General features: G+C 35.1%; 5 protein-coding genes across 7 annotated transcripts in view; 3 read left to right on the forward strand and 2 right to left on the reverse strand.

Moving 5' to 3' along the window:
- Nucleotides 1-5014: 5014 nt before the first annotated feature.
- On the forward strand, nt 5015-19311 carry LOC128987493 (multiple coagulation factor deficiency protein 2 homolog). The gene is made up of 5 exons (XM_054408367.1): nt 5015-5074; nt 16708-16863; nt 17400-17489; nt 17704-17879; nt 18988-19311. The coding sequence occupies exons 2-5, from the start codon at nt 16709-16711 to the stop codon at nt 19122-19124; spliced, it is 558 nt and encodes a 185-aa protein (XP_054264342.1). The 5' UTR covers nt 5015-5074; nt 16708; the 3' UTR covers nt 19125-19311.
- A 1196-nt stretch (nt 19312-20507) lies between these two features.
- Nucleotides 20508-40841, reverse strand: LOC128986018 (ribosomal oxygenase 1-like). Its single transcript, XM_054406095.1, has 9 exons — nt 40720-40841; nt 39249-40137; nt 38466-38644; nt 37955-38207; nt 35477-35693; nt 25720-25960; nt 24791-24908; nt 22954-23140; nt 20508-21105 (listed from the first exon to the last, which is right to left on the reverse strand). Exons 2-9 carry the CDS (start codon nt 40097-40099, stop codon nt 21031-21033), a joined length of 2121 nt encoding a protein of 706 aa, XP_054262070.1. The 5' UTR covers nt 40100-40137; nt 40720-40841; the 3' UTR covers nt 20508-21030.
- Nucleotides 37202-51406, forward strand: LOC128986019 (mitochondrial genome maintenance exonuclease 1-like). 3 transcript variants are annotated; one of them, XM_054406096.1, is made up of 6 exons: nt 37202-37321; nt 46954-47800; nt 48321-48531; nt 49041-49173; nt 50162-50284; nt 50726-51406. In XM_054406096.1, the coding sequence occupies exons 1-6, from the start codon at nt 37262-37264 to the stop codon at nt 51338-51340; spliced, it is 1989 nt and encodes a 662-aa protein (XP_054262071.1). In that variant the 5' UTR covers nt 37202-37261; the 3' UTR covers nt 51341-51406. The 3 variants fall into 3 exon arrangements, with proteins under 3 accessions (XP_054262071.1, XP_054262072.1, XP_054262073.1); XM_054406098.1 differs by lacking the exon at nt 37202-37321 and adding an exon at nt 40503-40522; XM_054406097.1 differs by having other exon boundaries at nt 50162-50841.
- Nucleotides 51407-53317: 1911 nt separating this feature from the next.
- Nucleotides 53318-57722, reverse strand: LOC128986403 (peptidoglycan-recognition protein SB2-like). Its single transcript, XM_054406761.1, has 4 exons — nt 57614-57722; nt 56818-57038; nt 55317-55447; nt 53318-54748 (listed from the first exon to the last, which is right to left on the reverse strand). Exons 2-4 carry the CDS (start codon nt 57018-57020, stop codon nt 54552-54554), a joined length of 531 nt encoding a protein of 176 aa, XP_054262736.1. The 5' UTR covers nt 57021-57038; nt 57614-57722; the 3' UTR covers nt 53318-54551.
- An 11118-nt stretch (nt 57723-68840) lies between these two features.
- Nucleotides 68841-70622, forward strand: part of LOC128985016 (uncharacterized) — a 1920-nt gene continuing 138 nt past the window's right edge. Inside the window, exon 1 of the mRNA XM_054404389.1 lies at nt 68841-70622. This exon is cut by the window's right edge and continues 138 nt beyond it. Within this exon, the coding sequence (XP_054260364.1) occupies nt 68841-70622 (1782 nt within the window).

Raw genomic sequence — 70622 nt, forward strand, 5'->3', positions numbered from 1 at the left:
TTTTTAAAGAGTATCACTCTTTAGACAGTTATCTTCTAATACTGGAACCCAAAATAATGTTCATTATGTATATTGCCTTCCGGATTAGTAAACACAAATTATATACTGTCAGACATACACCCTGTCCGCCACCGTGTTGTAATCATAAGTTGTATGGCCATGTATTTACCGTTTTTGTAAGACGTATTATATGACGAAATTAAATGAAATGAAAATTATTTATTTATACAGGCAAAGCTAGGGCCACATGGCCCTCTCTTACGCTTAACCTGTGGACGAACTCCTAAGATTGGTAAATTAATAAATTACTTCCAGCTTGACAATGACACCATTGACGACAAACCGGTTGACATATAGATGACTTTCGGATTACAGTAATTGGTTATAAAAAAGGTAACTTAACCTCTTGTATACAAAATAATGTTTGGAAACATAGTGTTAAAAACGAGTTATAGCGAATTTCCCATATAAAGAATAAGGGACATGGAAACGGGGGTTTATGGGGGTAAAAATGGGTAAAAATGGGGGTTTTCCAATGTTTGACCCTAAAAACAAAAAATTTGCAATTTATTTCCAAACCATTTTTTAGAGATTAAAAAAGACATACTTTTATATATTGAAGCACTATTAGTATGTCTAACACGGTCATAGAAAAATTTAAAAAAGTGTAATTTATAATTCCCATGTTATTTTTATGGATAAAATGAAAACTGATGTAGTTTACTTGTTTATTGATAAACTATCCATAATCAACATATACTTGTTTATATGTTGATAAAATCTTGCAAAATTATCTATGTCATCCTATGTATTATTGACGTATGTGCAAAAAGACGGGTTTACCTTCCCCGTAGCAGAAAACCTAGGGTTATTTAAATTGGGAATCAATATAATATGTCTTATTTATAGAAATATTTTAGTAAAAATGTAATCAGACAAGTTGAAATTCGCTTAATCTGCAGGTTTGCTGTGGCGGGGGCATTTAATTTTATTATAGCTATAAATCCATGTTCTACTTATTTTTTCGAATTCCAACTTTTTGAACCACCTATGAAGTTCCAACATAAATGTATGTAAATACAACATTTCGAGACATATTCGACGATTTTTAGAGCAATAACACACATTTTGTGAATTAATTGAAAGAAATATTGGGCGAAGAGAAATAAACAAACCTATGAATTGTATGGTAAAAAATTATGGTTTCTATGCAGAGATATTCCTTTGAAATATCTGTTACACTCCCATAAAACACCAGAAAAATAGAAACTTGATAGAATAGCGTTGTGTGCTTTAGATTATATAACACAAAGGATCCAACCGATCAAACGCTGGTTTCTGATTGGTTGCTTGTTTAATGACGTCACACAACAATGACTTTGCTGCTTCACTAATGCACTCATTATTACAACACTGGTTTGTTACATTTGTCCCTTTCATGAGTAAAACTCGATTATGTACCTGAAAGCGAGCGAGCGCGAATCAAAGAGAGTTTAGCAGTGTTTAACCGAAGAGCAATTGAAGTAATTGCCTCGATGTTAGTTATATGTATTCTGACTCGTGAGGGATGGATACATAGTAATTATTTTCGAAATCTGATTTGAATTGTACATATACAGGTTAATTATTTTTGACATAATACAGTTTTCAATTGGATTAATTAAGAACAAAACATGGGCAAGATCGATGATTAGATATAATGCATTATCGTGTTTGAACGATGTAATTTGTATACTTCTTATTTTCATGAGATGGTAAATTATAATTTGATGGAAGAAACTATATAATTAAGTATTAAAATGTAGCACACGATGAGTTACTATTTGCTAGTCCACCTAGAAATGTATAAAACGTTTTGGGAGGCCGGAGATCTAATAAGTTATCTTAGTAAATTTCATTTAGTTGAAAAACATGTTGCCAGAAAAGTATTTTACGAATGTAATGCACATCGTACAAATTATTTACACTGCATGCCTATTAAAAGAAAAATAAATTATTTCGACATCCCATGTTGTTACGCACACAGTGTAACATTTTACATAGTGTAACATAGCACATAGTGTAATATTTTATTCATACAAGTCGTAGTCGATTGTAGGATAAAATACCAACACCGCAGCAAACCTGCAGACTAAGCGAATTTCAATTTGCCTAATTGTATATTTAATTAAATGCATTTAAAAAGCATTATGTTTAAAAAAGTACCTAGGCTTGCTGCTAGAGGGAGTGTAATAAAGTGTGTGTTTGGTAAAATATTAATAGCTTAGTATAAAATTAATACGTTTTCCAAGTTTGATCAAAATATATCCATAAACAATCAAACTACAACAGTTTTCTTATTCTGCATGGCAATTTTAAATTAATTTTTTTTTCTCCGTAACCAATAACTACACGAGGACACTTCAATAGACTAAATTATTTATTTTTTTCCTTAAGCGCTTTAAAACCCTACTTCCATGATCCGATCACGCTGGTTCGCAATCTCGTTTAAATAAACGTAGGCACGATTACTATAAAAATCGTGAACGTAGGTTTGCACGTTCCAAATTTCATCAAATCGGATCATTTTTGTTCGAGTTGTCTCGGTAACGGACACATATACTGTTAATTAAAATATGCCGTTTGTTAAATCTTTTACTGGAATTGCGTAATTGTATTACATATGATATGCATTTGAACGGATGGTGTTTTTGGCCTCTGTGGGCATCAAACAAAAATAATATCTGTCCCAAGTCCAGGTCTTTTTGAGACATATGGTAATAGCTTGTTCCCGATATGGGAAACTAGCAGAGCACCCGTCCTTCGTATGGTGTTGGCATAAAAGTATATAATGCTTTTTGCAGTTATACTCAAGCCTTGCGTTTGCAATGGGGTGGACACATTTTGATAACATTTGCTTCTTTAAATTTACGGTATACTATAGTATTACACATCTACCACAGCCATAATGTTCTACCACTTCACCTAAACAACAGGGAAAATTTTATTTTTAAAATTTGCAAGATATCACCCATTATTCGTGGAATTAAAAACATAAACATAACTGTAAACAGTCCAACTTTGACAGTTCTCATTGCATATCACGGTTTTTTGTTGCTGCTTTGTTCAAATAGTCAATGGCTTAAATTAGCTGTTTTCACAAATGCAAAAAAATTTAGTACTGCACCCTGTTGGTAAATCTTATAACTTTTAATGCTTTTGCATATCATAGAACATTTTTTTAGTTGAAACAACTGACTAAATTATTTAATTCCCTTTTAATATGAATACTCCTTTGGTTAACATTGAGAACTACAGAGCCACTGGGGCGGTGCCTGAAAGGATTTTTGAGATAAGAATATGCCTAAATGTTAATCGGGAATGTGAGCTATCATCATGCCAAATTTCAGCCCAATCCGTCCAGTAGTTTATGCGTGATTGAGTAACACACACACACACAAACAAACAAACTCACAAACTTTCAGATTTATAATATTATAGTAAGATAAGATTCACTAAAATACGTTTTTAGTATACAAATATAGCAAATTTAGTTTTATCACAGAAACCAATTCTTTAAATATTTGTAGAGTTGTGAATCTTCCTACATTACAAACATTCACCATCACATTTTTACACAACACACATTTTTACACATTTTTACCTGCAATGAAATTTAAGTGATTTTCAAATTACTCTGTATGATATTTTTTGGGTCGAAGAAAGGAGCATACATAATAGACAGATTGAAGTTACAAAATACCTGGGTACCAAACATCGACAAGACAGATTTTTAAATTGTCTGGACCACATTCTCTACACGAATTTAACAAATAAGATTATACTCGATTTCTAGTGAAAAACAATTATCGAGATAGTGTCTTATAGACCGCCACTGCACCGTGTTGCGGTACCACGTTGTCATGGCAACCAAACTGTTTATTGATTCTGTCCAGTTATACTTCATCCCTTTAACCATTTTACACCAGTACAACCCCCTCCCCCTCTCCCACACTACCAACCCCTCCAGACTTATCCTTGACTTGTTTAGATCCTAACATCAACGGCGGTAAACTGGCAAATGGACAATTTGATTTTTTGTGTAATAAAGCATTGTTTTTTTTTAATATGAAATACAAACGGAGAAAACCTTTCATAGTGGATTCACACAGTTATATTTGAAGTGTTTTACTAGTATCACAACCACACTTTTTAGGTGATATGCAGTTGAACAAAATAACTCCAAGAAAGATATTGATAAAATATTATTGAAAGAACATTACATAGTCAGTGGTGTCACCAGAATAATTTGACTTACTTAATAATAAAAAATAAAACAACAACATATGTTATGTATTGTCCTTTTGGATCGTCGGTGAAAAAAGTATCATGTGTCTTATGCTGACATTATAAGTTTTTTTTCTATGCAGCTGCGAAGCTTAAAATGGTCACTTTTTTGTCCTAAAATCCTCTAGGGTGATGTTAAACCAGGAATGAGCCTAAAGTAAGCCTGGGTCTGTGGATTATCATTGCGCAAGATTTCATAAAATTTAGTCCAGTGTTTTGCTTGATCGAAAGATAGGCTGATCTCCTCTTTTATAGAAGTGTAGATTATATCGCATTTCATTCTTAGATTGAAGGTGATTAAATTTGTTACTCCATTCCGTACTCTGAAATATTCTAAGGCATTTATATTGAAAAAGTAAAAGACAAATAGAGTGTATTTAATTTATTTTCAAATTATTTGTCATAACTGACACACTATAGTAGGCTAATCGTATAGCAAATCACATATATAATCATTGAACCAATGTTAGAAAGATAGACAAATTTATGACAATGTACGAGACAAATTAATTGTCAAATTCACTATTCTCTGGAAAACACAAAATAAAAGAGACAGTCTATGGCCAGCGTTTAAACAGGTTTTACATACATTTATTATCATATAACACACGAACACAACCTAGTGGCGAATGCCACAAACATATCAAGTAGGCAGGCGCAAGTCTCGATTATTGATCAGCTGATTGTCAAGATGGAGTCTTACCACGGCCTGCACTGACAGTTCTGCTGGAATTGCGTTTATAAACAGGTAAACAACAACAAATAAATTATGTTTCTCATCATTGACAGCGTCTGTTCATACCAAGTTGTTCTTCAACCATGAACAGTATTTAACTGAAGAAAATATTTGTCTCAAGATTAATTTGAGACATAGATTTATTGTTTTTAAACATTGTTTACTCTATAGAAAGACTATTGATAATAAACGTATGCGACAAAGGGTTAACTTATACTTGGTAACTTTCGGAATAACTGTGTATAATGTAAATATTATTGACTCAAAAATGGTTCTCAGTATATTATTGAGTAAGTTAGTTGTAGTACATATTGTACACGTTATTGATTAGGCCTATCAATAATTGTAAAACAATTAATTCGTTCTTAACTGTTAAATTAAAATATGCAAAGGATATATTTTACTAATAACATTTTATTCTTAGAAAAATAATTATGTAGTTTTTTTTAAGCGGCAAATATATTATTCAAAAATTTGTTGTACTGTCAGTAATCCTAATTAGCTAAACGTAAAAAAACTAAATATTAATTCAATTACAGAATTTGTTTTAAATTAGTTAATGCATATTTTAAAATTATTTTTACTACGGGTACTATTTCCTTTTCGTATTAAATCAAATACTTGTTTTGTTCGTCGCATTGAAATTAAGGGATAATTTTTCAAACAATATAAATAATTGACTTATGGTTTTTCATTACATATTTAACTTGAACTAAGTATTTGTACGCTACTTATTATATTTTGTATCTAACAACGTCTTATTTGCATGGGATTTTTTGCAATTTGTCTCGTAAAATCTCGTCAAAGCAATACGTTCAATGGAATTGATGGAAATATCAAACAGTTTTTTTTTTTTTTTTTTTTTTTGTATCTACGCCAGTGGCATTTTTCTAATGAAGTCAAACACTTTTAAGGGAAAGCGGTCCAAACCCATCAAAGTTTAGTGGATGTGCCGGGGATTGAACCCGTCCCTCCCGCACCGAAGTCCGAGACGCTAACCACTAGGCTAGCAACACAACCAACCAAGTTTATGGCAAGTTTATGCCTACTGACAACCTTGTTGACCCTGACGACTCTGTAAATAGTTTGTACATTGCTGGGTTTGATACCTTACTCTTAAATATTGTTTAGTGACATTTCAAACTGGAATTAAATATAAAATATGAAAACCTAACGTTAAGAAACATGTTTATTCAATTCACAAAAGTACTTATGAACCCCTGCCCCTACTAATCCTGCGTAAGTCTCATTTCGGTCTCAACTTCTCTAGCAAAAAACTCGTATTTTCGCACTCGAATATCACGGGGGTAGAACATGTGTTATCTTTGTGATGTAGATGTGACATTAGGACCCAGCCCACTATGTGAGGGGTGAGGTCTACCATTATGTCACATGACGGTCTGTGGGGGGAGGTCTATCATTACGTCATATGATGGTCTCTGGAAGGGGGGGGGGGGGTAACCAAATCGTAATTACAAGCGAGGTTGTCAACAGGTGTCCGAAGGGCCATATGCCGCTACAAGCCCTACAGCTCCACTTGTGCCCCACGCCTAGCCACCCCTGGGTGCTATTGTCAAGTGGGCTTTAAATAATTGTCTTACTGAGTGGATTTGCGCTAGTGTAGTGCGATTTGGATGGAAATTTGTAGACCAGAAGGCAATCTTTCACTTTTGGTGTTATGGTATGGTATTGAGTTTATGTTTGGACATATATCTTCTATCTATATAAATAAAATTACAGTTTTGTCTGTACATTGATTAGAATCATGCAGTTTTTGGTTATTTTTACGTTTCATAGCCTAAGAAAGCCGAAACGAGTCTTATCTCAATTTCTGTCTGTCTGTCTGTTTGTCTGTTTGTCCATTCTGTGGTTCCGTCTGTAATGCCAAAATGTCATTTTACGCGGCCTACTCCTAGAAAACTAGAGTACAGATCAAGGTTCTAATCATTTTTCTGTATTTACTGGATGAATGAGAGTGTCTTTGGCTATAAAAACATGGCCTCGCTTCTTGGATAACAAAATAACGAACCATCAAAAACCCAATTTTGTTCGGTTTTTGTCAAATTTTGTCAAATTCACAAATGACAGTTTGTAAAGTACAAAGTAAAAAATCACAACTGCAGTGGGTGATCGTGGATGTTGCTGTCATCTTGGAAGATCTTTCTGATTTCGCTGTGATCGTAACAGAGGTTTAACTTACAGATGTAGCTAAACTCGCTTTTCCAATGTGTCACTTTTGGTTTCTACTTACTAAAATTTCGACAACGATATCGGTACTTTTCCTACTTAGGAAGTATAACTATTTAACTACAATCGTCAAAACCCCCAGATTTCTACGTTTTTGTCACATTTCCTCCGAATGTTTGCTATATACATTATGTACCGATTATCGTTTAGAGATTACGTAATCTTTTAAATAAGAAACCTTTGTTTGGATAAGGGTGGTTTCTTCAAACTGTTAACATTAAAAGTTGCTTACAAATAATGCTATTTATGGGAAATAACTTTAATTTTCGAAAACTTAAAACAAATTAAAACCAAGGGAGATTAATAACTTCGGTACTGCACCACATCAAGTGAAAGTTTTTTTGAGCAAACCATAGTCAGTTTTTAAAGCTTTACGTTGTTAACTTTATATGTTTCATGTTTTGTGGCCTGTGTATTTATTTATTTATATATTTGCCAACGGATTAACACTGTTATATATACTGAGGTGGTTACTTCTTGTAATCGATGGTTTAATTTATACTGGTTTCAAAGTGCCAGCTGTTAGCAAATGTTAATATTAATGTATATTAGAATGCTTGATAATAATTAAACACATGTTAATTAATTTAAATGAAAAAATTTAAACAAGAGTAGAGTGTGTGTTGCCTTATAAAGAAGACTAGAGATCGTCCAGCGGTCGAAAACTCGACCAAAAATATGTAAATGAAATTAAATGAAAAAATTAAAATTATATGAAATGAAAAATTAAATATTTATTCAGACAAAGTTAGGGCCACATGGCCGTTTCTTACACTATGTAATGTACAGTGTAAACCCCACACTGTAAATAAAACATGTGATAGGAATTTGTTTTGATTTTCTGTTTATATTTTGTTGTTATTTCGTCACCAACATGGCAACCCATAACTCCCATGTTATTTTTTTTAAGTTTTCAAATTCATTTTTTGTGCTTATTTTTGAGCCTATTTTAATTTATAAAGGGATTCTGCACATCTACAGGAAAATATCTTTCCAACAGTATGCGTAGATTTTCCCTGCGATGCACACGAGCTGAGAAAAAAGGTTTTAAAGAAACATGCTTGCCTATTAATATACAGGGTGTTCATTTGAAAACTTTCCATATCTGTTGTGTGCAAAGGTAAGGCTTTTAACACTTGTTTGTTCTAATTTTCCCCTAATTTGGACATGCCAAATCCAATAAAATTATTTTCAATTTCGAAAAATGCCCCAAAAGGGCCCAATTTGGGGGGTAGGGGTGCTTTTTGAGAAATTTTCAAATGTTAACATGGGTTGTGTGATACATCAATTTAAAGGTCTAATCACCCCGACTATTTTGGTGCAATAAAAATGTAATTATCTTTAACCGTATTTACAGGGTGGGTCAAAACGTTTTAAAAAAGGACTTTGAAGTTAAGTACCGTATTACCCGAACTACTGAACGGAACAGCGCCAAATTTCTTTCCAAGCTTATTCTTGATCTACTCTTTAAGATAACTTGTAATAAGGGCATTTTCCATGTTATTTTCTAATTTTTAAAAAATCTCAAATTTTAAGAATAAAAGAAAGCTGAAAACTCAAAATTCTTAAATAGCAAGGTATAACAAATTTCATACCACGTGAAAGGTCCTTTTTTAACAAACATTTTACGTATTTAAGTTTTCTTTCTATCTCTTACCGTTTAAAAATTGCAGTAGAAAAACTAAATTTTCTATGGTAAAATTATAACTAGTTTTCTAACAAAACACATTGCACTTTGCTCAACGATGTATTATGATTAATTACAAATTGATCAACTACTTTTACTTGTGTCAGTTCATCTTGGACCCTTCATCCTGTTCTTTTCTCATTGGTAACTGAGCCAGTTTCAGAAAGTTCTTAACTAAATCATTTACAGCTTTATGACTTAAGGTCTTACCTGGATATTTATTGTTAAACACTTTGCAGTTATCCTGAAACACTTTTGTTCTGCCCAATAAGTAAAAATAAAGTCTATTTTTTTAAGTGTACACCATATTTGATTAGATACTACAGAAAATAGTACTTTTTGAAATTAGTACTACCATTGACTAGTCAATGGTACTACAGAAAGCGGTCCACATGTAGGTTGTCCTCATCAGCTATAAGACTTGTTTTTCACAAAGTAAAACATGGTAAAACGTAATGACTTGTTTGTCAATCAGGGTATCAATAATCATGAATTGTTTCCTTCAGTTAATGCACCATTAAATGTGTCTAGAGACGAATTTTGTCTGTTTTATTAGAAAACTAGTTGCAATATTACTATGGAAAATTCAGTTTTTCTACTGCAATTTTTAAACGGTAAGAGATAGAAAGAAAACTTAAATACGTAAAATGTTTGTTAAAAAAGGACCTTTCACGTGGTATGAAATTTGTTATACCTTGCTATTTAAGAATTTTGAGTTTTCAGCTTTCTTTTATTCTTAAAATTTGAGATTTTTTAAAAATTAGAAAATAACATGGAAAATGCCCTTATTACAAGTTATCTTAAAGAGTAGATCAAGAATAAGCTTGGAAAGAAATTTGGCGCTGTTCCGTTCAGTAGTTCGGGTAATACGGTACTTAACTTCAAAGTCCTTTTTTAAAACGTTTTGACCCACCCTGTAAATACGGTTAAAGATAATTACATTTTTATTGCACCAAAATAGTCGGGGTGATTAGACCTTTAAATTGATGTATCACACAACCCATGTTAACATTTGAAAATTTCTCAAAAAGCACCCCTACCCCCCAAATTGGGCCCTTTTGGGGCATTTTTCGAAATTGAAAATAATTTTATTGGATTTGGCATGTCCAAATTAGGGGAAAATTAGAACAAACAAGTGTTAAAAGCCTTACCTTTGCACACAACAGATATGGAAAGTTTTCAAATGAACACCCTTATAGGTATTAAAAAATGGTTCAAATAAATTATTGTCTTTCACTGAGTACTCATCATTTTTGTCAGTTTTTATTCGTAACAAACACCAATAATACAGTTTGAATAGAAGGACAGTTTGAATTGGTCGTATGTACTATAGTTCTTTTCTTAAATTTAAACGTTGGTTTTTGGTACTGCTACTTTTCCTTAGAACCGGTGGTAGCAGTAAGAATCATTTTTACGTACAAACACATCACTATTTACAACTATAGTTATCGTTAGTGCTGCACCTTATTTCTTATTAAATTTAATTGATGTCTTACAGTATAATTTTAGCGTTTTCTGTCTGGACTCCAAAATGTTAGTTTATGCTATGAAATTAGTGCTATGAATTAGTGAACGATTTTGTTAGCAAACCATCATGAATTTTTAAAGCTTGGCGTTGTCAACGTATAAATGTTTTGTGGGCTATGTATTTATTGACTTATTTATATATTAGTAGTAAGGTTGAGGTGGTATTTTACTTTTAACCAGTGTGAAAAGTAACTTTCAATTACAGGCCTACCTTAGGGCTATGCCTCATAGCCCTAAAGCAATTTTAAAGCATGATAAAGCATGATAAAGCAATTTCTTTTATCATTAGATATAAAATATGGACTAACACGATCGGGTGACATTTAATTACGAAGCATTCGTTTTGGCTTTGAAACCCTCAGATATTGTATTTACGCAGGTTTATATGTATTCCTGTACAGTAATAGTTTTGCCAGCATATCTGGAAAAATGCACACTAAATATGCAAACCAACTCCTGTTCTAAATATTAGGTTTCAACTTACTACAAGATTCCCGTACGTAGAACGGGCAAACAGCTAGTTATGTTTATTTTAAGAGGTCGGTGGTATATTTTAAATTCCAGTTGGTCTTCCGCATAAGCCTCGAACCTGTGAGTTGATTGTATCCTGCAAAACAAGGGCTATCAGGTATAGGACATGAGTGAAATTTATTGATAACATGTATTATCGGACACCACGATGCAAACACAAGAAATCGTTTTGGTTGAAGACGACACAGTCCTAAAGCCTCAATCTAGTAGGAACAGAAGGGTTTCAGCTTTCTAGACTGAAATATCAAGAATAAGCAGACATCATCGTCATGTAAAGCGGTGTTTATTTATATATTTTTATTTGTAGTCTATCACACTACCGGACTGAGCCGATAACTACCCTAATTGAAAGCATTTCCATCACTGATCAGTCAGGCACAGGCTTCGCACAACGCTTCAGGATAGTAATCCAACCCGATCATCAAGTGGAAAGGTATTTAGAGCATCAAAGCTAATTTCTCTCAAATTAATTTGTATAGAATTTTAAACTGAAGGAAATCGAACCAAAAATCATTTGTATTATTGAAATAGACACAAACAACGACAGAAAACACAGTTGCTAATAAAATAACAAAACAATAAATAAAATAATAAAATAATAAAAATAACAAATGCTAATACTGTCAAAATTAACCGTATAGGAACATTTGTTCAATCATTAACGTTTTTATTCTATAGGGCCTACGTGGTTGTGGATGGTTGGAGGTGGCCATGGGTATATACTGTAATCACGGTTTTAAACTTCATTGACAATATAGGCTTTCCCAATGAATCAAGAATCAAGAATATTTATTTACCATTAAATAACAGAACGTTACAATAGGCATCGTCAGTGCAAAAATACATCACAGTCAGTCTATAATACAATCAGTCTTAGCTTCAAATCCATCTACAAAATTCTAAAAATCCAAAAAATTCAAAAAATTAAAAGTCTAAAAATTCATCTACAGTGTAGAAAGCCTTACTTTTTAACCATTTTGTAATTACAGTATTAAATTTCTTAATAGGCAACAGCCTCACAATCTCTGGCAGTTTATTGAAGAACAACAGTTGTTGGTATTTATGGCTCTTTAAGTACTTGTGCAGTCTAATATTAGGTTTAACAAGATTACCTCTATTTCTTGTGTCATGATCATGAACTGATAACTGTTGATTAAAAGTTTCTAAATTAGATTTTACAAAAATAAGATTGCTGTGGATGTAAATACAAGCAAGGGTCATAATATTAAATAGTGGAAAAATTGTTCTACAAGAGTCTGAAGAATCTAGCCCAGCCATAACTCTGAGAGCCTTTTTCTGCCATATGAAAGCATCTATGGCAGAGGGTGAGTTGCCCCAGAGCTTTATTCCATACAATAGATGCGTGTGGAATAGACCAAAGTAGGTCATAAGCAACACATCTTCACTGACACATGTTTTCAGTTTTCACAGTAGACACACTACTCTTGACAGCCTTTTACATAGACTATTTACATGTACATCCCATGAGAGTTTACTATCTAAATAGATACCTAGTAAATTAACAGGTTTAAATAAATCTTCATCACAATTAATATCTATCACATTTTTCAAAGAAAATAAAATATGTACGGTTTTGTCATTGTTTAAAACTAGGTTATTTGCTGAGAACAACTCTTGGGCCTGTGCCAAAGCTCTATTCCGTTTTGTCAAAACATTTTCCAGATTAAGATCAGAATGAACAAGGGTTGTATCATCAGCATACAATATTGACATGGCAGTGTTATTACAGCTGAAGTCATTCACAAAAACTAAAAACAAAAAAGGTCCAAGTACGGATCCTTGTGGCACTCCGGCATGTATATTTGCAAAGTTTGAAACCCTATTATCTAAACTAACAAATTGTTTTCTATTACTAAGGTAACTTTCAATAAGCTTCAACTCCATATTTCCAACCCCATAAAAGTCTAACTTCTTACAAAGAATAACATGTGATACAGTGTCGAAGGCTTTACTTAAATCTAAAAGGCTAGAACTCACAAAACACTTGCTCTCAAAACTATTCAAAATGTGATTTACGACAGATTCTACAGCATCCACTGTAGAGTGCTTAGGCCTGAAACCAAATTGGTAACTGTACAACAAATTACTATCCACAAAGTATTTATAAAGTTGAGTAACTAAACAAGATTCTACAATTTTACTTAAAATAGGAACGATGGTAATAGGTCTATAATTTTCAGGGTTTTCTTTATCACCTTTCTTATAAATAGGGGTAACTTTAGATGTCTTCAGGCAATCTGGAAACCAACCTTGGCCAAGAATTAAATTAAAGAGATAGGTCAGAGGTTCTAAAATTAAACATATTATATTTTTAATTACACAGTTTGAAATACCATACACATCTTCGCTACGGGAATTACTAATTTTACCAACAACAGCCTGCACAGTTTTTTCTTCAACAAGTTCCCATTGAAATTTATTGTTATTGTCATCTACTGTTACAAAGTTACAATTATTTAGGTATTTAGAGTAGGCTACACTATTAACATTTGGGTCTTTGCCCTTCATGACATTTGCAGAGACGTTTACAAAATAAGTATTAAGTATATCTGGACAAATAGGTATTTGAGGTTTTGTTACTACTTCTAGCTTACATTCCTTCTTAGCAACTATCCAAGCAGCTTTGCATTGATTTTTTGCATTGGCAATATACTTATCATTGGCTGATTTCTTAGCCTTACTGATGGCTAAGTTATAAACTTTTTTTAAACACTTAAAATTCTCTTTGTCTTCTAACATTTTGGTATGCTTCCATTTATCTCTTAGGGCTAACAAGTGGCTTCTCATTTTATTCAGTTCTGGTGTAAACCATTTAAGACCTACAGCTAATTTCTGTTTATTATTTACAGCTACTTTAGGACAACAAATATTATAGTACATAGTCAAACTATTTATAAAATTCATTTATAAAATTATCAGCAGCGTCATTTGCATTTATACTACCATATGGATTACTCCAGTCGTTACCTGCTAAACATTCCTTAAAATTAAGCATCCTTTCCTCTGAACACAATCGTTTCAGACGCTTAACTGAAGGTTGGCTCTCACCTTTAACTGAATGTGATTCATTCATTAGTTTCCATTTTACCCACACCCCAGCATGGTCAGAGATAATATCTGGTTCCAAGAGGGAAACATCTAAGAAATCGGCAGCCACATTTGTAACTATATTATCCAGACATGCCTTTAGCCTAGTAGGAGCATGGTATGAGCAGTATATCAAAAGATCTTAGCAAGTTTAGATATTCTTGTGTTTCGGATTCATCAGTTTTTAATATTTCAACATTATGATCTCCTGTTAGAATGAAATACTTAGTACAATATGGCTTATTGGTTAAAACATTTAAAACATTCTCTAGATATGTTAACTAGACCGCAGAAATTAGTGCTTTGTTTGATTATGCATTTGAAACACTCCCTTAAACTCACAAATTTAAAAAAAAAAACACCTATTTAAGAAATTATAAATTCTATATCATGTGATATTTCATTCAGCATATCGATTTAATCGTCCCACTGCTTATTACGATTAGATAAACAGGAAATCCCAAATCATTTTGCATTTTATTCAGTTATTGGTAATATTAATACATAAATAGTTCGCCTATTCAATTTGGTTGCAGGGAATAGTATTACGAGAATGCGATATTTTTTTAATTTTATTATTTTATAAAGTTGTTGAGAATATTCCAAATAACATTCACATTTTACAGTTTAATACTGTTATAGAGAGTATTGAATCCTTTCATATATTACTATAAGATACTCGCAAATATCAAAACCAAAAACATTTTTTCATTACTCACTGATATCAGGAATATAAAATTTCACAGCTTTCATTGGTTATTAATTGGCTATTGGGAATGACCTATTAAACATTATTACCTAAACCTCGAAGCATCTGATTCAGATCCAAACGGTTATCTGTGCTCTAAAGCTCTTGTATCCCTTTACCGTAATTATAGGCCTAGCTTGAATAAGAAAATTTGTTTAACCTCAGACTTTTTGTTTTAAAATTTTCAACTCTTGCATCGTGTAGTTTACCAAAAATATGACAGAAACGTATAAAAACAAGAAAATCTATTCTCTACATGTGCTTTAATGTAAATTTATGTTTCTAAATCAACAAACACATCTGTTATCTCAGCTAACCACATAATGGCGTCCGAGTGCCGGGGGTATTGAGCTTTGATGATCAGCTGATAATGGAGACAGGTGACAACTAATGACTAATGGTCAGCTTTGAGCACCCTCCGGGAGAGAGGGGGGGAGTTAAGCTCTTAATAAGCTAATGTCGATCAGCCCCCCTCTATAAGTACTTCGCACCTACTTAGCTTCAGTGTGTACATCGTGCTTGCCTCGACTGAGTACATGTTAAACGTTGGTGTTAACTGTAAGATCGAATGATTTTTTAGTAGAGGTTATTCTCGGATAGAAAAATTAAACTCTTTAGCAACTTTTAACAACTAACTGGAAAATTAAGGCATATTACCTAACAAATGCTCAGTTTCCTAATGTTCCTAGCGTAAGAAATGTCCAATGTCTGTTTTTAAAAGTAAAATAATTATAGTCTTTGTAGTGTAGCGATAAGTAACGTTCAAAACACGAGTGAAAGTGTTCACATTCATATTCTCGACCATATTTAAAGTGCTCGATAAATCTCGCTCTTCAAACATAGGCATCAGATATGTAATGGCTCTCTTTCTACTCTTGTTATAAAATACATACTATCATGTCCATCAAGTTTTTTTTTTGTTTATTTGTTTTTTTTTATTTTACTTTTTTATTTGTTCAAAACGTTTTCTACAGATCCATTGATAGTACTGCTCATTATTTCAAATTTCCGCTTACTTAAAATCATCCTGTTAGTACAGAATTACGATAGAAACATAGATTTAGGTTTTAGAAATGTTAACCCTCTTCCTCCAACTCCCCCCTGGATGGAGTTGTGCATGTGTTGTATCTCCCGTTAGTGGAGTCGGGGAAGGAATGCTGACAGGGGAGTTTCTACCACCCGACGAGACACTTCAAAAGAGACCAGTTCCGGTTGATTTTTTATTCATGAGGGCAGTTCCGCTAGGGGACGCTTCGGTCCGATTGATATCTATCAATAAACCCCCAGTGGTCTGTGGCACATGGCAGTCAGGGATTATGGTGATAAGCCTGATAAGACTTTCACAATGGAACCACTCTTATCTTCGTGTAATGGAGATGTTTCAATAGTAGCACCCTTTGCTGTTTGTTTAGTGGTTAGTGTATATTTAGGGTTGTACTGTAAGTTATTTCTACGGGTAGAAATTAATTTTAATTTTTATACATTTATTGTCAACAATTTTACTATAAAAGCTAGAAAAATTAAATTTATACTTTTTTTAGAGGAATTAACATTTATTAGCATGACTTAAGGGGATGCTATCTTCAGTATGACCAAGGAGAGAGGTTTTGTAACTCAAAAGTTTGTTAAGAGAAGTTTCTTTCCAAAATTTTCAAACAGTTTTAATTAAAAAATGTGTGACTTTAAATAAAGCTTTAACAGAAAAACAATTCAGTGTTTTCGTGTGTCACATTGTTTATAAACATAGTAGACATGTTTTAGTAACTCTTTTCCAAGTAGTGACTGTATTCTGTACAGAATGTTGGTAGTCCTGGCACTGTTGGTGTGTTGGGGAGCTCCTGGAGGAGGTATGAGAGGGCCTCACCATCCTAGAGGGCACCATCATCACCATCATCATCAACCCCAGGCTCAAACAAAGCTGACTCAAGACTCTGAACTCATCAGGGATATTGAGTAAGTTCTTATGATGCATTAGACTGAGCTGAACTCATCAGGGGTGTTGAGTAAGTTCTTTTGATACAGTAGACTGAGCAAAGCTCTGAGACGAGAGAGGTGAAGAGTAATAAGAACCCCCAACCAACTCCAAGCAAACGTTTTGTATGAGACAATGAACTCCCCATTTTCATTGTTTTCTAAATTCAAAACTGAACTATAAGTCGTTTTCTAAGCGGCCGACCTATAGAATGTGGGTACCAGTAATGCAGTTAGTAATAAATTTAGATGGCTAGAATACTACTCTTGTCTGATGTTTGTATACCACGTCCACAATAATTCATGTCCACGCACAGGCCCCTGCCTATGTAGAGATTTTTTTTTCTTTGTGCTATTAAAACTAGCTGTAATATAATGTTTGTGATTTATTTTTGAAGTGTAAGGATTGTATAATTTATTACGTAAAATACAACAAATTGTATATATTTTTCAGTTGGAAAAAAAATATTATTTTATTTCATTTTTTTACTTGCTAAAAATAAAATGATTTGTAACAGGCACATCAAGGAAGACTTAGGTGACTGGGGCATGTCAAAAGAAGCACTGCACAAACTAACTCCTGAAGAATTGGACTTTCACTATTTCAAGTAAGCTGTTACATGTGAAGTAGATATTACTCGTAAACCTATTGTTAGCATAGGTCAATCTATTCAACGTGAAAATTACTTCTATCAATAGTTACCATAAAATTGTAATTCAGAATGTTCTTTCTCAGACACTTGGTAATTAAAAAATGTGAAACTCTGTATAGGTAGTTTAAAATCAAAGTATCAAGTGAATCCAACATAACTACTTTTTCAGACTCCATGACTTTGACAACAACACTAAACTTGATGGACTGGAGATTCTCCAAGCTATCCACCACACAATACACAAGGAGGTAGAGGAAGAGGAAGGGAAGGAAGGAGAGGAGGGGAGTGGAGGACATGCCTCAGAAGGCAAACCTCCCACTGAAGATGAGCTTCCATACTTTATTGGTAATTATCATAGACTCAAGTTAAAATTAATTATAGAAAAACTTACTGGGGCCTACTGAGTGGATTATAAATACTGTCAATATTTTCCCTTTTTCACTGGTTTGTAATACATTTTTAGAACTATAATAATACACTAGGGCTAGGGCGTAAAGTGACTCTTTTCAATTCAAGCTCAAGTTTTACAATTGAGGCGAAGCCAAGATCAGAAAATAAGGTAGAAGGTTGAAAAGACACTTTTTGCCCGTTTGATAACTATATTTTTGTCATATTGCATAATTAATTAAATAACAAATTCAGCTAGAAAACAAAAATACTAATAATATGTAAAAATAACCTCTAAAAAGGACTTCAGCTTGTGTTAAATTTTTCCAATGTAAATAAACAGATGTTTAGTGAGTGATTCAATCATTTTGTCTATTACGATTGTGTACATTATACCATCGATATTTCAAACTATTGACAAGAAAGCAGCCATAAACCTTACCTAATAAATTCATTGGTAAATCATTTTGATCCAAGCGATTGCCACAATCGAAATTTACAACTGTTTACCAAGCCGATTTGTTCTCCCTAGGGGCTAAAAGGCTTTAGGCTTTCTAATTCCTAGGAAGTAAAAATGCTACTTTAGACCCGCAATGCATGTATAAAAAACTACTGTTTTTGCTGCAGTATGACGAAAAAAACATTTCAAAACTCTTTAACCCAGCTAAGAAAGTTATACAATTTATACAGGTACTTATTTAATCAATCAATACAGTAGTGAAGTGCATGACTGTACTTATTAGTCAACTTAGTGAAAATAAACTAAATACATAACAGCTTTACGATCCATAAATGGCACAAACTCACAATATTAGAGTTTAGTCCATTCAGAAACTGTATGTATATTGATTGAATATAATATGGCAAGAATATTTTTACAAATGGGTTTGTATATTTTTGTCTCCATTCTGGCAAGACTTGATAAAATTTAAAATCTGACAAATATTCTGCTTGGTACTTATTTTAACATATTAACTACTGTAAAATAATTTTTGGCTTAAAAAAACCTACATTCATATGGTCACCATTTCATTAGAAAGTATAACAGAATTTCTCTATGTTTCAGAACTGATAGACCAAGTATTAGCAGAAGATGACCAAGATAAAGACGGCTATTTGAGTTACATGGAGTATGTGATAGGCAGACAACGGGAGCAAACCAAGCAAGACTCTGTGAAACGAAGCCTGCATTCACATGGGTAGTGTTTGGCTACGTCCACATTGGATATCATTTGAGGAAACTGAAGTCAATCGTTGACTTCAAATATATTTGGGATAAATCTCAAGGGATGAAAAATTCTTGTTTCAGCTTGTTGCTAATAAAATTGACAAACAGCAGTATTAACATCATAGAATTTATGTTTTGCAACTGATTACTAACAAGTAAAAATTAACGTTGATACTTATAGAGTTTAATATTATTATACCTGAATTTTCTTTACTGAAATATTTAAAAAAACCATGTGAAACCTGTTTTAATTTATGGTTACCTCAATGGTTTTCACAGAAATTTAGCTAGCTATAGAGTGAAATTATTAAAATGTTGAAACAATAAAGACGCTTGAGTTTCGAGTCCTTTATGATCATAAGTTAGAAAAGGTCACGAATGGTGGATATTTATAGGCATGATCTGTGGATGTGAAACTCCCTGGTGTGGATTAACGTCAGTACTAATGAGTACTACGACTATCCTCAGTACTATTCTGATAATTAGACCAATTTGTAAATTACAATTTCAAAAATGTGGTTCAGATTCCACTATAAACTGTAGGTCCCTTGGTTGCCATTGGCTGTATGGGCTATTAATTAACAGTCATGTCTAAGGAACATGTCAACTTTAGTCAATAACAAGACTACAAGATCGTGCCACTAATCCTACACTCATCTCTATTCATAATTGGCTTAAAAGTTCAAATACCTACCTTCGTATGGTTGCCATTCCAATTAAAAGTATTAAAGTAGGCCTTTTAAAATAAATTAAGGAAAAGCCAATAGGCTGATTAGGTGTACAGGGATGGGAATCAACTAGCTTACCTGGTAGATAGAGTCCAGATTAGCTTTAGTAACACCTGATCATAAGTTTTAATACCCAGCAGTTCCCTCAATTTTGTGGCTATAGACTTCATACTTCCCAATTAATTATGCCAAAATATTTGTTGATTTATTTATGCATGAATATTTGCTGAACTGATAATGCCTACATATTTGTTGAGTTGATTATGCATAAATATTTGTTGAGCTAACTATGCCTAAATATTTGTTAAGTTATTTATGCCTACACAATATATTTAGGCCTACAGTGAGAATAGGTCAAAATTAGCCTGACAAGAGTTGAAATTCACAAAAAGTCCTACAAGCTCTGTCTCATACAACTAAACTCCAGTTGCACATTGAACTAAATGAGGCAATGCTCAGATCTGTTGATCAGACAAAAACGTTTACTGTACAAACAACTTTGTTCGACCGAAAACTAGTAGTTCTTAGCTTGCTCCCAGATCATTTAGGCATTTGTCAAATATTTTTAGTGGTGTCCGACATTAGGAATGTAGATGGATAGATACAGAAAAAAGGAATAAAATAATACAATTTTTGTAAAATACCAACACTATATACTTTATACATTAATAGAAATGAAATAATATTAGGCTATACAAAAGTAACATCAACAAAACCATTTGTTTGAATGAATACAGTTGGTCAGTAAAGGCTGCAAAACAAAATTTAAACCATCCTTTTAGACTATAAATTACAAATTATTTACAAGCATTTGTTGGGGACAATATCTGAGCTGAAATGAATAAACTATACTCTTTAGTAGAGGTACTTGAAGTATGAAAAATTACATAAATAATTGTTTGGTCAATATTGTAAAAAAAATGTGTGATGAGATATAAAAACATTAAGGTCAAATTGGTCAAATCAAATACATTACTTATTCTTATCAATATTAAGCAATAAAACTAAATCCATCCACAGGTTTAAGTAATTGACTTCATCTTACATTAGTTTCCTCTTTCTGATTTCATTTAGCAGCGTTTAAAAGAATTGGGACTTGTGCGTTCAGACTGCCTTTGATGCAAACGTACAGGAAACGTTTTAAGAACGATGATCAATTTTCTTCCACGACTGGAAGATTTTTTGCAGACAGCAAACCTGCATCCCAAAGGTCAGATATCAGTGTGATCTGAAAAATAAACAACTTCTCAGATAAAATACTTCTCAGATTTCATTATATGAATAAAAATATTATGAAGTCATAGTCCTATGTGGAGATTAATGGCATTAAGCTTCAAGATACTGTGTTAATTATTTTTGGAGGTAACCCCGATTGGCTTTGGAATAAATCAAGGAAGCAGGAATGGATTAAAAAATCACTTGATGAAAGGCCACTCACACTCATCCTCCACTCATATTTGGGTTAAAATACGCACATAGTGGCGTCCCCATCATAAATAATTTACAATTGATATAGTATATTTCATTACTAGGACCGAAAGTGGCATTTTCCGGCGCACGCTCAAGTTTTTGTGTGAGGTGAAGCCGAACACAGGGAACTCCAATTTCACGTGCAAGGCGAAGCCGAGTACGTGAGAGCTATTTTCACGTACGAGGCAAAGCCGAGGACGGGAATAATGGAGCAAGTGACGGGTAATAACTTTCGGTACGAGTTATGAACGATACTTTTCATTACAACGCAAAAATACACAAACACGTATAAGCAGACCTCAGTAATATTACAATAATTATTTATCAAACAATTTGTTTAAACATAAAAATAAAATAAAATCTTCTAAAAGTAAACTTAAGTATATTTTCGTTTAATTGTTTAAATATAAAAATAAAATAAAATATTCTAAAGGAAACCTTCGTATATTTCTCAATACTTCAAACACAAAATAAAAGAATAAAACAACTTTGAACAATACATACAGCTGATTCAAATCATTAAATAAGACCGTAACAAAACACTAGCGTGCGTAGTGAATAAATGGAGAACTAATTGAGAGCGAGGGAAAGTAAATTTAGAGCGAGGGAAAATCAGCTGATCGATTTTCCCTCGCCCTAAATTAGAGCTTCGGAAACAACTACTTTCATAGATGTCAGCTGTTATTGAAAATAGTTACTTTCGGTGAGGAGTGATGAAAATTGATTTTCAGGGAGTTATAGCATACAAACAATATTTCACATCTATCTCCAAGTGGGCTTGTTTAGCTGGATGTAGTTGGGTGGTTGCCAATGAATGTCCGTTTCACATAAAATCATCATATTATGCTATTGTTATGCCTAGTAGTCCATCACGAACGGTCTTAAAAGTGACTTTGGAGCCTGGTTGTACCTACCCTGTCCACTGGTCCAAAAAGAATGTGTTAATCATCCTTTTGCGACACAAACAAAATTGAGTGTTCCAATTAGTTCCATCTTCAAGCTTGCCACTGTAGCGTCTCGTACAAACAAGGTTGGCTGAGTATCTCAGGGTTCTTGGATTAATGATGCAATTTTCAATATATATTTTGTGTAATTTTAAAAGTGTTAAGGTACAATACTGTACGGTACACATTTTAAATCCAAAATACTAACTAGCAGTTTTGTTAACAGTTGGTCATTTGCTGGATTGCCACTTAAGGTATAACTGGAGAATGCACAATTGACTAATGACTAGATTTGGAACAATTTTCTTTCAAAGTTTTGCAATTAATGATTTCTTATGGATTAAGCGTTTACCAGGAAAAACAAAATCTCATTAAAAATCACGTGGGTGCACTGCAACTAACTAGACAGAAAAAGATGCCACATTTACTATATAAAAAAAAAACTCAAGTATGGCATACTACACTAGCGGGGTTTCAAGCAGCAGGAAAAGACAGCATGAGTGTGTGAAGAAATGCTCATGCCTTAGGTAGGCCTAAATGTTCTCACTCTCAAAAAATATACTATATTTTTATGTTTTAATGAATTGATTTTCGTTACATTTGGAACAGCCACACCGCCAAGGAGTGTATTTTAGGTGGGTAAGATGTTTTGTCTAGCTTACCAGATCCTCTGGGTCCTGATGGGGTATGTCCCGGAGTGAGGTGTATCCAGGATACTTGGCCTGGAGATGTGTGATGACTGGGATACCCTCAGCAGGCATCAGCAGGAACTGAGGATCTTCTCCATGATACTCCAGTGAGTTGTACAGACAATGGTATAGTCTCACCTCACCCTCCTCCTCGACCATCCTGTACCATCTCAACATAATCAGAGTGGAAAAAGTCCCAGGATGGTTAAATAATAAATATATAAAAAATTCATGAAGATAGCGCTTTAAAATTTGGTACACAGTTACTGGGCATTCAAGTAATTTTATCGCATGATTCAGTGATACACTACCTCTTCAGGGAAACGGCCTACTTGGAGTCAGAGGAAATTTTTAAATGCAAGCATAGGTTCATATGCACATCAAATTAAAGGTGACTAGTAGAATACAATGCCGCAAATTCATTATATATTTTACTATTAAAGACATTCAATTTGTTTGCATATCGAATCGACCCATTTATATGTTTATGATTTTCTTCCAACTTCCAGCGGGTGCCCTCCTGAGGAGATACCGTAGTGTATAATAGCAATTTAATTTCGCATCTTTGAATAGGTTTAATTTTTGACATTGGGATAACCGATGCTCCCAGTCCCTGCTAACAAACTAATTCACCCAGTCCTTGCAAATAACCCGATTCAACCAGTCCCCGCCAACAAACCGATTCACCCAGTCCCTGCCAACAAATGATTCTCTCCGTCCCTGCCAACAAACTGATTCATCCAGATCTTTTTTCTGACTGACAGGTGAATTCAACTGGTTTTTGCACGAGTTAAATAAGTTATTATAAGGTAGGTAAAAAAACTTGTACACTCTGACTCACAAAATTTGCCTATACAGTTTAAACAGTTTTGAATAATTATTGGTCAGGCTTAAATAACTGGGAGAGCTTTAAAACCTCTGAGTAAAACCTCAATACCAGTCTATTTTCCCAACACGAGTAAAATAGGAATGTGAAACATGTCAATTTTGGCTCTATATGATATAGAGCATACAATATTATAATAAATATAGATAATATAATATAACTTTTTAAAGAATTTGGTAGCCCTAAACAAACTAAGATTTAAGGGGTAACAAATATGATCAAACTTTTCTGTATACACAATTCTACAACATTTAAAAACAACAACAAATGTCACAACTTGAAACTACTTTTTATCATGGTCTATAACATGGAATCTTCACTAAACTGAAATATAACAAAGACAACAAGAAAATAAAGCTAAAATCATTTGAAAAACACAGAACTATATATATGAAACAAAAGTGAGGTAGGCTACCTACTTAAACAAGTGTTTGAAAGACTAGGTAACAGTTGACTAGGGACTAAGTAAGAACTAGATAACAATTTTACCATTACAATTGTATTCTGCAAAAAATTCATCTAAACTGTAAAAAGGGTGGTCAGCAAGCCAAACCATCAACTTTTGTTTTAGCCGAGTACAAGGAATGTCAAGTATTTCACTTGCAAAACAATTTACTATTTTTACTGATATACTAGCAAAACTTTGCTGTACTGTTGTTAGTCTGGTGTAGGGCCTATCCAAAGCAGATCTTCCCCTTGTGTAATATGAGTGAAAATTATTTCTTGAGCTAAAGAAATGTGAATTTTGTTTTACAAAAATAACACACTCTAATATATACAAATTTACAGTTGTCAGGATACCTGTTGCTTTATCTACTTCTCTTTAGAGTTTCATTGACATTTTATATTTCAATCATACTTTATATGTTGGTAGGCATATCACAACAGAAATTTGCCAAAAAGGTAGTTAACATTGACCCTTACCTGCAAATGTTGTGTCTTATCAACTTCACACAGGTTTCCATCTGAAATTCAACTCTGCCTTTTAACTTCCCGTTTTTCATCTTCAGTCCGCCGCCAACACTTGAAGTTAGTTTTTCCTCTAAACAAAACAATTTTTCATTCAAACTTACACTATACAAAGCATTATATATGAAATTTTAAGTGGCATGGCTAGTCTAAAGCTTAGAAGGCAAGATTTCTATCTCAGAAGCTGGGGTCTAAGGCAATTAAAGCCCACCAATTAATTACCAATGGCTTTGTGGCCAATGGCTATGTGACATTTTTATGCACTGGTGATCAGAACCCACCTTGCGTTATAGTATAGGTCCACTTATAACATTTTTTTAATGGTGTCTTAGGAGAGGAGAATTATTTCTGATTCCTGTGTTATTTTTTTTATATATATATATATAATATTTTTTTAAAGGAGAGGATGAAATATACTTTTACGCGCACAGGAGACGTGCCTGTAGTGTGACTGCAGAGCCGGCCCTTTTTAGGATTTAATCTCTAATAATTGCCGTTCTTTCTAGTTTTCCATTGTTGCGATATATTCCTATTTTTGAAGTTAAATATCGCAATCGCTGAACACGATCAAGATGTTGTCCTGGAGAGTCGCTGCGATTGAAAAATCAGATTGTCGCCACAATCGTGAGAGATGATGGCGGATGTTGAGGCGGTTGCAGTTTTATTTATCATGCCCCCATGAGCATAAGAATTAATATGGTGATTGGGGGGGCTGAAAACTTTTTAGTAGTAAGGAGCCCCAATATGGTGGTTTGCAAAGGGCCTCACACTACTACTAAGCCTGACTAAGAGTGTGAGACTCCTGAATTGAAAGACTATTCACTCCAAAACAACCAAAACTCCAAACAAACCAATAACAATAGTAGGCTACTGTTAAACCTCACCCGGAGTAAATACAGGAGGAAGTGCGTCGTGCATAAACTGAGCTCCCATCAGATCCACCCCAGCACCCAAACTGAGCTGCAGGTAGTGACTGAGCTTCTCCATCAGTGAGTGAGCCGTAGATACAAACGTCTGCTTCTCCCGGACACTACCATGGTGCTCCAGACCGAGGTAGTCCCGTGGCAGCCCTCGTCGGAACTCTACATCATTCTCAGCCGCCTTCTTGAGGGCCAATGGCAAAGCCTATGGAGGATAAATTGAATTAAATGTACATTAGATTAAAACAAATGTTTTCCACAAATTAATTTATAGCTCAGTTGGTTGATTATACTCCTATTACAAGGACGATTTTTTAAGTAAGGGCCGTTTTTGCCAATAAATCTGTAGTTTGTTTGAAAGCACCAACGTGGATCCTCGCCACTTATTGGCATCATTTGTCAACTGAATGGCAATTTGCAGCTCTGTAGCTGACGTGTAGGCTAAGATTTGCTGCTTGTTAAACTTATAGAGCCTCAAGTGAAACTATAGAATCCAACTATAGAAGGTCAGTGAAATGTTTTTTGATTACAAGAAGAAGAAACATACCCAATGCCGATATTCATCGCCAGATGACTGGAGGATATGGCCCTAATGCAATGAGAGTAGGGTGAAGTGCAGAAATGGGTTATGGAGTGTACAAATGGCCGTGAAATCCTTTTTTCCTTTGTGGTCATTTTTGAGAAGTCTGGGTACATTCCAAAAACACAATTCCTTCCACGGCCAAATTAAAATGTCCTAACCTATTTCTGCTCTTTCCTCGCTATTACTGCATTTGGGTCATGAAATTCAGTCATCTGGCGATGATTGTCAGCATAGGATATGTTTGTTGTGGTTCGTATCACTAACCTTTCCCTTGAAAATATAAGTTCTTTGAAGTTACGAAAAACCTTCTTGTAATCAATGGTATGTCCAGAAGATGAATAAAAATGCTAATTTTAACAAATTTTTTTTTTTCATTTTAATTCAGCTGTCTGGAAGTGGAAAATTCATCGGAAGTGAGAAACGTACACAAAGAAAATGTAAACATCGTAGCTTTTTCTTTTGTTGCCATGGATACCAATCAATTTTAACCTCCCATAAAAATTGGACATCTGAACAGCCAATCAAACAGGATAACCCAAAATAACCTATTTGACCTTGTACAAGGGGTACAATATTGATGTAATATTGCTAATTAGGGGTCTGAGGTGCACCGAAAAATGTTAACTTTGTAAATGAAAAAACAATAATCTTACTCTGTGATAATCCAAATTTTAGTTTCAGAAAAAAACTTTGCAAGAGTTGTATCCATCTTATAACTAGTTTTGAAGCTGATAAAGATGCTCTTTGCCATAACTTCATCATAACCTCCAGTGAACAGCTGGCAACTACACTGTCATCGTACTGGATGCTTTTATATGTTTTTAAATTTTTTTTTAAAAACTAGACATTGTGTTGGTTGGAAATAATTTAACGGTTGTGTGAAATTATCTTGTCAATAAATGTTTCATTCCAAAAAACTCTTATCCTATTTTTAAAACTACTTTTATCATGGCTGTTCAAAGTATCTCAGAGTAAAATAGGTTTAAAGCCTTTACCTTAACTGTGATTTTTCTCGAAAAAATCCTCGTAGTAGTAAAAGGTTTTTTTTTAACACGTTGACTGCGCGCGCCGACTTTACAGGCGCTCCCCAGTGGCGGGCGAAGCCCCGGCGCGCAACCGAATCAGCGAACGCAATTGGCATTCAAATATTTCTGTCTGACGAATCACAAAAGAGCAGTGGTGACTGTGCTGCGTTACCCCGAGAGTGGATGTAGTTCACTGAAACACCCAAAGGTAGCAGCACTGCATGGATCCGTATCCAGTGTCTTTGTAATGTGGGTTGAAAAGAAAAAATCCCCGAAACCGGGACAAAAGCATTGCCAGACAGGATTTTACGGGAAATTTTAGTACCAACCTACACCAAAGTAAAGCTCGCATTCTAAGCTGGCAGGCTGGCAACGATTATAACGTCTCCGTCTGAGGCTAAGCTCACACTGACTCAATATATTTCTGTTGGTCTGGTGCCGACTTTAGTCGGCGCGCGCCACCTGGGAGCGCTGGCGACGCCGACTAAAGTCGGCACGCGCAGTCGACGTGTTAATAATGTGTGGTACAGTAATTGTTTTTAGAAAGCCATGAATGTAGGATACTATCCATTTTCATAGTTATGTCAATGTATTAAAGTTAAAAATAATGGTTTGAATACAGTTCTGAGCAGAAAACCGCAAAAATACGGGTAGCCGCGTACCATACCGATTTTGTACCGAGAACCGAGGTACAAAATATTGTACCGTACCGACCTTAAATTTTCTGTACCGCAGGCCCCTATTGATTTATGAATGAAATTTTAAAATAAAAGAAAATGGTTTCAAATAACTATTTGGCATTATGAATGGCACTTAAACCATGTTTGTCTTAAACCATGTTTACACTGTAGTTTACAACAAGATGTACGTATTTATTCTTTTTTTTATGTAAACTCCAATGTAAACACAGCTCAATTCAAGTTATGTAAACATGTGTTTACTACGCTAGGGCATATTATATTTACCCATGGTGGAAGGAAAAAACATAGGTGTGCTATTCCCACATATTCTGACGTCACTCGGATTGCAAACAAAAGATCACCTGATTGTAACTGTCAAATTAGTATATGTATTTGTTTTGATTTGGTTGTTATTGTTTTTATTATTATAAAAAACAATAACAATCAATTAAAAACAAATACATACTAATTTGACAGTTACAATCAGGTGATCTTTTGTTTGCAATCCGAGTGACGTCAGAATATGTGGGAATAGCACACCTATGTTTTTTCCTTCCACCATGATATTTACCAATTTCTTGTGGAAAAAAAGCATATATCTGTTGTAAACATTTGTTTAATACAATTGGTGTTGTGAGCTCCAGTGAAAAAACAACTTTACAAAATAAGTTATAAAGTTTACATAAACTCTCAAGTTTAATTTTAACAACCAAATTCCTGCACCAGTTGGCAGCAAAATGTTTAGTCCACAGGTATTGTGATAAATATCTCAACATCTGATCTATCTGGTGTAGTGGATTTAAACATATTATACAACTTCTAATAAAAAATAAAATTTCTGTTAAACCTTTTCAGTGCTATGAAACGATATATCGTTGTTTTAAAAAATCTTTAAGGGATATAGAGAGGAAGGTTATTTTAATAAAAATTAGCAAAACTGTGGTGATGTGAACATTATCACCTAATAATATTTATTATTTGATTTGTTTGTAAATATTGTATTTGTTCTTAACTAAAACATGGTTGTAATTTTGAATGAATAAAAGCCATACTTTTGGTATACTAAGTCTTTCTTACAACAATTTTATTCATTCAAAATTACAACCTCTTTCTTACAACAAAAACGGCCATTGGTGACCTGCATGTTCATAGGATACACTAACAACCACTTAGCTAAAAGATTCGCCCAATCCGATGATTTCGAGGTGTATGTCTAAACCAAGCATTATGAACACCTCACTATGCCCCAGTGGTTGTAGTATATCGCTACAAACACACCGGTCACCAATTATTTGCCACACAGGACGGGAATCGAACCTGAGCAGACGAATGCCACTGGCCAAGTGACACACGCCCTAGCCTTCTCGGCTATCTGTGCTTGAAGACTGAGAAGTCAAAAACCAGTAGGCCTATTTAAGCTGACGCCACCGATTGCGAACAGAGAGCGCTGCAGATGGTTGTTCAATGCGTTACTAGGTAGCAGCACTAGTTAGTCACGGACTATTTAAAAGATATTTTTTTAGATGAAACACAACAGTGATCATAAATGTGTTCCTGAGACTTTGCTGCAAAACATTATTTTCCCTAATATGGCTATATTACGATAAACACGTCCAACTAAATCAAAGTTAAATTCAATATTACATTGTAAACTATGTCTTTTGATTTTATGAGATTTTGGTTTCAAACAATGCTATCAGAACACAAAAGTTTATAGGAAAACCAGGAAAATTACAACAAAAACTATGTTTTATTTCATGTTTACAACAAATACTGGGATTTATCTTTGTTATATATTTTCCTATTTTCTTATTACTCAAAATTAGCTTAATTAATAAAATAGTGACAACATTAAAGATAAAATTCAACAAGAGGTAATGGAATTGAAAGGCAAACAAAAAATTCTTACGAAATCTATATCTATATATCTACTAGCTGACCCGGCGAACTTCGTATCGCCTAAGTTATAGGTTTCCCCTAAGACAGACCGATGGAAAGAAAGTACCGTTACGTTTAATTTTCAAGATGATCTCGTTCGCATCGCTCAATCACGTCCTGGTTGAAGTTCGTTCGCTACGCTCACTCACCTTTGGGTTGGAGCTCGTTCGCTGCGCTCACTTGCCTTTAGGTTGGAGCTCGTTCGCTACGCTAACTCGCCTCCAGGTAAGCTCGTTCGCTACGCTCACTCGCCTCCAGGTTGGAGTTCGTTCGCTACGCTCACTCACCTTTTGGTTGCAAATTAGCTGTTGTCATAAATGTAAAAGAAATAATAGTGCTGCACCCTGTTGGTAATCCTTGTAACTTTAATGCTTTTGAACATCATAGAACAGAACCAACTTGTTTAATTGAAACAGCTGTTAAGATTCATTAATTCCATTTCTCATAAGGTTAACATGGGAAACTCCAGAGCCACTGGGGCGGAGCCCTTTTAAGAATTTCGAAACGGGAAATGGTTTACGTCCGATTCGCATACCTACAGAATTTACACACCAAATTTCATAACGATCAATGAAGTCGTTCCGGAGGAGTTTGCAGACAAACACTGTGACACGAGAATTTTATATATTAGATATACTTATTTAATACGCAAGCAGGATTTTTGTGACAATTACTCCTCCGAAACTACTGAACCGATTGATATGTTTTTGGTGTCATTGGAAAGAGCGTAACGTGAAGTTGTGCAGGAAACTTTCTTTTTAGGTAAATAATTAGAGAGTGAGGCCCTGGGGCCCTTTAAAGTTTCGTATTTCTCCATAAGATTAACATGGGAAACAAACATTGTTTTGAAACTCCAGCTGTTGTTAGAAATTGAATATTAATAATTGGTTACCATGGAAGCATGAGAAAATTCACAATGTTTATATTTGCTTTGAAAAATGTAAACAACCAGAATTTCCAAATGCCTATTTCACAATTTCATACAGCTGATAAAAAAAATAAAACAACTATGTGGTAGGGCCTTGGGTTTATTTAATCTTAAACTTTATGATAGATTATTTACTATAAATTTATTTCAATGATTATGAAACAGATTTTTCCCGTTGCGAAGCAAAAATTAAAAGTGAGAAGAAGAACATATGTTAATTGTAAAGAGTCAATGTGTAAATTATCTATGTTGTATTAAAAATGTGTATAGTTTTGGATGTTGGTTTGTGTTTAATGATATATAAGTTAATAATTATTGAATTTGTATTTTAAAGATTTTCCATATGAGTACGCCTATGATAAAAAACACCATTTCAGAGTTCTGCCAGTTTTTGCCTATCTCTGTTCTATCCTATATATAATACGAGTAAAGTTTGAATACTTGTCAACTCGATCTGGGAATCAGCTCTAACAAAAACATTTATATTTACGGAATAACTAAGTTCTGTGTCAAAAATAAGTTCTAGACCAGTGGTATAGCCAGGAAAAATCTATTTTCGCCATAATATGAGTACAAACTTTTGAAAATTTAACATGGGCCTTATGAGAAAACAATCCGCCATTATTGTCATTTTGTTTACATTTTAAGACATAACGTGACGTTCTGTACCCACGGGCACCTACGTTAGTTGTCTATCGACAGTACACTAGCAAATTACAAATACAGTAAAAAAGGAAAAACATCAGTTGTTATTATTGAGCAAAGATTATATAATGAAGATTACTCGATACATTGTAGCAAGACTTTTTTTATCTATGATTATAGTAAAGGCTTGCAGTGTGGAGTGTGGGAACCGATGGGAACTGTTTCTGACGATTAGATTAAGGTAACTGCAATCCAGATATGATATGGGAAGGGAGGGAAACAGGTCCACGACGTAGGAAGTGGTGAGGGAAGTAGTCAAGGTGTGCTGTACGGAGTGTGGAAACCGTTTATGACGATTAAATTTATGTATCTGCAATCCTAAAATGCTATGTCAAGGGAGGAAAACAGGTCCACGACGTAGGAAGTGGTGAAGGAAGTAGTAAAGGTGAGCAGTCCGGAGTGTGGGAACTGTTAATGGCGATTAGATTAAGGTATCTACAATCCTAATATGCTATGGGAAGGTAAGGAAACAGGTCCGTGACGTAGGAAGTGGTAAAGGAAATACTGTAGTAAAGGTGAGCGGTCCGGAGTGTGGGAACTGTTTATGACGATTAGATTAAGGTATATGCAATCCTAAAATGCTATGGGAAGGGAGGGAAACAGAGGTCCGTGACGTAGGAAGTGGTGAAGGAAGTAGTAAAGGCGAGTAGTCCGGAGTGTGGTAACTGTTTATGACGAGTAGATTAAGGTATCTGCAATCCTAAAATGCTATGGGATGGGAGCGAAACAGGTCCACGACGTAGGAAGTGGTGAAGAAAGTAGTAAAGGTGAGCGGTCCGGAGTGTGGGAACTGTTTAGGACGATTAGATTAAGGTATCTACAATCCTAAAATGTAGGGATGGACGGGTCCCGAAATTTCGGGAATTTTTCGGGAAAAAAATATTCCCGATTATCGGGACGGGATTACAATTGACTCGGGAATTTTTCGGGACGGGATTTGGTCCGATCGTCGGCGATTTTTCCGCTTCGCGAGTGCCGATAACGCCGTTATTGCGAGCGATAGGTCCGCGAACGCAGGAGACGAAGTCATACCGACGATCGCGCCGTGACCGCGGAGTCCTACCGACGATCGCGCCGTGACCGCGAGTCATACCGACGATAACCCCGTGATCGCGAGTCATACCGACGATCGCGCCGTGACCGCAAGTCATACCGACGATCATACCGTGACCGCGAGTCATGACGACGATCGCGCCGTGACCGCGGAGTCATGCTGACGATCGAGCCGTGACCGCGAGTCATACCGACGATAACCCCGTGACCGCGGAGTCCTACCGACGATCGCGCCGTGACCGCGAGTCATACCGACGATAACCCCGTGATCGCGAGTCATACCGACGATCGCGCCGTGACCGCAAGTCATACCGACGATCATGCCGTGACCGCGAGTCATGACGACGATCGCGCCGTGACCGCGGAGTCATACCGACGATCGCGCCGTGACCGCGAGTCATACCGACGATAACCCCGTGACCGCGGAGTCATACCGACGATCGCGCCGTGACCGCGAGTCATACAGACGATCGCGCTGTGACCGCGAGTCATACCGACGATCGCGCCGTGACCGCGGAGTCATGCTGACGATCGAGCCGTGTTCGCGAGTCATACCGACGATCATGCCGTGACCGCGAGTCATACCGACGATAACCTCGTGACCGCGGAGTCATACCGACGATCGCGCCGTGACCGCGGAGTCCTACCGACGATCGCGCCGTGACCGCGAGTCATGACGACGATCGCGTCGTGACCGCGAGTCATACAGACGATCGCGCCGTGACCCGCGAGTCATGACGACGATCGCGTCGTGACCGCGAGTCATGACGACGATCGCGTCGTGACCGCGAGTCATACAGACGATCACCCCGTGACCCGCGAGTCACAAGTTACTATAGGTACCTGTAAATTGTTACCCATTTTTTGGTTTTTATAGATCAGTGCCACAAATGGTAAAAATTGATTTCGTATGTCTTTTTTTGGTAACTGCAATACAGTACTTTCTTTTTATGCACAGAAAAAAATCCCGTCCCGTCCCGAAAATCGGGAAGGAAATAAAAATCCCGTCCCGTCCCGTCCCGAACTAAAAATTCAATCCCGTCCATCCCTACTAAAATGCTATGGGAAGGGAGGAAAACAGGTCCACGACGTAGGAAGTGGTGATGGAAGTAGTAAAGGTGAGCAGTCTGGAGTGTGGGAACTGCTAATGACGATTAGATTAAGGTATCTACAATCTTAAAATCCTATGGGAAGGGAGGAAAACAGGTCCGAGACGTAGGAAGTGGTGAAGGAAGTAGTAAAGGTGATCGGTCTGGAGTCTGGGAACTGTTTAAGACGATTAGATTAAGGTATCTACAATCCTAAAATTCTATGGAAAGGGAGGGAAACAGGTCCACGACGTAGGAAGTGGTGAAGGAAGTAGTAAAGGCGAGTAGTCCGGAGTGTGGTAACTGTTTATGACGAGTAGATTAAGGTATCTGCAATCCTAAAATGCTATGGGATGGGAGCGAAACAGGTCCACGACGTAGGAAGTGGTGAAGGAAGTAGTAAAGGTGAGCGGTCCGGAGTGTGGGAACTGTTTAGGACGATTAGATTAAGGTATCTACAATCCTAAAATGCTATGGGAAGGGAGGAAAACAGGTCCACGACGTAGGAAGTGGTGATGGAAGTAGTAAAGGTGAGCAGTCTGGAGTGTGGGAACTGCTAATGACGATTAGATTAAGGTATTTACAATCTTAAAATCCTATGGGAAGGGAGGAAAACAGGTCCGAGACGTAGGAAGTGGTAAAGGAAGTAGTAAAGGTGATCGGTCTGGAGTCTGGGAACTGTTTAAGACGATTAGATTAAGGTATCTTCAATCCTAAAATTCTATGGAAAGGGAGGGAAACAGGTCCACGACGTAGGAAGTGGTGAAGGAAGTAGTAAAGCTGAGCAGTCCGGAGTGTGGGAACTGTTAATGACGATTAGATTAAGGTATCTACAATTTTAAAATCCTATGGGAAGGGAGGAAAACAGGTCCGAGACGTAGAAAGTGGGAAGGAAGTAGTAAAGGTGAGCAGTCGGGAGTGTGGGAACTGTTTATGAGGATTAGATTAAGGTATCTGCAATCTTAAAATGCAATTAGAAGGAAGGGAAACAGGTCCGCGACGTAGGAAGAGGTGAAGGAAGTAGTAAAGGCGAGCATAGTTTGGAGTCTGGGAACTGGAAACCAATTGTAACAGTTAGATTTATGTATCTGAAATTGAAATACTGAAATGCTATGACAAGGGATGGAAACATGTCCATGACGTAGGAAATGGTGAAGGAAGTAGTAAAGGCTGGTATCGCAGAGTGGGGGAATGATTTTCCCCGAGCAAAGCTCGGTCCCCAGGTACTAGAGTTTAAAGTAGCCTACACCTTATTGTCTACAAATTGGCTAAATAACTTAGGTACGGTACATTATAAAAGCTGACAGCCTTTTTACGTTGACTTAAATTGTAAGCTTACCTCTTCCCATCCATGGGCAGTTTGATAGTTAAAAATTAACCCTTTTAACTGAAATAGGACTGTTATGTAAATTGTGAGTATTTCCATTAGTTAACAATCTTTTAGTAGACTCTTTTAAAATAATCAGAAATTATGGCTGTTATTAGTTTTTAAACAAGTTATTTGTTTATAAATAACTCCGGTACTTCTTTGCAATTGCTCGATTTCGAGCAACATGTACACTAGTACGAATTATTGGCCTAGCACTGAAAGGGTTAAAACACTGAAAAACTGTTGAAAATATCTTGATAAGACCAGTGTTCTTTCGATTGTCGTGAACTTGTATCTAAAATATGTGTTTATATAAATTCTATTTGCTTTCTAATTTAAATTTCTGTCATACCTTCTCCAGTAAGTCGACCCAGGCAGTCTTCTGGTAAGCTGACAGTGTTATGTGTAGCGAGTGGTGTCCTTCCACTGGTGTAGAGGCTTGGTGGATGAATCCTCGGGGGAAGTACAGCAGATCCCCAGGCTCAAGAGTCACGTCCAAGAATGAATCTCCAACTTCCTCCTGGGTAAAGTTAGGACTGGAGAATCTTGGCAGTACTTCAGCTTCATTCCTGGAGATGAAAATGATTTGCACTAGTTGCTTCTCAAAGGGATACGAACAGAGAATAGGGCTAAGTAGTTCTTTAAAATCCACGGTAGAATCCCCTTACCCACCCACTTATTTGTAAACAAACTATTGATTATAACAATACCCCTGCCGATGAAAACCTGCAGCTAAGCAAATTTCAATTGGTTTCTACAATATTATTCTCTATAACGTGTCAATTTATTCCCTTTTTAAAATTACTTTTGTTTTTTTTTTACGCCAGTGGCATTTTAAATAAATCCTGTAACTTTAAATGCATTTAAGAGAACGTAGTTCAAACTCCAAACCCATTTAAGTTTTGTAGATGTACCAGGAATTTAAGGTAATAGGTTTAAAGTGTAGGCTGCTTATGTTAGCTGCTACAACAAATAAGTTAATAAAGTGTGTTTGTTAATTAAATGTTATACGCTTAGTATGAAGTAGATTCATTAGCAAAATTTTATCAAAATTTAATATTTAAACAAGAAAAATACAAATTTTCAGTTTACTTAGACTCCATTAGAATAACATGACAATTTTAAATGAGTTTGTAATCATTTTCTCGACGGCTATTAAGATTTAAATGCTTCAATATATTAAAAAATTGTTTTTCTCCTGGAAGTAATATAGTAGAACTTCGTTAATCCGACCTCGGCTAGTCAGTCTGGCTCCAGCTAGTTCGACTCCTCGCTTAATTCTGCCGTGATATTGTCTATCGGTGTCAATGTTATTGCGGTAATATCATGACTATTTGCCATGATCGTGAGATCAACACTGAGCTAAACACTGGTGGGAAAAATATTGTCCAAGTTATCCCCTTTTATCACAGAAATATCATCATTGTTATTCCGCGATCACGGTAACATTTATCGTCAACCTCCCTGTATATTGAACGTGACGGAAAAATTATATAGGAAAAATCCTAGACAGATCCCACATTCTTGGAAAAAACCATCATTGCTTCCACAATCTCTGTAAATTCTGAGATGAGCCTTATAATATAGGTAGCTTATTCCCCAGAAGGGAAATTTGCTAAAAGCGTTATTCAACACACTCAGTACCAGGAGGTGGTAGAATATGGATGAGTATAAGTGTTGCATAATATCTTGTTCTATAAAATTTTTAAAAACATAGTAGGCCTAAACCAACAATATTTTTTCCTGAACCATCTAATTTTGATTCAGTGGCTGCAGTGGACAAGTTTTAACATTTTTTATAGTAAGGTAAATGGTAAAGTGAAATATTAGTGAAAAAAATATTAAAAGTCTTACTAAGCATTCTTTATAGGCATTCTACCTTCAGCAACAATATTCATAAGGTAGCCTAGCCTAAATTTGGTAAAACATCCTTCGTCAATTCATCAAACCTCTACAATTTTGAACACAAGACATTGTTGCAATACAAAGAGCAAAAATCTCAACTATTCATAGTATTGAGATTGGAGTTATATCAGAAGAGATAAGACAGAATCAAAACTCTATCTCAGCCATAACTGTCAGAGTGTGTATGTTCTGTATAATTTTATGAGTTATTATTGTACATATTTTTTAGATAATGGCATTTATCACTTCAACTGCCCTACTTTGTACAACCATATCTGCTGTAACAATCCAGGTACCGTAAGTCTTTTATAAATTCCCTAATAACTAAACAACTATCTCCTAAACGTATCCAATCATTCAGAAATATTTTACAGACTAAGAGATCAGATAAATAGATTAGATTAAAATTCACTGATGAGCTAAGCCCTTAGGTCTATTTTAATGTTAACTTAAAGATATTTTAGAAAAACTTTGTTTTAAGCCAAAGAGAATTTTGAATGCTGCTAATTGACTTTGATTTGTCAATTTAAAATAGATGTACGGTACCTAAAAAAAATTTTATGTGTACATAATATTGATAGGCCTACATACTGTTGTAACATAATATTGATCATAATGTAGGATCAAAAACTCTATGATTTAAACAATTTATAACTAAAACCATGCAGTAGTACTTCTTCAATATTTTAAAAATATATTTAATTTATGAGCATTTAATCTAACCTCGTGAAATATACCAAAACCTGTTCTGCTGAGATAAAAATCAGAAGTAGAAATTTGATCAAGAAAATTAACTAGGCTTAGGTTACAATTATTTTATTGTAACCTATAGGCCTACCATAATATCTTTTATCAATAGATGTTCAAATCTTAACCTAACTTAGAGCTAGTGCACAATATAGTAAAATTAACGCCGTCAACAAACCTGGGAGTGTAAATTTTCCAACGCTTCTTTCCCTCTATCTGCAGGACGAAAGCTTCGATGTCGTCATAGTGGGGAGCGAACCCCTGAGAGTTAGGTGGGGTCAGATACACGTTAGCACCAACAAAGCAGCCAAAATACTCCTGAAGTGTTGCGTTCAAGGTGTGGATTTTTGGCAGAAAAATTTGTGGGTTTAAAAGCCTGACACTGCATCCATTAGAGTAAAAGTCCCAAACGACATTTGCCTGTGCTCTGCCTGAAACATACATTCCAGTATTAAACATCAGTAAAAACTTAAAATGATTACATTGCAACTAAGTATCAAGAAAATCTGTGGTTAAAGTTCATGTTTATAAAAATAGTGTATCATTGGCCAATTAAAAATTAACTTATATCAAGATTGAAATTTTACCTTCAATGGTTTGTTCGTACTAAAAAGGATTTCTTTGTAAAGCTATTTTCTTTAAACGACTCCTCTTTACAGTTATTTCACTCTGTGTACTTTTACTTTTACCTGTTAGGTTATGGGTCTCTCGTACACCATCGGTGTATGAAGTAACGTCCAAGTGTTTGGTGAAACATACATTGTTCTCTCTCAACATCGTATCTATTATTTCAGTACTCAACAACTCAGAAAAGTAGTGCCTGTGCCCCTCTCTTTGTATAAGAAGTGGTTTTTTCTCCCAATAGTCACTGAAAACATAACAGAAGCAATTAAGCAAGCCAAAAGTAAATTTGTAACAAAGCTAAATTAAGGTCTACCCTATGGTTAGGTAATCCCTATTTTGGGAAATTCAGCACTCACTGTTTAACACGTTCAATGATGAATAATAAAGTGCCTGTGGTCTCCTATGGCGTTTCCTGAAGTAAACATATACTAAACTCATGCCAGTACAAACGTGAAAAAGACAGTGTTAACTGGTGGTCCTCACAGTAATGACTAATAACCCTTGCCAATGGCTAAGCTTACAGTGACCCAAAGTACCTATTAATAGTAAGTTAATGTGCAATGCATCCAAACTTAATCGGCGTGCACGGTGGTCTTGTTAAGTTGGTCTGATCAGCACAGAATATGTCATGCTATTATTGTACTAAGTAAAGTAGGTTTAAAATGTGTCCTTTAAAGAACTCTATATAGGGACTTAAACATATTTAACCAGCACAAGACATAGGTAGGCCTACTTAAAATAAAAAAATAAACTTGTTTAAGATTATGATTTAGCCTAGGCTATTAGAACTGTGGTAAAGATCTCTAAGTATAGCCTATTACAATAAATTAAAGTAGAATATTACATACCGCATGAAATCTTTCTCCAGCACAGGTGCAGTAAGCCACTCGAAAAGTAGTCTTGCAGTTGTGTCACTATTTTCCAAATGTTTCTGAGATTTACCTTTTGAATTATTATCTGATTTCATTCCAACCTTTTTAATATTTTTCTTATTCAGTTTTGTCTCTTTGGGTACTTTTGGCTGCTTTTTCTTTGGGTCTAAATTCTGTGATTTTGAATCTAGCGTCATAGTAGAATGACCTTGTTCTTTTGTTGCTGTTTTTAGCTTTTTCAAACTCTTAGAACGGCTTGCACTTGATTCTTCCTTATTAGTTGGGGAAGTGGTGGTTTTTAATACAAGGGGTTTTAAGTCCTCTAGTGAATCTGTATCTTTGGAAGTTCCCGGACCTTTAGTACTGCAACTGTCAGCTGACTTTCCTGGCGTAAACTTATTAGTTTTCTTCCTTTTCAAGTTTTTGACCGTATCTTTAAGGTTCTCGATCATAATAACATTATGTAATGTGTCTTCAAGATAATTGTTGTCGTCATGTTCCAATTTTTCATTTGCTTCATTAATACTATCCAACAAAGCAGCAGCTCTAGGACTACTAGTTTCTGTTGATCTTTCAGCCAAAGTTTTAAGTATATAACCTATTTCTTTCATTTGCCATGACTCGTTATCATTGCTATTTTTTTGTTTCTTAAGTAAGGTCGAAACTTGAGATTTTTTAACTTTAGCTACTCCATTTGATAGACCTACTTTGGCTTTGGTCACCTTATTTACACCATTTGATAACAGAGGTTTAGACTTCTTCTTCTTTTGCTTTAGCTTTTCTGAATATATTGCAAACGCTGATACAGGCTCTGTGCTTACTTTCATAATGTTCAGTTATTTCAAAACTGGTAGACGATTTTTATCTAAAAGATTAAAATTGCAATAATTACTATCATAGAAGGCACTTAACCTAGCCCAGCAAAAGTGGTTGAAAATAATACATTCTGAATCTTTAGCTTAGGGCCTACAAATAGTTTTCAAGCTAGGGCTATAACTTATAGGTCTAGGCCTACTTAGGGTTTTAAAATAATCGTCTTAATCAGTTTGATATAAGTTATCTACGCCTATTCTAATAAAACTGATAAAAACCGTGTTCTCCTAACATATGTGTTGTCCAATTTGAGGTTACTAAGACTTGATCTTGCCATCAGAAGATCTAGGTATATTTTGAAAGCTTGCCAAGTAAGTTTAAATAACATTTTAGCGTTTTGTGATCTTACCAAAACTCTATGAAAGAATTGATGTACGGTAAGTGTAGGTAATTTGCAATAGGAATAGGCTAATAAGAAAGGAGAACCCAACAACTAACAACAAAGTGTCCCTGGCACTTAGATAACAAGTAAGTTAACTTAAAGGTTAGCAATTAATTGAAGCCAATCTCGACAAAAGGTAACTTAGGCCTAGGCCTACAATATGCCGAGCTTTCAATTGATGTCTTTACTTACTTGTATTTGTATTGTTTTCTATACCTATGTTACGTCTCGTTGAGCTAGTAAGAAATAAATTAGTTGTTGTCACAACTCACAACATGAGATTTAGGTTAGGCATGTGCTGTGTGCGGTGCAGTCAAATAAATACTCAGTCAACAAGCAAACATAACCTTAAACTTAAAATAAAAAAAGGTGTTTTGGTTTCGAACAAGTTCAGTTCACCGGCAGCTCGTTCATCGAAACGGCACACGGAAGATTTCTCAGGTGCCATTTGACGTCACTAACTGCTGATGTCACTTTGAGGGAACACCAATACCGCAACGATACGATATGACTCTTCGGTGGTCTATATAGTGGATAGCGTTGCGGACTGGTAATCCAAAGGTACCAGGTTCGAATCTCGCCGGCGGCATTAACTTTTTATCAACATTTTTTTCTTAACAGCAAGTTTGGTTGGTTTGGTTAGGTTATGACAGTTTAATTTTATAATTAAAAATTATAAAATTGAATTTTAGATATTTATAATTTTATTTTATGAACAAAACTATTTTTTAGATTAGTAAACCTTTATTCGATTTTTCCATTATCAGCACGTTTGGTTAGTTTGGTTAGGTTATGACAGTTCAATTTAATAATAGAAAATTATAAAATTTTCTGTTTCTTCAGACGCAGCAGTAGACGTCAAACGGGGAAACGGCACCTGAGAAATCTCCCGTGTGCCCCACCGGCTCGTTCATTACAATCCAATCCAAAACAGGATATTACGCCACACTACATTATTTTGACGAACTTCCGGTATTTACTCAGGGGAGGTATAGAAGAGGCTACGATGACAGCGCTGTGGGCTTCTTATTAGCTGAGGGAACGCCATTACGGTAACAAAACGGTCGGTAGCCGGCGGCCTCGGTGGTCTAATGGTTAGCGTACCGGGCTGATATACTGTTATATAGGCTGATATATAGGTTATGACTAGTGATTTTTAGTCCTTGAGTTGGTGGAAATATGTATAAGGATTTGTACAGATTTATTAGTATGGCGTAAACTATCGTACGTAACTCGTCCAAAATGTGTGTACCGGTCTTGTTGTGAATAACTTAACCTTTTTCGAAAATAAGGTTTAATAAACTCAAATTATTGTTACATAGTTGTCAAGGTAAACAAATCTCTAATACGTTGACAACAAGTAAATAAATACTTCAGCTGATTACTAAAAACAGTAATTCATAACATTCTCCCCCTCAAAAATTAAACAATGTAATCAGCGAGGTAACTTGGTTGTTTTCTTGATCTTTTCGGCCTTTCTAGAGCTTGGTTTTCTTCAGAGTCTTGTTCAGGATTCAGGAATGCAATGAAGTTCGGTTGATAATCATCATTTGGTTGATACTCATGGTCTTGGATATCAAATGGAGTGACATTCTGTTCTGGATTGACATTTGGATCTGGATTAATGCTCGGCTCTGGAATGACATGTGGTTGTGACGTGACGAAAATCCTCATCTGTCACCAGTTGAGGATTTTCTTTTAGCGTTGGAAGGACTTGGTCTTCTAGTTAGTAGACTTACATTCCCCCTTGGAGAAAGGTGCTTGAGGGATACAGTTGACTTTCTTCCATCATTGTGTTTAACCAAGGCATAATGAGGGTTAGCATCCATCAGCTCTACTTCCTCAACTAAAGGATCAAATTTTGATGGCCGAACATTTCTTTTTAAGAATATCGGTCCTGGTTTCATGAGCCAAGCTGGCAGTGAGGTGCCATTGAGGGATCGCCGAGGATGAATGATAAACCTTTCATGTGGCGTACTGTTAGTCGAAGTGCACAAAAGAGATCTTATGGAGTGCAATGCATCATTGAGTACAACTTCCCATTGTTCTACCTTTAGTGACCTGGACTTCAGAGCTAACAAGATTGCTTTCCACAATGTTCCATTGAACTTTTCAACTTGGCCATTCCCTGCCGGATCATATGGAGTCGTTTGACTGGTGGCTATTCCTCTTTCATGAAGGTAGTCTCTGAGTTCTTTTGCAAGAAAAGATGTCCCTCTGTCTGAATGAATGTAGTTTGGCATTCCAAATATTGAAAATAGATTTTCTAAACAGCGAACTACTGTGCTTGAGGACATATCTCTGCAGGGATATGCGAAAGGGAAGCGTGAATATTCATCGATTATAGTCAATAGATATCGATTACGTGTGCAAGATGGCAAATGACCCTTAAAATCTACATTTAGTCGCTCAAAAGGTTTTGTGGCCTTGATAAGTTGAGCATTTGTAGTTTTGTAGAAACGAGGTTTAATCTCTGCACACATTGGGCATTTGTTTGTCATTGTTTTAACATCCTCAACTGAGTAAGGGAGGTTTTTACTTTTTACCCAGGGGTACATCCTAGTGATACCAGGGTGGCAGAGTGACTGATGAAGTGCAAAAAGCTTGTCATCACAATTTATGTTTGTGACAGCTCCACAAACACGTGAAAATGCATCTGCGGTGACGTTTTCTTTGCCTGGTCTGTACTGTATGTCAAAAGAATAAGGTGACAACTCAAGACGCCATCTAGTGATTTTCTCATTCTTTATTTTACTAGTATGCCGACTGTTGAACACAAACGACAAAGCCTGTTGATCGGTGATTAATAGAAAATGTCGCCCAATGAGGAAATGCCTCCACTTCTTTAGAGATTCGACTATGGCTAGGGCTTCCTTCTTAATAGAGGAATGACGTTTTTCACAATCGGTCAATGTTTTTGAAAAGAAAGCGACAGGTCTACCCTTTTGACTTAAGGTGGCAGCGATAGCAAAGTCAGATGCATCTGTTTCCACAACTAATGGAGAAAGATCATCAATCACAGTAAGTATTGATTTTCCTATGTATGTCTTGTTTAATTTCCTGAAAAGCCAAAGCTGGCAAAGATGAGGGCAATATAGGAAAAGATTTGCAATCAATCAAAGGCCGAATCTTGTTTGAGAACTTGGGAACCCACTTTGAGTAGTGAGAAAATATTCCTAATGCACGTTTTAATTGAGATGCATTAACTGGCAATGGCAAATCTAACAAGGGTTTCAGACGCTCTGGATCTGCTTGCATAGACTGGTAGCGAATTTAATATCCTAGGATTGATATTATGTCTTGAGAAAATTTGCTCTTCTCATTGTTTAGAGTAATATTATATTTCTTAGCTACTTTTAAGAATTTATTCAGCCTTTCATCATGTTCTGACTGAGTTTTTCCGGCTACGGTTATGTCATCAATGAAAGCCCACACCCCTTCTAGTTCTTCAGTGGAAATAATCTTATCAATCGTGCGCTGAAAAGCAGACACACCATTTGTCACACCAAATGGAACCCTACAGAACTGATAAAGTTTTCCTGCTGCCTCAAATGCTGTGAAGCATTTTTCATGTTCCGATATTGGTATTTGATGGTAAGCCTCCTTTAAATCTATAGTACTGAATACTTTATTTTCTGCTATTTTACTAGCTATGTTTTCAATATTAGGCAAGGGGTAGGCATCTAATAGGGTAAACTTATTTATAGTTTGACTATAATCTATTACTAATCGCTTTTTATGAGATGAGCTTTTGGTAACAAGCACTTGTGCACGCCAGGGAGATGAACTTTCTTCAATTATACCACTTTGAAGGAGTTTTTGCACTTCAGAGTTGATGAACTTTTCATCATCATTAGAATACCTACGAGACTTAGTTGCAATGGGCTTGCAGTCAGGTGATAGATTATGAAAAAGGCATGGTGGTTCCACAGAAGCACAGGCAACATTACAAATGGACAGAGGTAACTTATCTCCCCCAAAATCTAGGTTTACTGAAGAATGCAGTTTCATTATATCATGACCAATCAATATGTCAGTGCACAGATTGTCAATAACAAACAGTTGTACTCTCTCATAGTTATGGACAGAGAACTAAGTTCACATTAACATAACCTTTGATGGGTGACTTTAGGTTTGTGGAAGCCATAGATACCTGTTTCCGTTCTGGAATTACATGAAAACCATTTTCAATTACCACAGCTCGGTTTATAAAACTATCGGTACCTCCAGTATCAACCAAAACTTCAACAGGTATTTTATTTGCATAACCCCGCACAATTGCTTTTGACAGTCCATTGGAGGCAGCTGCACATGAAAGCGTGGTTACTACCAAAGAAGAGGCATTAAAGGTCTTACCTTGAGTTTTCATCAACCTGCATACCTTCACAAAATGTCCCCTTTTCTTACAACCAGAGCAAGTAGCACCTTTGGCAGGACAGTCGTTTCGAGTAAAATGACGCCGGCCACCGCAGTAGAAACACTTCTGTTTAAAGTTTTTTGCTACAGAAGCTGAAGTAGGAGACTCTTCAGGATCTATATTTTCATCCAGTTGATCTGGTAGTGTTGATGAAGTGTTGCAATATGTGACTTCAATTTGGTTTGAAGATCCATATGCTTCACAGCTCTTCTGTGCAGACTCAAGTGAACGTGAAATGTCCTCAGCTTCTTTTAATGTCAAGGACGGTTTTTCTAATAGTCTTTGTCGAATATGGGGGTTCATAATTCCACTTATAAAGGCATCTCTAACGGCTTCATCTCGATAAGTATTTCCATCTATTGCACGAAAATTGCAATCCTTACTTAGAAGTTTAAGTTCTTGTAGATACTTGTCTATGTTTTCTTCTTTCTTCTGCTTGCGGTTTGCTAGCATGTGTCGAGCATAAATTTCATTCTTCTTAGGATTATAAATAGTTTGCAAAATTTCAACTGCTGACTTAAACGTGGAACATTCAGAAATATACTCGTAGACATTGTAAGAAAGAAAATTAATCAACACGTTCTAACTTAAGTTTCCTCTCTTCAGTAACTGCTGGGTCAGATATGAAATTTTCAAGTGTCCTGAACCAGTGTTTGAATGCTCTACTTGCAGAAGGATTTTTAGGATTAATATCAAACCTGTCTGGTTTTAAAAGTTTTTCCATTTTGATTTTGATTATTTAATTATCTTAATAAATTTAAGTTTATTAAATTTGTTGTGAATAACTGAACCTTTTTAGAAAATAAGGCTTTAATAAACTTAAATTGTTACATAGTTGTCAAGGTAAACAAATCTCTAATACAAACAACAAGTAAATAAATACTTCAGCTGATTGCTGTAATTCATAAAAAACAGTAATTCATAACAGGTCTTGTATGGTAATCCCGTACTCGACTTCGTCTCGCACAGGAACGACCACACTCATCCGGTAAACACTTATTTTCAGGACTAGTAACGTAATATAATATACTATTAACAGAAAGCTGCTTTGCTGACTAATTGGTATTTTCGGGCGTACAATTGAATATCAAATCAAATCTTTATTGCCAGAACATTTTACGATGCATAGCAGTGTGAACTAGTTACAGTATAATATAAATATAACTATAAAATAGTCCACAGATAATCACAGACATTTTTAGTTATACATGGCCATTAACATTAAGGAAAAACTCATTTATGTCATATGGACTAATACTAATCAAAAGGTGCTTAACGTTCCTCTTAAAACAGTTGAATTCTAAAAAATTTTAATGAGAGAGTGGAGAATTATACAGCTTTTTCCCCATTTCAACGAAACAATTCAAAGTAATTTTTAAATTACACTGGGAAATTCTAAGTGAGTTACAGTTTCTAGTGAAATAGTTATGAACATTTTTATTTGTAGGTATAGTATGTAAATTCCTTTTAATAAACAACAGACATTCTAAAATATACCTTGCAAATACAGTGAGTATATTGAATTTTCTAAACAATGGCTTACTGTGAGTCCTCATGTCCACATTTGCTGTGATTTTAATAGCACGCTTTTGTTCAATTAACAATTCTTTAACATTGGTGTCATTACCCCATAAAATAATTCCATATGATATATAGCTATGAAGTTAGGCATAGTAAACTATAATGAGAATATCCGTTGACACAATCGATCTTAGCCTAATCAACATGAAAGTACCCTTAGATAATTTACTTTTAGATTATGTAAAAGGATCTCTACCATAAAGTCAGTTAAAGCTGTGTTGTATGACATGAAACATGAAATAAACCATTGCATTGACTGAGTTAAATTTATGTAACTTGTTTGAAATTAAAAAATCAAAATAATTAAGTACCACCATTGATTATATCTCAACAAGAGGGTAAATATATAATCAATGTAAGTTACACTACCCCATATGCATTATTAGGTATAATCATAATTCATATCAATAATTATTATAATTTCACAGGCATTGAGTGAATCTACTGGAACGAGAAAAGGAAACAAAAAACCTGTGACAAATGGTTCTATAGATTCACCAGCTAAATTTGTGAGGCAAACACCAGTTCAACAGCAAAGGACTAAAAGAACGACAATAAAAAAATCGTTAGTTTCAAAATGCAACATTTTCAAAATTCGTGACTTTGTTTTATATCCAATCAAAGCTGTGGTACCTGTCACAGATGTATACAGCATAAAAAATCATAATATTAATTCCACAAGAAACCCCTCAGTGTCTAACCGGAAACAAAGTGTGAAGCGAATTACAAAATCGTCCAGCACTCCAAAACAAGGCAAATCAACTAGGACTACAAGTTTAAACAATTCTAAAGGCAAAAGAAAATCTACAAAAAGATTAAAAGCGTCTAAAAACCTTTCCTCTAAAACAAATAGTAAAACCAAAAATAGGCCAACTAAAAAAAAATCTGTCCAGAAAACTTCATCTTTAAAACTTAGAGAAACTAAAACCACTGTAGTTTCTCAAAAACCTTCTCTACCTTCATCACCAGTTCATGACATCAAAATGGTCCTGTCAGCTGATCAGTTTATCTTCAAACCTACGATACCAATCACAGAAACCAACTACCCACTGGAAAACACGGAAAAACTTGATCTCTACGCTCAAGACTCAGCTATTGAAAAGGTGTTGAGCTACTCATTTACAGACCCAGTTATAAAGAACTACATAAAATTTCCTTCAGTTAGTAAAATAATTGAAGAGACAATATCAGACAAAACAAAACAAATTTTAGGAAACTGGCGGCAGAAAATGATTGACGATTTGGGCGAGGATGGATTCTACAATCACAGTGAAGGTAAAATAAAATTATTCAATTTTTGTATTGGGTTTGTAAATTGTGTGTCTGTCCTATATAACTATCTCAAAAAACTACTAGACTACAGAAAGAATTAAATCAATTGTTGTAAAATTATGGCAGTGTTACACTACGGATTGTACGGATATTGTTACACACAGTTTTGTAAGACTTATTTTTTCTACATTTAAATCAGATTTTTTATAATTTATTCTAATTCAACACTAATGGAACTGATTACAATACCTATAGTTTGTTTGTAATAAACCTGTACAAAGTTTGAGCAAGTTCCAGAATAACCTTGGCTGTAACAATTTGTATTATTTTACTTAAATATTGTTAATTAATTCAAGTGTTAGAGCTCTTTTTATTTAATGAAAAATGAGTATACAATTATAAAAACAACAGTTTACAAATTAATTTACTATTTCTTTTTGAATGCAATTGAAATCCATTCAACATTACAATAATTAACTGTTTTTAACCGTTAATTAACTGTTAATTGTTTTGTCCATGACAGCCCTGAAGGTGAGAGGGACTGAGTTTCACATGGCAGTCCGCAACGCAGTTCTAGGAAAGACCACAGAGAACTGCAGTGAAGTCACTCAGAACAGTCTTAAGAGTTTATCATGGATGCTGGAACACATTTCCAACCCAATGGCTGTGGAGAGTACAATCGCTCATCCCAAATTGGGTTACAGAGGTGTTGCAGATTGCATCGCTATGTTCAGGTAATGGTAATTTGTTTAATATAATTGTTCGTATAGTTCAATAGATTTTAGCTCTGCCTGACATGACCCATTTTTTGGCCCACCTAAAACTGTAAGTCCACCTCCTATCTAGAAGAAAAGGACAGGTCTCTTGATGGGATGTGAATTTTCTCTGATATGGAAAACTAGCTCCATTGAAAGGCCATACAAGGATTCGTTCAAACTATATGGGAGGTTAAAAATGCACAGTTTCAGCTTTGTATCATATTGACACAAGTATGGATTACATGTACTTAAAAATGTAAGCCTGAAAGAGATACACGCGCACTTAAATGTAGAATGAAATACTATTTTTTCTTTAATAGCTAATTTAATTACAAATGGAAGACATTCCAATCAATAAATGATTTATTTACAGAATGGGGTGAAAATAGAGAAGTCTTCACAATACACATTTTTGGTCTAGTTTTCGACCACGGGGCGACCCCTGGTATGTTTTAATTGGCTAAAAATTGTGTGAATTGTTTCAGAAACATTCCTGTAATGATTGACTGGAAGCTATCTGACAAACCTAAAAGAGATCTCAAAGATACGTATGACGCACCCGTCCAGATAACAGCTTACATAGGGGCTCTAAACCACGATCCCAACTACAAATGGGGAGTAAGTACTTTTTTGTTAGTAACTTAGTTGCAACATATAGCTTTGGTGTGGGATGTCCTACTATGAGTCATGAATCACAAAGTAAATTGGTATAATCATTATACCAAATAGACTACCAAATATAGTAGATTTTCAGCAAGGCTATTAGTTTTCTTTCATTGTGCATTAAAATCTTTTCTTGGATGCTGCTGAAAATAGATTTTATGGTACTTGATTATGCATTCAAACCAACAGTTTAATGTACGAGGGCAGTTTTTGTAAAGGACCGTTTTAGCTAATAGCTCCGTAGTTTACGTGTTTTTCGCTGTAACGAGTCGGGGCTATAGCCCCGGTAACGAGGCCCCCGTCGCCTGGCATCTTTTGTGAACAGAATAACACTTCTGTAGCTGAAAAATATGCGTCATTATTGAATTTGTACCGCTGCGTGCAAGATAAGGTCATTACGACTGAAGGGTATCTGACCTAATGCAATGAGTGAGGCTAGATTTTGGAAACGGGTAAGGAGTGTAAAAATTGCCGTGAAAACATTTTTTCCTTTGTGAGCTTCTTGTGAGAAGCCTGGGAGCCAACCAAAACACAATTTCCTTCCGAAATGAACATTTCCACGGCAAATTTAAAACTCCCTAGCCCATTCCTGCACTTCCCTCTATAATGGCATTAGGGTCAAAAACTTCGGTCATCTAGCGATGAATGTCAGCATCAGATTCAGATATGCTTCTTGTAATCTAAAAACGTACTAAACCTTATCTAGCACACGGCGGGAGATTCAATCATTAAAACAGTTTAAACACACAGTGAAGTGCAAACGTCAGCTACAGAGCTGAACATTGTGGCATTCGGCATTCTGTTGACAAATTGTGTCAGTAAGCAGTGAGGAGTCTTGATATGGTGCAGGTAAACTACGGAGCAAAACGTAAAAAAACGGCTCTTAGTTACAAAATTACCCTCGTATAAGGATTGTCTGTTATCTCTCTCATGTTGTTTTCAGGTGAACCATGGTCTAGTAGCAGTAGCGTACGCAAATGGAGACCCCTGTGATGTTTTCTTATTGGCTCCGAAGCACTGTCAGATCTACTGGCGTCATTGGCTCATGCGCTTCGATAAGTTCAAGGCACGAAGCCATCTCCATTTAGAACACAATATAGATGAAAAATCTCTCGAACTTATTTAATTACATACTTGATCTGCTCCCTTGCTAACGTTTATTTGAATCTTCCTGTGATGATTTCTGTAGTAAAAATGACTATTTCAATACACATATTGTTGCACAGATCAATTTTAAATATTCAATTAAATCTTTTCATTAGGTCTCAGTTGCCTTTGCTGATAACATTTTTCACAAACTATGAACTAGTGTGATGTTGTTACGCAAAAAAATGCCTTATAAAACTGTTTTCATACATAAAGTGCTGACGTTTATTCGTTATTTAAACTCTTAATGTCAATAATTAATCTTTATCCTCAAAATATAGAATATTCTGTTATTTTTCTCAATTTAATCAAAACAAAATTTGTTGATGAGTAAGAAAACTTACAAGTTTCGTATACCTAGGACTCTGACTTTGGGAAGCGATGTTTCCTCAGAGCAGAAAACTGGATCAAAAATAATTTGAGATATGAACGTCTGCGCCAGAACCGTCTGCAAGCTCAGAGTCGACGACGATACTACCCACATACATCCGGACAGACCACATACGGCCAGCCGCTCCAAAGCCGAACACCATACAGAACATCTGTTGGATACAGAGAGAGCAGAACAGATATTGAGAGATCTAACCAGTACCCAAGGCCCAACTACTACCGAGGAGCAAACGAGCCTGTAGGACCTAGCCTGTATCCAAAACCTAATGACTACCCAAATCCTAAAGAATTTACAAAACTTAATGAACAAGCAAAACCTAACGAATATCCAAGGCCTGACTCTGACTATCCAAGGACTAGCTACAATCCAGGACCTCATGTATACCAAAAACCTAACCGGTATCCAAGGCCTAGCTACAATCCAGGACCTAATGAATACCCGAATCCTAACCAGTTTCCAAGGCCTAACCATCCAAGGCCTAGCTACAACCCAGGACCTAAGAAGTACCCAACACTTAATCAGTACACAAGTCAAAATAGTTGGAATAGAGCAAACCCAAATCATTTTAGAACTATTATTGAGTAAACAAAATTTTCTTGATTTATATCATCGACGATATTTTGTTACTGTTTCCAATTAAATGTATATTGAAAAGAGGAAAATGCATTTTAATCATCCTGTTTTGTATATTACAAAGAAATAACATTTTGTTTCATATAGTGCTCAAAGATTAATAAATTAATATTTATTCATGCTTATGAAAGAAAATTTACCGGTAATTAATTTAGCACTGATTTTAACCGAAATGGACACACACGCTTAGAATAAATATTCAGTGCTATCCAACCTAAACTTAGGTTAGAAATAACAAACAAGTTACTCACAGTTTTTAGAATTATTTCATATGGTTTTTTTACCGAGTTAGATTAATGAATACAAACCTTATTATTAAAGGTTTGTATTCAATGGTTCGATGGCAGGAGAAATCAATGATGGCCTTTCACTATAATTTGCTTTAGGGGCAGAGCATTGGAAACAACATTTACTATTACTTATTTATTTCCAACATATAACTCCAATTACAATAATACACACATAAATGAGTAACATGAAAAAACATACAAAATCGGCTTGAAATAAAATCTAAAATCAAGATAGTAAAATGACAAAGTAAGCCCAACGCGTGTTGAATAACTATAACAATTATTAATGTTTGCATTTTTTATAAATCACAAGCAATACGTAACACAAAATGAGCTAGATGTAGCTATGGCAGTAATCTCCATCTCCTCAGGGAGGTTGTTTTGGCTCTCGTTTTACAGGGGAAAGTCGTTAGTGGACAGCAACAAACATCAGTCAATATTATATAGCCATTGACCAGTGTTGTAAGAGATAGACATAGGCCTAGGCCCATTATCTGCGTCTAAACTCTCAAGTGTGAGGGCTGCAGTCTGAAGAACATTTTCCAAGTTGGGGATTATGATCTTCAAGATATTCAAAGCAAATTCTGACTAATGGCCAATTCTGACTAAGAATGCTTGGCCAATTCTGATATTATTGCCAATCATTCTGGCGAAACGCAAATATATCTCTTCAAGCTTGTTCGCTGTGGCCAAGCTGGTAGTGTCACCATATTGGTGAGGCGAATTCAAGCACAGTCTGAACTAAGGATCAAACGATCAATAAGAGTTTTAAATTATATTTTTTAATTTGTTGCTGCCAATTGTTTTTAAATTTTTAGGAAGAAAACGTAAGAACCTTTTTTCGGCACAGGAGGGCTTTTTTAATTAAAAAATCCTCTAAAACCATTACTCATAACTTCCAAGAGAGGTTATGTTTTTGTTTATAACCTTTCATTGCCACTGATTGTAATGCAACGACTTATTGTCCCAACCACTCACTCATTGTTTAATCAATTAAATTGGTCTTAAGAGCTTACAAATTGACGTTCGAAGTATTACAATTTTACTTATTTTCTCTCAATCCTTGAACCTCATTGGTCCGTTACACGTGTTGTAAACTAAAGCAACAATGTTGTTAATAAACAAAATAAATAAACAATTTCAATTCTAAAACTGAAATGAAACGGCTAGTTAAAAAAAACAGTCGTAGACATATTTAAATAAAAACCACGTAACTGTTAATACAGAATGTTTATTAGGGACATTTGCTGTTTTACAAAAATACAAAAATTATGAGGACAATGAAATAGTTACCCGATTGTTGGTTGGGTAATTTTGATATGATAAAATAACCTTGCTCATTATTGAGAATTCAAAACTTTCTCTTCGCCCAACCAAAAAAATTAGATATCTACAAACGAACAAATGCAAGACCAGGTAGCCGCTATACGGGTATGAAAAATACGGTAGAACCTCGCTAATTTGAATTTCAGAGGAAAGACAATATATGTTGACCTATAGGAAGTTTGAAATATATGTAGAGAGTAATGAGATCAGAATAAAAAAAAATCGAATTATGGTGGTCCCAGGTTTAAGTGTAGAGAGTTTGAGAGAACAGAGATTAATGAACACATTGTGGGAACATCAGTAACGCGTCAGATCATGTTTCAACAAGTGTATTTTTATCCTGAATTCTAATTACAGAGGCTACGGTAATGCAGTTCGAATTGCAGAGGTTGACTTTGAATTTGGAGGTAACACTCCGAATAACGGCAACAAAATTTGAATTGTATAGGCTCGAGTATGGACAAATTCGAATTGTAGAGGCTGCATTAAGCGTAAAAATCACTTTGAATTATCGGTATATTATTTTTTTAATTTTTGAGGTTTTTGAGGCGAACGGATAAACATTTCTAATTATAGAGGTTTTTGAATAATCGAGGTTTGAATTAGCGAGGTTCTACTGTAGGCCTTTATAACTACTTATCTCCCGGCACCCTCTAAAAAAATGCCGGTTTCGGTCTGCCTCCATAATATAGTCGTCTTGACAATAATCCGTGATCGCGACAATGTCTTGCATTCCCCCGTGGCTGCTCATTCATTCACTTCTGTGATCTTAGCAATATATTATGGTCGGTCACAAACTGTCGCGAAGTTATCATCATCATCATCATCATAATCTCCTCCTCCTGAGATCTCATCAAACTTGTCATGCCTTTACAGCTGTGAACTCGCATCATCACCACCTCCCGTGATTTCGGAAATCTTTACTTATTTCCGCGGTCGCGAAGGCTTCATAATCAGCTCCTGTAATCTCGGTATACTTGACATTCCTCCACGGCTGCGAAACCATAATCACCGCCTCGCGTGATCGCGGCAACATCTTGACATTCCCCCACAGTTGGAAAGACATCATCCCCCCTCCCGTGATCGCGCCAATATCTTGAAACTACTCCATGGTCGCAAAAATATCATCATCGTCTCTCGTGCTCGTGACAATATCTTCACATCCTTCCGCGGTGGTGAAGATATCATCATCGTCGTTATCGCAGCAATATCTTGACGTTACTGTGTGGTTGCGAAGACATCGGGTTGTTGCTAGGAACACATTTTAGCTATGAATATCCGAAATCATGTTGCAAAAGTTAATAATGAGTATTCAATTAACAAAACCCCCATTTCAGGGATTCTAAACAAAAAATTACTCTCTAAATTTTAGTTTACTTACTTAGAAATACTGTAATTTTAGAAATACTTGCTGACATTATCTATTTAAGTTTTTTCTCTCAAAATATTTGTCAATTCCAAGTGAACTGAATACCGGAACCAAGTTAGGAATATTGGGAGTCTTCTTTGTTATACTCTTACTCTTAAAAAACATAAGTGTACACAAGTTAAAGCAGTTGTTTAACATCAACTTTCTTAACGTTATTTAAGTTTATCTGTTTAAATCTGTGAAAAGGGAAGTTTTTCATCGCCTCGTCGTTTTCTTGAAAATAGTAGTTGGTGTCGTAGTCGATGCGTCTCTCTCGGATTGCATTGTCTATCAGGCTACCAACCGCCCTCTCCATGAACTTGCAGGGGTCAGCCACTGACAACAGATCATGTTTTTTACAATAAAGTAATAACATGAACATTAAGTGTGAAGTGTATGTTTAAAATAAATTATGTATTTTAAACTCTTTGTGTTTTTGTAAACCACTTGTTATTGAGTTTATCTTCTCTTAACCCTTGCATATTTTCTACATACACTACCATTACAGATTAATGTGTAGGTACTGTATGTAATTGTATCTAGAGAGTAAATATTATAGGTCAATTTTACAGTCTGCAGTCACGAAAAGACAGCTGATTTAGATTTACTAAAATCAGCTGAGGGGTCTAAAACAGCTAATATGTTTAGTCTACCTATTGACTAATTCAGAGTGCTGCAATTAAAACACATTGTTTGTGGTCAAAATCAGATAGGTCATAGTCTTCTCTAATATAGCTATAGATAGGTAAGTCGAGCATAATGTAATTAACTTATTAAACAATCAAGCCAAAGTTTTACTCATTTCAAGTTAAGCCCTCAAGCTCAAAATTTTACAGGATACCATCAAATACCTCTTAATGTGTACGTATTCAGTAAATTAAAGAGAGGACAAAACTTTTTATACCTGAACGAGGACCGATTTTAGCAATAATAATGCTCTTCCATTGAGACTCAGGGTGGACTTCGAATGGCGGAGAGATGGAATAGGCCCAGCCCCTCCCCTCATAGACTCGGCCATCTCCTCCGATTAGGAAGCTGAAACATATACAGTACACTTTCACTTTGTAAACTTTCAGCGCCTCAGCAGTTGCGCAGGCTCCACTTTGTATAATGACTGTTTGGGCCAAGGGTGCCAAATATTTAGAAGCGTAACGTTTCCTATAATATTTTTTGTTAATAATAACTAATAATAGCTTAATAATAACTTGTAATGAGTATACATTTTATTAAAAACATAAAAAACTACAATTTAAACTGACACACTTTATCATCTGTGCTACATACAATCCTAGGATATTTAAACACAACTAAGGTAAACGCACCAGTAGCTGACAGTATAAGAAACTATACGCATTTAATAATCTGTGGTTTTGAATAAATAGGAACTAAAGAGATATTACGGATTTTATGTGATTCTAAATTTAGTGTAGTTTTCAAATTTGTCATACAAAAAGGGTTTTTTAAATATATTTTATAACATTTTTAAACTTAATTCAACCTTTGTACGTGTTCCAGTGGCTGACAGTGAAAAAAGTGCTTGTACCAGTAGCTGACAGTCAGTTGTCCCAGTAGCTGACACTGGAACTATACATGTACTAGCTGCTAAACCTAAGGGTTTTATAATTTATAAGACGAATAAAATCTAACTTAATAATTAAATTATAAAATCATGTAAAACGTTGTTAAGAAAATTTATTTTACATATTTTAAAATAAAAAATATTTACATTAAAAAAAATTTTATATTTTTTATTTATATTAAAAACATATATACATTTTTTTAGATAATTTGGCTTATTAATTAAAAAATTAAAATCATTTTATAAAATTGTGAGATCACATAAATTATAAATAGCAAATAAGTAGCAAATATCCCCTGTCAGCTATTGGAACTTGTATGGCTTTTGTGTACCAAAGCCTGACATTGATATAATTTTTAATCCAAAACCCCTAACACCCCAATTTTATCATGAAATTGTCAACAAAGGTATAATTGATAAAAATAATGAGCCTAATCATTAATACTATTTAAGAAATTTAGCGAAATGACTAAAAACCAAACTTACCTTCTTAACAATTTCATTAAGGGAATCGACTAAATGTGATGTGTACAGACAGGGTCGCTTTCAAACCACCACCATTCAGCGAGTATGGGCTAAATTTCACTGATTTTTTTGTAAACAAATCAAGAATAAACATATGTTCTTCTAACAATGCAATCATGTGTAAATATTTTTAAGAGACCACATTATAATGTAAAGAAACTCAAACTGTCAGCTTCTGGAGCACTGTCAGCTACTGGTGCATTTACCTTACTCATTTTTTAGGTTTTGCAGCTGTCCGATTACGAAATAACCAAGAAGAAAATAATAAACAAAGCTAGACGAAATAATAACGTGATTAGACCTGTATGGCAAGTCCTGTAACTTGTAGTACTGATGTGTCGTCTGCAGGTTCTGTACAACTCTTGCACACTCTTCCTGGCTGTTGCACGGTTCTGTCTCTGTACTGGTTATGAACACTGCGTGCAAAGGGTACTGCAGTGACGTCACATCTCCACAGGGTGGTAGAGCGTTCCACTCACAACGGGGGACCATCAACAGTGGCATCTTTGCAGTTGGTAAAAGCTAAAATATAACAAATATTTTCAACGAGATAGTAGAGAAATAATCATAGATTTTATTTATAAAGATAAGCTGACATTTTATTTCCCTTGTACAGTATTGGTAAACCCTTCATAAAACCCTGTTTCATAGCCTCCTCTTATGACAAGACCGCGGAGAGACAAACATTACAACACCACTTTCCTGGCAAACCAAAACAGTGGTTGCACTTATTTATAACGGAGCGTATGTGCAATTTTTATGTTTACACTTTTGTTATTACGTAGTGTTAATTATTGCCGTGGAAATACAGATGCCGGTGCAACCTTGTCACACACCAACGCCGCGGTTTTGCGTTAGAGGAGGCTATGCCTGTTCCCATCATAGTAACATGCTGTTTTAAGAAGTCTTTTGAATAGATGTAATTATACACGTTTTTAGGAAAGTTAATCCAAATTGGTTGATTTTTACTCGAGTTATTGCGGTAATGGACATATGTGGAAAACGTCTCAGACACGTAGATCATTTTTAAAGCCCTAAAATAGCTACCTATTACTTGATAGTAAAGAAAGAATCAACATGGGCGATGTAAATCATACCTTAATCCGATTATGTATACCAAACAACAGATTTTAACTTCAAATCATTCTTAACACAACTTCATCTATTATCGTTCACAGAACACCAATATATCTAGAGGAGAGCATTAAACTCAAACTTGATCAAAATAAAACGTATAAATCAGCACTTTTCAACAGTGTTCCTCTTATCATGCTATTTAGATTATAAATGGTAACTGTGTAATTCTTTATGAACTATTGATAACCAACGATAGGAATAGCTTCATACATATGGTATAGAGAATATTGTTATTGTTGTTTACATACTACTTTTCTGTACTTTTTTTGTCGAAGGATAGATTAGGTGTGGGCGTAGGCGATGGATTAATTCAAAAGATACTATTTTTTTGGCACACTACACAGTACACACTGTTTTAATAGGCTTTCCACGCATGAAATTAATCCGGAAAACAGTTGTTTGCCCCCTGGTTAATCAAGTAGGATTTCATTACGCACTACTGTTTTGTAGTTAAATTTTACCGAGCACCAAACTGATTATAAATTATTGTAATAGGTCAAGGAATCAATAAACGAAAAAATAACCTCTCTTAGAAGCTATGAGGCTGCATTTACTTACTTTTCCGCACTCTTTTTTTGCCACACGCCAATTTTCCAACTAAACAACACAAAAACTGCGTACTTTTATTATGGAAAGTAAATAAAAGAAACGTCTTATAATACTTAAAAAGTTTATTTTAGGTGTTATAAGACGTTTCTTTTATTTACTTTCCGTAAATTTAATAACACGTAAAATGCTGATCAAGAAGTTATTTACTTTTATTATGCACGTATCAAATTTTTGGCAAGACTTGTTGCTGAACAGGTGCTTGCTTCCTGACATTGTTTGATATATGTTTTACTTATTGTTCTCATATTTGAAGTTTGAACAGATTGTAAAATAAATTCTGATAACAAAAAAAAAAAAAAAAAATCCATGCACTCTTAAAAATAGGTTGGCTACGATCAGCTGTTCAGATCCGCCTATTGGGTCTGATATGATTATTAGAGTGTCTAATCGAAATCGATCACCACACATTTAAAGTATTTTAATAATTTTTAAGTATTTTAAATTTTGTATAAATATTGTAATTGCGCAATCAATCCAAGAAACATAAGTAAAATTATAAACTATCAATTATTTAAGATGGTGACGCCACTACATTATAACAATAAATATTCAAGTAACAGATGGCAGTGGTGTGCTGGTGTGCCCAGATATTTACTTGGGGGGGGGGGGGGTTGAAATATCGGTTCTCCTCAGTCATCTAGTCTAATGTAAACACGTTGTAGCACTCACTAACTTTGCATCAAAATAAAATACTGTGAAGGTCTTGTTCGTCACTCAATCCTGGCCCTTTATAAAAAGATTATTTTTACTGACATATTTATTTTCCTACATGTTTAGCCAGTTACAGTGAGCTAAGCCAGTGATTGGTTTGAGTCGCAGTCAGATTGGCACCACGACAGATTGGCACCATGGTGTTTTAGCACCCGGCGTCACATTGGAACCTCGTTGACATGAGGCCATGAAATATCACCCCACGTCAGCTTGGCACCACGACAGATTGGCACCACCCTTTTCTAGAGGTTCCCATCTGTCGTGTACTGTTACGACTGATTGGCACCTCTACTGCCGCCGTCAGCTTGGCACCGCGACAGATTGGCACCACCCCTTTCTCGAGGTTCCAATCTGTCGTGTACTGTTACGACTGATTGGCACCTCTGCGGCCGCCGTCAGCTTGTCACCACGACAGATTGGCACCACCCCTTTCTTGAATGAGGTTTTAAAATACAACAACGCAGTTTTCTGCGTGCAATATTGAGTGGAGCTGGAATATTAATCCAATCCTTCTCTAAAGTCAATCAATACTACACCTGTTCCTCGTGAATGAGATTTAACTACTTGCAGTATTCAAGTAGAGACGGTAAATGTACAAAAAAGATGGTAAGTGGTAACCATTTACCATATTTTTTTGTGTATTTACCATCTTGTAACAGTATAAGCGTAAATATATGTTTTTAATGTTATAAGACGTTTCTTTTATTTACTTTCCATCTAAATAACGTACATTATAAATTACGTTAAAACGTTAAACGTTAAAATATAGTTCTTTAATTTAAAGTCAATCACTTCAACAGTCATTCTATAGATTCTTGTGTAAACCATATCAATAATACTGCAAAGGGCAAACGTATCAAACTGTTACGACTTCCCGAAACATTAATCAAATTTTAAGTTGATTCTAAAAATATTTTAAGTTTTGGAACGGTCAGAGTGAGGCAGAGAGTCTGTCAATTATCACTAATCGTCTTGTTTTCCGGGTCCGACTCCTATTGTTGGGGCGTACGTACATCCACGGAAACAAGAGATACTGACTCATAATTAATATGTTCAGTATAAATATGTAGCTTGTGCAACTTTTTATGATCTACAAAAACAAATATCATTACGTTTTTGGTCATGTTTTCTTTGACATTTTATATATCAAAGTTTTTATATCAAACTTGAAAAAAAGATTTCTATGATATGCAAAAGCATTAAAAGTTATAACATTTACCAACAGGGTGCAGTACTATATTTTTTTTGCATTTATGACAACAGCTAATTTGAACTAAGCAGCAACAAAATGCTGTGCTACTCCATGTGAACTGTCAAAGTAGGATTGTTTACAGTTATGGTTATGTTTTCAAGTTAATAAATCATTTGTGATATTGTGTGATTTGATTTTTTTTTTTCTATTATTTATGTGCAATGGTAAAACATTATGGCTATGGTAGATGTGTTATAAAGTACTATAGCATAGCGTAAATTTAAAGAAACAAATTTAATTTTACCAAATCGTGTCCTTCCCTATTACAAAAGCAAAGCTTGAGGATAACTGCAATAAGCACTTTATGCTTATTTGCTAACCCCATACGAAGGACGGGTACACTGCTAGTACTATTTAAAACCAGGGATAACGTTACCTATAATTATTAAGACTTTTTAGTTATATATTAGAAAGTTGAAATGAATTATTTTACTGTGAAACCTTTCAAATTTGCGAATTTTTAAGCGTATAATAAGTAGTTGAATTTTATTTTTATTTTATCTACTTGCCAACGGACTTTTGCTCATTATGACTAGATAGCCTATCTATATATAATAACAATGAAAGGAATGTCAATTGTAACAATAATAAGAATAAAGTATATATGTGAAAAACATGGACAAAGAACAAACTAAAAGTAACGATAAATAAATGCATAGCCCCAAATAAACCTATTTTTGTTTCAAAATTTTAGATTCAAAAATACGCAAATTCTAACTACATATAATAAATCTTTTATGCTTCTTTTAATACTGTATATGATAGTGGTTTTTAGTACTGTATTATGACAAATTTAAATGTAAAATACTTGCAGTTATTTGAACTTGAATTCATTATTTCTTAGGCCGCGAACGCTAAATATGTAACAGATGTTCGTGTACAGTAGTTAAACAATAAAAAATAGAGCATTTCATCACTAGAGGGTACCTATTTAACAGTACTGTATTACGAAACATTTATATGTAAAATACTTGTAGTAATTTGAACTTGAATTCTTTATTTCGTTGGCCACGAACACTAAATATAAAAGTAACAGATGTTTGTGTAAGGTAGTAAAACAATACAAAATAGTGCATTTCATCACTAGAAGGTGTCTATTTAACTTTACTGTATTACGAAACCTTTAAATGCAAAATACTTGTAGTAATTTTAACTTGCATTCTTTATTTCGTTGGCTGCGTACGCTAAATTTTGGCCGTAAAAGTTTAATTTTGATACTTACTTGTTCTGTGTTATTTCACCTAATAACAACAGTACATTTAATTCTATCCAACATAATTTTTGTTGGAAATGCACAATGTTGAATTGTGTGTTCCAATTATTAAATTGCAAATTACATTAATTAATTGTTGAATGAAATGCATAGGGGCATTTAATTCCATCCAACTGAATTTTCTGATTTTGTATATAACAAACTGTAAATTTCTTTTATTGATTGTAAATATCTACATCACTAGAAGCCTTTTTGTAGTAATTGATCATTTAAACACTGCAGTTACAAGTTTAATTTTAATATTTTGTTGTACCAATACACCAGACTGTTAATTAATATATAGGATTATATTTTAAACGCATTTTTATAATATACTTGTCTCTTGTTACATTGGTTTAGTTTTTAATTTCGTATTTTATACTTGGTGTTTATCTGGTTTTTACATAACAAATTGTTATTTACTTTCACTTTGTATTTGCTTGTAAATAGGACACTACCAGAAGTTTTTGTAGGTATACATTATTTTAAACACTGCAGTTTTTTGTTTACCTTACACCAGACTGTAATTTAATTAAAGTAGGCCTATCATTATTTTACTACGTCTCTTGTTTAAATTATCTGAATGAATGTACTACGAATGTACATTCAGCTGTTAAACTACAATTCACACTTTAAACTGAAACAAGAGGTTCTAACCGTGAATTCACGGGTGAACAGAAACCACCATTAAATTAATTTAATCAACTTTGACTTTATATTTCATTTAAAGGGCCCAAGTTCGAGAAATTTTTTATGTGTAAGGATGTTAAAGGCAGTGGAACCTTCATGCCTTACGTCCTAAGGTTGGCCGAGGTTGTACCTGAACACGCAGCTCTCTTTCACGACATCTTTAATATTTTTCAATGAAATTGCGATCTGTTAAAGATCGGTGACAACCTCTTGGAATGAACAACATACATGGTTTGTTAATTAGTCATCATGGTTCGAACACCTTTAGTTACTCACTTGTAAAAAACAGCTATAAATAGCTTCACTGTCCATTCACCGCGACTCTTTTAAGAACGTAAAAGTAAATAATAAAATAAGTAAACAAAAATGTAAACAAACAAACTATATTGTCGATTGCATTGGCCAGCTGTTGTTCACTAAATTAATCAAATAATAACTTCCAAAACATGCAAGGTGTAGCCTTTTGAAAATCAGCCTGTGGGGCAGAGCCCTTAGGGAGTTCGTCCATATCAATACTTTTCGGCAAAATCTACACACTCTAAGCTTCATTTTGATATGCCATATGCCTATATTTTTATTTGGTAAATGGCCTTAACCGTTTGCATAAAATTTGATTGTATCACTGTAATAATATAATATACTGTTGTATGGGTAATATTTTTGTACTATTGAGTGGATGGATTCACAAGCCTTGAAATCATATTAAGTGAGACTAATTCGTCAACGTTTGTGATTTATGAAAGCTATAGTGACAATAGGCGGATGGTGGCCCCACCTTCTGCAGTAGCCTATCTATAAAAGCTATAATGTATACAGTATACAAAACTATAATATCTATAACTAATATTATGATGGTACCTTGTACAGTATTGGTAAACCCTTCATAAAACCCTGTTTCATAGCCTCCTCTTATGACAAGACCGCGGAGAGACAAACATTACAACACCACTTTCCTGGCAAACCAAAACAGTGGTTGCACTTATTTATAACGGAGCGTATGTGCAATTTTTATGTTTACACTTTTGTTATTACGTAGTGTTAATTATTGCCGTGGAAATACAGATGCCGGTGCAACCTTGTCACACACCAACGCCGCGGTTTTGCGTTAGAGGAGGCTATGCCTGTTCCCATCATAGTAACATGCTGTTTTAAGAAGTCTTTTGAATAGATGTAATTATACACGTTTTTAGGAAAGTTAATCCAAATTGGTTGATTTTTACTCGAGTTATTGCGGTAATGGACATATGTGGAAAACGTCTCAGACACGTAGATCATTTTTAAAGCCCTAAAATAGCTACCTATTACTTGATAGTAAAGAAAGAATCAACATGGGCGATGTAAATCATACCTTAATCCGATTATGTATACCAAACAACAGATTTTAACTTCAAATCATTCTTAACACAACTTCATCTATTATCGTTCACAGAACACCAATATATCTAGAGGAGAGCATTAAACTCAAACTTGATCAAAATAAAACGTATAAATCAGCACTTTTCAACAGTGTTCCTCTTATCATGCTATTTAGATTATAAATGGTAACTGTGTAATTCTTTATGAACTATTGATAACCAACGATAGGAATAGCTTCATACATATGGTATAGAGAATATTGTTATTGTTGTTTACATACTACTTTTCTGTACTTTTTTTGTCGAAGGATAGATTAGGTGTGGGCGTAGGCGATGGATTAATTCAAAAGATACTATTTTTTTGGCACACTACACAGTACACACTGTTTTAATAGGCTTTCCACGCATGAAATTAATCCGGAAAACAGTTGTTTGCCCCCTGGTTAATCAAGTAGGATTTCATTACGCACTACTGTTTTGTAGTTAAATTTTACCGAGCACCAAACTGATTATAAATTATTGTAATAGGTCAAGGAATCAATAAACGAAAAAATAACCTCTCTTAGAAGCTATGAGGCTGCATTTACTTACTTTTCCGCACTCTTTTTTTGCCACACGCCAATTTTCCAACTAAACAACACAAAAACTGCGTACTTTTATTATGGAAAGTAAATAAAAGAAACGTCTTATAATACTTAAAAAGTTTATTTTAGGTGTTATAAGACGTTTCTTTTATTTACTTTCCGTAAATTTAATAACACGTAAAATGCTGATCAAGAAGTTATTTACTTTTATTATGCACGTATCAAATTTTTGGCAAGACTTGTTGCTGAACAGGTGCTTGCTTCCTGACATTGTTTGATATATGTTTTACTTATTGTTCTCATATTTGAAGTTTGAACAGATTGTAAAATAAATTCTGATAACAAAAAAAAAAAAAAAAAAATCCATGCACTCTTAAAAATAGGTTGGCTACGATCAGCTGTTCAGATCCGCCTATTGGGTCTGATATGATTATTAGAGTGTCTAATCGAAATCGATCACCACACATTTAAAGTATTTTAATAATTTTTAAGTATTTTAAATTTTGTATAAATATTGTAATTGCGCAATCAATCCAAGAAACATAAGTAAAATTATAAACTATCAATTATTTAAGATGGTGACGCCACTACATTATAACAATAAATATTCAAGTAACAGATGGCAGTGGTGTGCTGGTGTGCCCAGATATTTACTTGGGGGGGGGGGGGGTTGAAATATCGGTTCTCCTCAGTCATCTAGTCTAATGTAAACACGTTGTAGCACTCACTAACTTTGCATCAAAATAAAATACTGTGAAGGTCTTGTTCGTCACTCAATCCTGGCCCTTTATAAAAAGATTATTTTTACTGACATATTTATTTTCCTACATGTTTAGCCAGTTACAGTGAGCTAAGCCAGTGATTGGTTTGAGTCGCAGTCAGATTGGCACCACGACAGATTGGCACCATGGTGTTTTAGCACCCGGCGTCACATTGGAACCTCGTTGACATGAGTAGAAATCCCCCGCATTGAGCCCCGCGTTCTGATTGGTCGAGAGCTCGATGACGTCACAAAGATGGCGGAAGGAGTAGGGCAAAAAGTGTTTGGCGGGAGCTGGGATGGAACCTGGTCCGGCGGCATGAGAAGCCGAAACGCTAACCACTGAGCCACGGCGCTCGATGTTAGACTTTGTGTCGAGGTCGTATACGAGGGCCGGCTTCGAGGGCCGGCATCAGGGGTCGGTATCGTGGATGTTTTTTTTTTTCTTTGGCACGAGATGATCGTGGTTCTGCTTTTCTCCACCAGAGTGTGCTGATATCGTCTGTTTTGGGAAAAAAAGGTGGTTCCGTCCTTCTCCACCAGAGTGTGTTGATACCTAGGTCGACTGGTCTCTAAACCTATTGTTTTTGTTTATGGTTGTATTAAATTGATTGTGGTTCTGCTTTTGTCCACCAGAGTGTGTTGGCACTGTTTGATGTATTTTGTGACTATCTCAGATTATACAATATGTTATTGTTATAGTTGTACCAACTTGGATGTTTCATAGTCCTACCCTCAGGCAAACTAATAATATTTCTGGTATATTATTTGCCTTAACTTATATGTTATTATCATAGTGATACCAACTTAATTATTTCATAAGCGTAGGTTAAACAATCAATGTTGATTACAAATTTGCAATAATATGTATAACAAAATGTTCTATACCATCTTTTATATTTTACTGTAATCTAAACTGTTTACCATTATATGTTACTAACTGCACTAGTTTTGCTAATATAATTAGTTGTTGTTGTTATTATATATATATATGTAATTTATCAAACTTGAGAGATATCTGGGTTTTAAGGAATGAAACTACAGCATACATATACAAATAATGTTTCTTTTTATTTAAAAAATAGTAAATTTATGCTTCTACCAGACATCCCTGTACATTTCAATCGAAACCCCCCTTTATTAAAATTTTCAATCTGCTCGTCTGAGAGATGGGTCACAAAACGCTGAGGGAGAAATGTTATTGCTGGTCCTCCACCATCAGGTAAGGTTATCTCAGCAACGACTGATGGTCCAAATTTGCTGTCCGTTCTCTTCATAGATGTTATAGGGTATCCTTCTTTAGCAGTGAGCTCCTTACAGCTGTATTTTGGAGGTCCCTCATACTTTTCCAATTCAGCCAATTCACTGAGCATCTTATCCATATTCTGTAACAATTTGCAAACTAATGTATTTCTGTATTTAACCATTTGTTTTAGAGATAAAAAGTTAGTACCGTCTGAGCAAGAGTTAATTCTTTCTTGACAGTCTTGGTGTAAGCATGATAATTATCGGCAGTAGCAGTTGTAATGTATAGGTTATAAAACTAAGAATTGTTTGGTACCTAATCAATATGTTAGAAAATATATATAAAAAACGTGTACGTTTTGCTGATCCACTTGTTACCAATGTCTACTTATTGCCTGATGAAGAAAGGAAATCAGTTTGGGAGATGGTGGCTAGAGATAGAGTTCGATTTCAGAGAAGAATAAAAGAAACAGGTGAAATAATTTCAAAGGTACTTATAATACCTCGTAGTTAATAATAATATATCAATAATATAAAGGACAGGACAAAATTGAAAAAGTTAAAGATCGAAATATTAATAAAATGTGTTCAAATTACTTACGTAAAATTTGCGTGGAAGTGCTTGAAGAGATTGTAGCAGTAGAACGCTGTAGCTTCGAAGTAAGACGTGTACTGTGAACTGTGGTGGTACGATCGTTTATATAGTGGGGAGTTGGCGCGCTTTCCGGTTGACCAATCCCGTGGTAGAACTGGGTGTGACGTACACTATATAGCGCGCGAGTTTCAAATGTTGCGTCAATAGCTGTTCACTAGTTTCTCTTTGAGTGTACGAGTGGCTGTTTGATGGTGAGTACATATTTGTAGTTTTTACTATGGAACCTATTCATATCGTTAGAAGCCATGATACGTATGTTAGAAAATTTAGAATGTCTGGAAGAAAAACCATTTTTAAATTTAATACACCACCGGCTGGTTATAATGAACTTGATTGGATCAAAAGTGGTTTTGCTCAGTTGGTAGAGGAAATGAAACGTGAATGTACAGGGACGAATGATTATTTAGGATTTACTTTGAAAAGTTTGAATTTAAAGAATAAGGAACCTGGATACGTTGCTTTTAGACCATCAGAGGAGGTGAATGATGATGTTTTGTGGACTATATTTGGGGGTATTATACAAAGTAATGAAGAGTCTGTTACATCTAGTGATACATTTATAGTGGAGTGTACTAAAGTTAGTCTACCTGTAGGATCTGGGGGTCATAAAAGATCAGGTTTCTATAACAATTTTTCAGAAGAGTGTCGTAGTAGAATTGGAATTGTTACAATTAAAAACATAGATAACCTGTGTTTAGCTCGAGCTTTGGTAGTTGGAAAGGCTCATGCTAAAAATGATCCTCTTTACAAAGCAATCAAACAGGATAAGGGTAAAAGACAGACGTTGCGAGCTGAAAAATTGTTAGCAAAAGCTAGGGTTTCAATACCTTTAGAAGGAGCTGGCATTAGAGAGTTAGAAAAGTTACAGTCTCATCTAAAAAAATACAAAATAACTGTTTATAACTACAATACGAGAGGTAGAGAGACCTATTTTAGTGGTGACAATGCTGATGCAAAACTAAAAATCAACCTTCTTTTTAATGAAGGCCATTTTAATGTTATAACTAGTTTAACATCAGCATTTGCCTGTAAATACTATTGTGAGGCTTGTCATATTGGGTATGAAAAGCAAAATGAACATAGATGTTCATCATTGTGTTCAGCCTGTATGGTAACCTCACCGCCCTGCAAACTGGAACATGATGGTATTACTTGTCCTGACTGTAACCGTCATTTTAAAAACCAAACCTGTTTTATTGCTCACCAAAAAAACATTTGTTCATCTGTAAAGAAGTGTGGGGAATGTAACCGGATTGTAAGACCCAAGGGTAGAAAACAGATCCATGTGTGTGGAGAACAGTTTTGTAAAGTATGTTTAAAATATACTGATCCTAACCACAAATGTTATATGAGAGTAGATTCAAGTAGACCTAATGCAAAGAGCTTTTTATTTATATTTTTTGACTTTGAAACTCGTCAAGATGAAAACATTCAAGATGATCCAGAGAAAAAACTTCATGTTGTAAATCTTTGTGTTAGCCAACAGTATTGCTGGCAATGTATATCGAATGATGATGACATTCACTGTGAAAACTGTATGATCCGTCAAAGAGTGTTCAATGTGAATCCTGTAGAAATGTTCATGAACTATGTAATGGAGGCAAAAAAGAAATTCAAATCCGTTTGTGTAATTGCGCACAATGGGCAGGGCTTTGATTTTCAATTTCTGTTAAAGTATGTGTACAATGAGACAAAACACAGTCCAAAATTGATTTCAAGAGGGACAAAAATCATCCTAATGGAAGTTGATAATGTAAGATTTATTGACTCTATTAACTATTTTCCTATGGCATTAGCAAACCTCCCAAAATCATTCGATCTTGGCTCTGAAAAAAAGAAGGGATACTTCCCACATCTTTTCAATACTTTGAGCCACCAAAACTATGTCGGACCTATCCCTGACAAAAAGTATTACTGTCCAGACTCTATGTTTACAAAAGGGTATGAAAAGTTTATAGAATGGCATAATGAGCAGGTTGTAAATAACTACACCTTTGATTTTCAAAAAGAAATCCTAGAATATTGCATTTCAGACGTGGACATCCTGGCTCAAGCCTGTATTAAATTTAGGACGATGTTTTTAAAAGAATGTAACGTAGATCCATTTTTGGAAGCAGTAACTATAGCAAGTGCTTGCAACTTAGCATTTAGAAGAAACTTCCTCAAGCCAGACACCATAGGTATTATTCCTATAGGTGGTTATCGTCTTGCCGATAACCAATCTGCAAAGGCTCTACAGTGGTTGGCCTTGGAAGAGGACAAAAGAAATGTGAGGATTCAACATGCTGGCAACAGCCGAGAATTTAAAATTCCAGGCATTGGAAAGGTTGACGGGTTTGATGGAGAAATAGTTTATGAATTTTATGGTTGCTATTTCCATGGATGTCCGAAATGTTTTCCATATAAAAGAGAAGAACCTCTTCAAGATGATCTATCAGACAGTTTACACTTGCGGTACGAAAGAACCATAGAAAGAACAGGAAGGATACGACAGCAGTTTGATGTAATAGATATGTGGGAGTGTGAATTTGATGATTTGAAGAAGAGAAATAAATTGCAATATCTTAACAATATCCCGATTCTAAACACAATCCCACTAAACCCGAGGGATGCTTTTTATGGGGGCCGAACCGGAAACTCAAAGACATACTATAAGTGTAAGAAGGAAGAAGGAGAACAGATATTCTACGTAGACATTTGTTCTCTCTATCCTTGGGTCTGCAAATACGGTATGTTTCCTGTAGGACATCCTACGATATTTGTTGGTGATGAAGAATGTCTAAAGAGAGGAATGGAAGCTGAAGGACTTCTTAAATGTAAAATTCTACCCCCTACAAATCTTTATCATCCTGTATTACCGGTGAAAATGAATGATAAATTAATGTTTGTCTTGTGTCGTGTGTGTGGAGAGAACTTGTCATCTTCTGGAGAGTGTCACCATGGAGTGGAAGAGAGAGCTTTGGTAGGAACATGGACTATGATGGAAATAAGAAAAGCTGTAGAGAAAGGCTACGTAATTCTAGAGCGATATGAGTTGTGGCAATATGAAATGGCTACTTTTGAAAATGGAGGTTTATTTACAGAATTCATCGACAAGTTTTTAAAAACCAAGCAAGAAGCTTCAGGTTATCCCGACTGGTGTAAAACAGAAGAGGAAAAACAACGATACATAAAAGACTACTTTGACCATGAAGGAATTTCATTAGATTCTGACAAAATCGAGAAAAATGAAGGGATGCGCTCGCTTTCCAAACTTATGCTCAACTCATTTTGGGGCAAGTTTGGACAGAGGCAAAACCAGACCAAAACGTTAGTGACTAGGGATCCTAAGGAATTGTTCAACCTCCTAGTTAGTCCAGTAGACCAGGTAAACAGAATTAAAGAGATCAATGAAGAAGTTGTCGTTGTAAATTGGCAGCATTTAGAAGAAGTTGGCGAATGCTTAAGAACTGTCAATGTGGTCTTAGCAGCTTTCACTACAAGTCAAGCCAGACTAAAACTATATGAACACCTTGAGAAACTAGGAAACCAAGTGTGCTATTATGATACAGACTCGGTTATCTACGTCTATAGACCAGGATTATATAAAATACCTGTTGGAGACTACCTAGGGGACATGACTGATGAGTTAGCTAAAGATTATGGACCAGGCTCATTTATTGTGGAGTTTTGTTCTGGTGGTCCCAAAACCTATGGATATGTTGTTTATTCCCCAGTAACAAATGAGTATAGAGAAGTTTGCAAAATCAAAGGTATCACCCTAAATTTGTCTGCTAGTAGAAAATTGAACTTTTCATGCCTAAAAGCTATGATTTTAAGTGAAACCAGTGAATCAGTACCAATTATAGAAAGTAGA

This window comes from Macrosteles quadrilineatus, unplaced genomic scaffold (assembly GCF_028750875.1).
Source record: "Macrosteles quadrilineatus isolate MER2022 unplaced genomic scaffold, UCM_ALF_1.0 Scaffold_2__2_contigs__length_208266976, whole genome shotgun sequence".
Taxonomy (NCBI): Eukaryota; Metazoa; Arthropoda; class Insecta; order Hemiptera; family Cicadellidae; genus Macrosteles; species Macrosteles quadrilineatus.

Coding starts and splice junctions, on each gene's coding strand:
- LOC128987493 (XM_054408367.1), top strand. CDS start 16,709: ATGTTGGTAGTCCTGGCACTGTTGGTGTGTTGGGGAGCTCCTGGAGGA. Junction 16,864..17,399: donor GAACTCATCAGGGATATTGA/GTAAGTTCTTAT, acceptor GATTTGTAACAG/GCACATCAAGGAAGACTTAG. Junction 17,880..18,987: donor TGAGCTTCCATACTTTATTG/GTAATTATCATA, acceptor TCTATGTTTCAG/AACTGATAGACCAAGTATTA.
- LOC128986019 (XM_054406096.1), top strand. CDS start 37,262: ATGGCATTTATCACTTCAACTGCCCTACTTTGTACAACCATATCTGCT. Junction 37,322..46,953: donor TATCTGCTGTAACAATCCAG/GTACCGTAAGTC, acceptor ATAATTTCACAG/GCATTGAGTGAATCTACTGG. Junction 48,532..49,040: donor GATTGCATCGCTATGTTCAG/GTAATGGTAATT, acceptor GAATTGTTTCAG/AAACATTCCTGTAATGATTG.
- LOC128986018 (XM_054406095.1), bottom strand. CDS start 40,099: ATGAAAGTAAGCACAGAGCCTGTATCAGCGTTTGCAATATATTCAGAA. Junction 38,208..38,465: donor AGAGACCCATAACCTAACAG/GTAAAAGTAAAA, acceptor TGTATGTTTCAG/GCAGAGCACAGGCAAATGTC. Junction 35,694..37,954: donor TGGAAAATTTACACTCCCAG/GTTTGTTGACGG, acceptor TTTCATCTCCAG/GAATGAAGCTGAAGTACTGC.
- LOC128986403 (XM_054406761.1), bottom strand. CDS start 57,020: ATGCCACTGTTGATGGTCCCCCGTTGTGAGTGGAACGCTCTACCACCC. Junction 55,448..56,817: donor TTACAGGACTTGCCATACAG/GTCTAATCACGT, acceptor TATATGTTTCAG/CTTCCTAATCGGAGGAGATG. Junction 54,749..55,316: donor TAAAATCGGTCCTCGTTCAG/GTATAAAAAGTT, acceptor ATCTGTTGTCAG/TGGCTGACCCCTGCAAGTTC.